General features: G+C 33.5%; 5 protein-coding genes across 5 annotated transcripts; 4 read left to right on the top strand and 1 right to left on the bottom strand.

Annotated features, from left to right (window-relative positions):
* Nucleotides 1-13682: 13682 nt before the first annotated feature.
* LOC136226865 (splicing factor-like protein 1) lies at nucleotides 13683-17493 on the top strand. Its single transcript, XM_066015541.1, has 2 exons — nucleotides 13683-16238; nucleotides 17114-17493. The coding sequence occupies exon 1, from the start codon at nucleotides 13826-13828 to the stop codon at nucleotides 16202-16204; it is 2379 nt and encodes a 792-aa protein (XP_065871613.1). The 5' UTR covers nucleotides 13683-13825; the 3' UTR covers nucleotides 16205-16238; nucleotides 17114-17493.
* A 6647-nt stretch (nucleotides 17494-24140) lies between these two features.
* LOC136226850 (DNA-directed RNA polymerase III subunit rpc4-like) lies at nucleotides 24141-30712 on the top strand. Its single transcript, XM_066015518.1, has 11 exons — nucleotides 24141-24305; nucleotides 24404-24562; nucleotides 25875-27442; nucleotides 27529-27572; nucleotides 27678-27747; nucleotides 28184-28223; nucleotides 28858-29081; nucleotides 29224-29287; nucleotides 29960-30051; nucleotides 30141-30371; nucleotides 30444-30712. Exons 3-11 carry the CDS (start codon nucleotides 27239-27241, stop codon nucleotides 30582-30584), a joined length of 1110 nt encoding a protein of 369 aa, XP_065871590.1. The 5' UTR covers nucleotides 24141-24305; nucleotides 24404-24562; nucleotides 25875-27238; the 3' UTR covers nucleotides 30585-30712.
* A 136-nt stretch (nucleotides 30713-30848) lies between these two features.
* On the bottom strand, nucleotides 30849-34799 carry LOC136226854 (uncharacterized). Its single transcript, XM_066015529.1, has 4 exons — nucleotides 34177-34799; nucleotides 32978-33221; nucleotides 32707-32800; nucleotides 30849-31530 (listed from the first exon to the last, which is right to left on the bottom strand). Exons 1-4 carry the CDS (start codon nucleotides 34620-34622, stop codon nucleotides 31250-31252), a joined length of 1065 nt encoding a protein of 354 aa, XP_065871601.1. The 5' UTR covers nucleotides 34623-34799; the 3' UTR covers nucleotides 30849-31249.
* Nucleotides 34800-43213: 8414 nt separating this feature from the next.
* On the top strand, nucleotides 43214-45346 carry LOC136226843 (large ribosomal subunit protein eL15z-like). Its single transcript, XM_066015505.1, has 4 exons — nucleotides 43214-43302; nucleotides 43516-43682; nucleotides 44218-44415; nucleotides 44935-45346. The coding sequence occupies exons 1-4, from the start codon at nucleotides 43299-43301 to the stop codon at nucleotides 45178-45180; spliced, it is 615 nt and encodes a 204-aa protein (XP_065871577.1). The 5' UTR covers nucleotides 43214-43298; the 3' UTR covers nucleotides 45181-45346.
* A 2864-nt stretch (nucleotides 45347-48210) lies between these two features.
* On the top strand, nucleotides 48211-55059 carry LOC136226834 (uncharacterized). Its single transcript, XM_066015494.1, has 15 exons — nucleotides 48211-48505; nucleotides 48596-48675; nucleotides 48788-48882; nucleotides 49157-49317; nucleotides 49909-50060; nucleotides 50700-50818; nucleotides 51129-51292; nucleotides 51435-51509; nucleotides 52036-52107; nucleotides 52272-52409; nucleotides 53057-53212; nucleotides 54076-54128; nucleotides 54224-54402; nucleotides 54540-54632; nucleotides 54765-55059. Exons 1-14 carry the CDS (start codon nucleotides 48460-48462, stop codon nucleotides 54598-54600), a joined length of 1551 nt encoding a protein of 516 aa, XP_065871566.1. The 5' UTR covers nucleotides 48211-48459; the 3' UTR covers nucleotides 54601-54632; nucleotides 54765-55059.
* Nucleotides 55060-72089: the final 17030 nt, after the last annotated feature.

The following is a 72089-nucleotide window of genomic DNA, read 5'->3' as shown; positions in this document are numbered from 1 at the left end:
CTCTATAATCTTACCTTAGGAAGATAGATTATAGTCAGATGGCCTTTATTTGATTACCTACATCTTAGAATACTCATATTGTTGGTACATTAGTGCTCATACCCATTTGCACCTGTTTGGGTTAATAAAGTTTAACTTTTTAAATATTAATTAGAAAAATCAATTCTTTACATATTATTTGCTAAGAAACTGAACTTTTAGGCATTCGAGTACAATGTACTACAAAAGATATGCAAAATTCAAAAAGACGATTGTATTAACTACATATAGTTGGAGTAATTGCTGTTTTTTAAGGAAAAATAAAAAAGGAAAGAAAAAGAAAGAATAATGAAGCAGATGTAGTTGTTTTTGTTGTGATGATATGGTTAACCACAATGGACATATACAAGTTTTATTTGGTGATGTGGAGTGGACCCTCTATTTTATCACTTTTCAATTGCATATTTGATATGCTCTGAATTGCACAGTGACGTGAGAGGCCCATTTCTTATCAATCTGAACTCTTCCGATATCATATTGAATAACTCTCTGATCATTTCATTGTTAAGATATTCTAAAGGAAGTAGAAAGGTTGGTTATGTGTCTTAATGTCTTTTATTTTTTTTATCATAAACAGAGCAATGTGTTGAATTATTTATGTAGGGCTTTGTTTTTGTTTTTAAGCAGTCATCTGAAATGTTCTCCTGATCGTTTTTCAGAAACGAAGTAAGGAATATTTAATGAGGTTTTGAAGGGATATATTGATTTTGAGTCAGACCTTTGGCCTATAATATCAAACAGTGCAAGGATCTCATCAAGAATGCTATAGACTTTACTTATAGATTTTTCCAAAGAATGTTGTAGACTTGAGTTAAATGGGATAAACTAGCTTCTTTGTTCTAATATATTTATATGATGATCTCAAAAGTCAATTTGTATGCAGTTGATAACTATAATTGCAAATGCCATGACCTTAGCTGTGTGACTACTATGTTTGATAATTTGACCTTAGCTTTTTTATGTTTAGATCTTTTATTTTGCTCTTTGCATTGTAGAACCTTATAATTAATTTTAGGTTGGGACTGAAATTATGAACTGGTCCACTTATCGAACTGGTCATTCGTGTGTTTTGCTCGGTCTCTTCGTGTCTTTTGCTAATGATTTATTTGCTGCTGCAACTTCTAAAAAATGTTAAGTTGTATGCATAGTGGCTAGCTAATTTTGTTCTAGACTATTTATCAGTTCTTTGTGTCTTTAAAGGTCATGAAATTTGATTTTAGGATTATTAATATATAGGAAGAACGTTTTTGCATAATGAGATAGTGAATTATTTATTGACTATGGCCTTTTAATTAGTAATAACAATTCTACTTCTCGAGCTATTTGTGAAAATAATCTTTATATTAACACAAACTTACATGTGTAGTGGAGTTGAGTATGTTTTAATGTAGTGGAGTTGAGTACTATTTCATCCTATTTGGAAAGTAAAAATATTTGTTTGATTTTGGGAAAATTTACAGGCACTGTATATGTCTCCAATTATAAGCTATAGGACTGTCCAAGGTCATTATATAAAAATAGGAGAGACCATTTTTTTGTTGGGCTGATTCAAAGGTTTTTGCATGGTTTCTTACATGGGGAAAGAAAGTGAACCATCTGGAGCTACGCACACAAGTGGATCGATATCTCATGGGGAAACTTTTGAGCGACTTGTAAGTATACAACCTTTTATTCTACATTTTTTGTTCATCGTAAATACTCATATGTGAAACAAATTGTTGATTATGAGTTTTCTTTTGATTCACATACTATATTTAATTACTCCTTGAAATAAATTAATTTCAAAACTTTTATTTGTAGACCGCACACCTTGGTCGAGCACCGGTCCACATGAACTGTTTATGTATACGCACACACGTCAACATGATGGCAATTCTTGGATTGATCAGCATGCTCAAGATGTTGAGGTAATCAAATGATATTTGCTTTGTTATTAGACTCAAAGAGGAAACTTGAAACTCTTATGATCGTATGAATGCGTTAAAATATTTCTTATGCGATACTAAACAGCAGAATGGGAAAAGAATTTGGTAGATGTGCATGAATGTTGTATGTGCTAGGAGTAGCAAATGCTAGAGATTAATTTTTTTAGTCATTTCACATGGGAAAAGTATCTATAGATGTTCTGTAGAACAATTGAATCAAAATACAAGTCCCATTTCACAAAAGAAAAAAAGAACTAACTAGAGATTCAAACTGAATGATGGGACCAATTAGATTGATTGATTTGTTTACTTAAATGATCTACCTTCCTGATCATTTTGGACCCACTTAAATAGAGGACCCATTTGACACCTGGAAAAGGAAGCATATGTTAAATTGTCTTCTATGTGTTGTTCTTTGTCTTCTTTTACAATTATGTTGTGTTGTTTTTATGTGTTTGTTTAATATACTACTTCTCTTTTAGCTTCTATTGTTTAATATTTGATGCATATGTCGATTAAATGTGCATAATAATAAATTATTAATAGAAAAAAAAAAGAAATTTGCATAATAATGAATTATTAATAGAAAGAAAATGTCCATAATAATGAATTATTAATAGAAAAAAAATCCAAAAACATGCTCCAATTTCTTATTTATTTAATTCCTTTATATTTTTGTAATTTATGTTATATAAGAAAATATATTTTTTAAAACATACGTTAGAACATATATTTTAACTTTTAAAACATGAACTATGAAGTTTAGAACGTACGACATATTTTTTAGAACATACGTTATGTTTTTTCGAACATGAGTTATAAATTATATTATAGAACAAATGAAAAAACGATCCAGATATCTACTGATTTTTTAGAACATTATACTTAATTTTTAGAACACAAACTATATATTTTTTAAAACATACGTTATAACATATATTTTAACTTTTAAAACACGAACTATGAAGTTAGAACGTACGACATATTTTTTAGAACATACGTTATGTTTTTTAGAACACGTGTTATGTTTTTTCGAACATGAGTTATAAATTATATTATAGAACAAGTGAAAAAACGATCCAGATATCTACTGCTTTTTTAGAAAATTATACTTAATTTTTGGAACACAAACTATAAACTTTAGAACATATGTTATGTTTTTTAGAACATACGTTATGTTATTTAGAATGTGAGTTTTTTTTTAAACAAAAAAAATGGCCCATATATTTACTATTTTTTTAAAACATTATCTTAATTTTTAGAATACAAATTATAAAGTTTAGAACATATGTAACAATATTTAGAACATCGTCTTTAACAATTTAAAACATAAATTACAAAAATATAGAGGAATTAAATAAATAAGAAATTAGAACATGTTCTTGGTTTTTTTTCTATTAATAATTAATTATTATGCACATTTGTTTTTTCTATTAATAATTATTATGCGAATTTAATCAATATTAATAAGTGCATGCATCAAATATTAAACAATAGAAGCTACAAGGGCATTGATATATTAATCAGCGCGCGGCAGAATACACAAGAAAAGTAATTGTTTCAGTGGTAAGCAATGTGGAGTGTAAGTGAGGAGGCCAAGGTTCGAACCCCAACAACATCAGTGTATATATATATATATATATATATATATATAATTGTAATATATAAATACCGACGCCATTTCCTACACACTAAATTGCAATACTAGAAATTTAGACACGGACGTGACAGGTGAAACCATAGAGTTATATTTAAAATTTGCCCAATGAAATGTACAATCCAAATTAATAAAACCAATCTAAATAATAATATAATTAAACTAATAATTTTGGAACAAAATCTTGTTTTTTCAATAATAATGTTATAAAAATAATATTAAAAAAGAAATATTATTGAAAATTAGAAAGATAATTTTATCAACATCAAATATATACTAACAGCTTTTCACAAAGCTCATTTTAGAGCTTTTCATGAAAAGCTCCAAAATACTACTGTTTCCACACAAAATGTTAAACGTTGTTGTTGGATAAATCTAACCAAATACTTTCTCCATTCTTTTATATATGACATTTTGGAGAGAATTACACTAACCAAGACAAACTTATTTGAGACTAAAAAAGATCAAATTACCCATAATCAAATGCCTTAATTGAGCCTTTTTAATCATGGTTCATAAATGCATTATCTCTCTTCTATATAAAAAAAAACAGACTCTCGGACTACACATTAAGCGAGGATGGCGCCATTTCTGTTGACTGTTAACTTTGTTTCTTCTCTAAACAAAATTTAGTTCAAAAAATTGTAAGAATTGTGTGTGTTTCTGTGGTATATAAATATGACCTAGGAAGTTGGAGGGATATCATAAATTCTATGGAACCACATAGAACCTATGGACCTATGGTGTTGTTTGGTTCACGGATTGTAATAGAATGACTATTCCAAATGAATAGAATAGCAAAGAATGGAATTGATATTCCTTAGGAATAAGTACTCTTATTTTTTGTTGGTGGAATGAGATAGAAGGGAATAAATAATTTTTTATTTAAAAGACAACATTGCCATCAAATGTAATTTTTTATTTCTTTTAAAATTTTAATTATTACTCTAAATTATTCAAATATTTAATATATATTATTTTAAAAAATCTATACTATATATAATTACGGAAGCAGAGAGAAATGAGAAGAAGTGTTTTAGAGGTCTTTTTGATGAGTTGTCAACGTAGTAAAAAATCAGATTAAAATAAATATTTAATTAATTAAAAATAACAAATTTATATTTATAATATATTAAATAATTACTAGCCTATTAATTAAAATAATAAAAGAAAGCAAGAGTTACGGGAAGATGAAAAAACACAAAGCAAAGGAAATCCAAAAGTCACAAATAAACTTCTATATAAAGCATGATAGATAGTATTCCACCATTATATTCATTGGTCACGATAGATAATATTATATTTCTCAAGGTAAATATTCGATTTTTTTCATATGTTGTAGTTATTTTGTTCTCAATTATGTTGTTGTTTGATTTTTATTAAACAATAATTGTTATAGTTTCATCTTTCAGATTCATTTCTGTTGTTACCTAGATTCTATACCTCTCGCTATCTTATCCATGTTTTCTTTTTTATTTGTCTTTTTTTCCAAACTGATAGCTTCAATTGAAGAAATCCAACAAAAATAGAAGATGCATGAACAACTAAAACCGGAAAACACAAAAGTGTCAAAAATTACAAGAAATTCTTATGTTTCTCAATGTAATTATTCGATTTTTTTTCATATGTTGTAGTTATTTTTGTTCTCAATTGTGTTGTTGTTTTCTTTTTATTAAACAATAGTTGTTATAGTTTCATTTTTCAGAGATGAAATTCTATTTCTGTCGTTACCCAGGTTCCATACCTCTCGCTACCTTATCCATGTTTTCTTTTTTATTTGTCTTTTTTTTTTCAAAATGACTAAAATAAAGATTTTGTAAATTTGTATTTTTTTTAGTATATGTTGCTAGGTGTTATCGTTTCGAATGCTAACTCTTAACTAAAATTTAGATTTTCGGCTTTATATGAACTCAATTTTTGGCTTTCTCAATTGTGTTGTTGTTTTATTTTTATTAAACAATTGTTGTTATAGTTTCATCTTTCAGAGATGAAATTCCATTTCTGTCGTTATCCAGATTCCATACCTCTCGCTACCTTATCCATGTTTTCTTTTTATTTATTTATTTTACAAAATGACTAAAATAAAGATTTTGTATATTTGCATTCTTTTTTAGTATATGTTCCTAGGTGTTATCGTTTTGATTGTTAACTCTAACTAAAATTTAGATTTTCGGCTTTTTATGAACTCAATTTTTAGTTTTAATTGAAGTTAGATTGAACATGTTGAAATCCACTCATTTTTTTAGTTTGAGTTTAGCTAATTGATATGGATTGTATTTTTTATTTTTATGCATTTTGGTACAAATAGATATAAAGTTTCAGACGATAGTTGTTTATTGAAGTTTGAGACATATTAAATAAATATTAAAGAGATATTGGAATATTATACTTACAATGAAGTTTATTTCAATATAAATTATGTTATATTATTATTATTATTATCAAGAAATTATTTTTTTTCCAATTTTCTAGACAAGGAGATTGTAAGCGTCTAATACGCTTGATAAGATGTTTATTCTTGAAGAATGTGGATTATGTTAGATACGAATTCAAAATCAAGGTAAATAAAAATAAATTTTGATGCTCAAAATCCTAAAAATGTACATTAATTATGGATACTGAGATAATTGCTTTTGCAATATTGGCTTATATAATTTTTAACTATTATATTATGGTTCGTACAAAATTGTTAGTATTTCAAGAGTTTTTAACAGATGAAAATGAAATATGATCATAGGACAAATTATTGAAAAATATTAATTAAGAAAATATTATTATTTGAATCTCTTCAAATTCTCAAATGTTGAGCATAATGATTCTAATTAATATAATTAATTTCACATATTAATTATAAAATGTTTTTTTTTGTACTGAGTGGTTACAATTGCGATTTAATTCTATTTAACTAAAATTAATTTATGGACTTAATACTTCATTAAGAAAAAATAAAATGTTTAATTAATGGGCAAAAAATATTTTCACTCTCCTCTTTATACGCTTATGTCTCGACATTCTCTCTTATTTTCAAAAAAAAAACCCGAGAGGAAGATGGTTCTCTCCTAATTATCTTTTTCGTCCCTTCATTTTTTTTTCAATTCTTTTGTTTGTTTTTATTACTTACAAAATTCAAGAATATATAATTATTAGAAAATATTAATGAAGTCAAATAAGTGATATCTGCAAGTATGGCTGATATTCTATATAATGAAAGAATGAAGAACAAATTGATTGAATGTCTTGATGAGATATTACGAGATGAAAATAGGAGAAATCATCATCTTAAACTGATTCAATTAGATATATTGGGTTATTGTAGCAGAATGAATAATTGAATTCGAATACTTGGTGATCATGAAATTCCATCAACCAAAATAATTATTATCAAAATGAATTTGTGACTAATTCTTACGAATTTTATTTATTTATATGTAACATATTGAATTGATAAAGTTTCTTCATATGCAACATTAGAAAAATATTGATTGTAATAGTTTATAGAATAATATATTGATGTTGCTTCCATTTTAACATAGATTGTAATTCTTTTGTATCATAGATATAATATTTAATTTTAATTGTAGTTTAATTCAATTTTTGTTTAACCTATATTGTAATTCTTTGGTATCGTAAATATAATATTTAATTTTAATTATAGTTTAATTCAATTTTTGGTTTTTTATTATATTCTAATATATTTCTTAATTAATTTGCTATTTTATTATTATTGTTTCACATAATATTTGGAATATGAAAATGTATTAAAATTTCTAAAAAGTACAAATCATTGAATTTTGTAAAAATAAATAAATCATTCATCTTTAGTTAAAATTCTATATAAAAAAGTAGTCAATTATTTTAAAATTAATTTAATTTGAATTATCATTAAAAAATATATATTAATTTCAAATATACATAATATAAATTTTTTTCATAGCATGATATAAAATTATTTAAAAGTAAATATGTCAATTTATTTATTTATCTAAATTATATAAAAGTTTCATACCCCGTGCATCGCATGGGTTTTCGACTAGTATATAAAATAACAGAAAAATAGGAAACATGAAAGTTGGAAAAAAACACGAAAAAACATTAAAAATACGAAAATCATGAAAAGTAACAAAATATTAAAAACAGGAAAACATGAAAAAAAATAGAAAACACGAAAACGTGAAAAAACGTTAAAAACACAAAAATGTGAAAAATATTTTTAATGTTAAAAACACAAAAAAAATGTGAAAAAATGTGTTTATAAGTTTTTTCGTATTTTCGTATTTTCGCGTTTTTGGCTTTTTTTTTGAAAGAAGGTAATTCCTTGCCTTTCTCATTAGATGAATAAGGATTAAATACAAATGAATTAGAGTGATTTTAGGCTTAGAATCCTATACAATAACTACCTATTATGAACAAGATTGACTAATTCAAATACATTAACAAATACAATAATGATAATATATTATATTAATATAGTATATTCTAACTAATTAATATAATATATTCTAACACACCCCTCCAATCACAACGGGGGAAGGACGAACATTGAGACTATTGCGGAAGTCTTCAAAAAGAACCAAGGGCAAACTCTTGGTGAAGATGTCTGCTATTTGATAACGGGAGGGGACATGTAACACTCGAACTAACCCGCATGCAACTTTTTCACGAATAAAATGAATATCCATCTCAATGTGTTTGGTTCGTTGATGTTGGACCGGGTTATCGGAGAGATAAACAGCGTTTACATTATCACAATAAACCAAGGTTGCTTTCTGAATTGGACAATGAAGCTCAAGTAATAGATTGTGGAGCCAACAAGATTCGACTACAACATTAGTAACCCCCCAATACTCCGCCTCGGCACTAGAGCGGGATAAAGTAGGTTGTCGCTTGGTTGACCAAGAAATCAAGTTGTCCCCGAGATATACACAATAGCCTGAAGTAGAGCATCTTGTGTCGGGACATCCACTCCAATCGGCATCCGTGTAGGAAAGAAGACTCGTTGTAGAAGTCTTATACAAGTGTAACCCATAATCAAGAGTGCCTTGGATATACCTCACAATTCTTTTTAAAGCTTGCATGTGTTCTTCTTTTGGATCGTGCATAAACAAGCAAACTCGTTGAACTGCATAAGAGATGTCCGGTCTCGTGAAAGTGAGGTATTGAAGAGCCCTGCAAGGCTCCCATAGTGAGTTGGATCAGAAAAATATGGACTATTGTTAGCACTCATTTTGGGTTTTATGTCAATTGGTGTAGCTACGGGCTTTCAAGATGACATTCCGGCATGTTCAACTACCTCCATAGCATACTTCTTTTGAGATAAAAATAGGCCATGTGGATGTTGTTGAACCGAGATACCCAACAAATAACTCAATGATCCCAAATCCTTCATTGCAAATTCTGAACTAAGAAAGGAAATAATTTCTTTCGTAAAGAGTCAAAAGAAGCAGTAAGTACAATATCATCAACATAAAGCAGAAGATAAGCAATATTTCTCCCGTCCTTGTAAATGAATAGTGAATGATCATAAGTTTTATGGGTCAAACCAATGGTTGAAACAAAATCGGCAAACCTTTTGTACCAAGCCCGTGGTGCTTGTTTTAAGCCATAAAGTGACTTTTTGAGTAAACACACATGATTGGGTCGTGTCCTGTCTCGGAAGCCCATGGATTGATACATGTAAACCGTTTCGTTAAGTTCACCATGTAAAAAAGCATTTTTCACATCCAATTGATGAATGAGCCATGAGTTGGAAAGGGCCAAGCTTAGAACGGTTCGGATAGTAGCTGGTTTTATCACCGGACTGAAAGTGTCACCACAATCGATGCATACCTGTTGTGTCTTTCCATCACCTACAAGACGGGCTTTATACCTCTCAAAATAACCATCAGAATGTAATTTATGAGTAAAAATCCACATTGAATGAATAATATTTACATGAATAGGATGAGGTACTAGCTCCCAAGTCTTATTTTTAATTAAAGCATTATACTCGTCTTCCATAGCCATTTTCCAATTTGGATCGTGGAGTGCGGACACGGGGTTACAGGGTAAGGGTGATTTAGAGTGTTGTGTATGTAGAGAAAACTGAGTTTTTGGTTTAAAAATTCCTCTTCGGGCTTGAGTGACGGGCCGTGGTGGTGGAGGAGGTGGAGGTAGCGGTATTGGACTTGGGGATGGGCCTTGTGGTGTTCGGCTGTTTGGGAGTGAAGGGAAGGCAGAAGAATGGTCGAATGGGCTTTGGCTTGGTGAGGGGCCTGGTTGGGGTAGGGAAGTATGTGGGGGAGGGATGGGCCTGGCTGTATGTGGGCGTGGTTGAGGCTGAGAAGGAGAGATGGGAAGGGATGTTGTAGGGGCGGTGTTTAGAGAGGCTGAGGGCGGGTTTGGTGGAGTAATGGGCCCATGAGCAATGGGCTCAAGGTGTGGGCCTGTTTTGAGAAAATGGTTGATATAATTGATGGGATTTGTATCTAAAAAATCATATGTTTGGGAAGGTGTTTTATGGGCGAATAGGAATTGATTTTCATCAAAGATAACATGACGACATAAAATGATTTTTTTTAGAATACATATCATAACATTTATACCCGCGGTGATTTTCCGGATAGCCTAAGAAGACACAAGGTGTGGATCGTGCTTGAAGTTTATGTATAGTAGTGGATGGGAATAGAGGATAACATAAACATCCGAAAACACGTAAATGTGAAAAGATTGGTTCCTTGTGATACAAAATTTTGAGTGGTGATTGAAAACATGTTATTTTGCTAGGGAGAATATTTTGGAGATATGTTGACATTTGTAAAGCATGTGGCAAAAAAGAAGTAGGTAAAGAAGCATGACAAAGGAGAGTACGAATCATGTTATTTATATACCAGATTTTTCGTTCAGCTTTTCCATTTTGTGAGGACATGTATGAACAAGAAAATCGGAATGATACCCCATTTTTGTTGCAAAAATCCCCCAATATCTTGTTGGTAAATTCAGTACCATTATCACACTAAATATTTTTAATAGTACGTTCAAATTGGGTGTGAATAAATGTACTAAATTGAACAATGATAGAAATAACATCAGATTTTCTTGCTAATGGAAAAGTCCATAGGAAATTTGAAAAATCATCCAAAAACAAAATATAATAACGATGACCCGATGTACTCAAAATTGGTGATGCCTATAAATCACAATGTATAATATCAAAAGGAGAATTAGAAGAATTATAAGAAGAAACAAATGGTAACTTAATGTGTTTCCCTATTGACAAAAAAAAATCTTTATTCAAACTACACTCAATAAATTTATTTTGTTTGAGAGACTCAATGATCGGTTTACCCGGATGACCCAACCGATCATGACATAAAGAAGGGGCAGAAACTGCAAAACTAGAATGAGAAGCTGCTTTATTAGAATCTCTTGTTGTAACCGGATATAGATCTCTCTGACTTTCACATCTCATTAAAGGTTTCCCCGTCAGGAAATCCTTCACAGAAAATCCAAATGGATCAAATTCCACAGGTACATAATTATCAGTGGTAAATTTTCGGACAAAAACTAAATTTTTAATAATATGAGGTGCATACAAGACATTGTTCAAGGCTAAAGGTGGGTGTGGGTGCGGCAATTTTGTATGTCCGTATCCATGAATTGGAATTAAATGGCCATTTCCAACTAAAATACCATTATTGAATGAACATGTTGATCTTATGCCGAGAAGACAGTTTCATGAAATTCAACGTGTTTACATGTGTAAATGCGGCCAGTTAAGAAATCTAAGCATAGATCACCAGAATTGTTAGGGGATGGACCTAGATAAATGCATCTTTTGGAACGATAATCGAATTTATGCTTGTTATAAGGTCGTAGGAAGGGATAAATTGCACATCCAAGCATACACAACTTGGACAAACAAACTTTAAACTACGATGAAAGGAACATAGTTAAATGGAACGCTTATCATTTACTCATTTCAAATTTCTATATTTCACAGTGCAGACAGTTATAATGAGATGTATAATTGTGAAAATATAATTTTGTAAAGATCCAAGTGAAATAATACATGAAACATGATATGAAATCTGTGATAAATGCATACAATTTACCAGTGCTTTTTAAGTATGTACAATCTCAACAAGTGTATAATACTTAAATTATCGAGACATTGTATATCTTTAACAAATATATAACAACGATGCTCTTTATAGTATGCTAGTCGTACGATCTATTTACAAATATAAAAGGACAAAAGGAGAAAATCCCACACCCATCTACCTCTCTCAGTGAGACTTTGTTCTTAGTTTGTGGATTATTCGTTTTTCTTCATAAATAATTTTAGCATGGAAAAACGTGACTAGTGATACAAGTTCGTGGTTTTAAAGAGATTCTTTCGTTACCTACTCAAGTTTAATCAAAGCACCAAAAGATAAGTTCCAATCCCGTATTTAAGTCAATTTGATTATTTGATACTTCGATGTTATTGTTAATACAATTTTTTAATAAGTAATAGATGTATGTGGAATTGTTAATATAATTTCATACAGTTAGGCCTTATTTTTTTTTTTAACAACCCAGTTAGGCCTTATTTGATAAACCACTTAATTACTTAAATTGAAATATTAAGCACTTATTTAATTTAAGTGTGTTTGATAACAGTTGTTTCTCTACCACTTAAATTAGTTAATTAAGTTAAAAATCACTTGTTTTGATAAGTCAAAATATTTAACTTAACATTTTAAGTTAAATATTATCAACTAATATTTTTATAAAATTTACATCTTTTAATATTTTCAACGCTTATAATATTCAGCACTTAAAATTCAGTACTTAGACCCTGTTCTTTTTAACTTAATTTCAGCATAAGTAAGGCCTTGTTTGATAAGCCACTTAATGATCTAAATTAAAATATTAAGCACTTATTTAATTTAAGTGTGTTTGATAACAATTATTTATCTACCACTTAAATTAATAAATTAAGTTAAAAATCACTTATTTTGGTAAGTCAAAATATTTAACTTAACATTTTAAGTTAAACATTATCAACTAATATTTTTATAATAATTATATCACTCAATATTTTCAGCACTTATAATATTCAGCACTTATAATTCAGTACTTATTTTTTCAGCACTTAATTTTCAGTTTTATCAAACAGCACCTAAGTTAAGTTAAGTTAAGTTAAGTTCAGCAACATTCAGTTCAGTTAATTTAATTTCAGTAATATTATTATTTATTATAATTATAATATAAATTATTTATATATAATTTATTATTATTTATATACTCTCTCCATTCTATTATATAGGTCATTCTAGTAAATTAGTTTTTTCCCTAAATATAAGTCATTCTAGGATTCCAATGTTTATTGTCCAATAGTGACATGAGAGAGAATTATTTTTTGTATTGGTACATGTGTTTTTTAATATTCTAATACTTATTGCCCAATAGTGACATGAGAGAGAATTTTTTTTAATTAACCAATATATTTCTTAATTTGTGTGAAATACTCTAGAATGACTTATATAATGGAATGGAGGGAGTATAATTTATAATTTAGTATTATTTATATATAATTTATCATTATTTATTATAATTGTTTATAAATAATGTATTATTATTTATCACAATTGATATATAATTTATAATTTAATATTATTTATATATAATTGATCATTATTTATTATAATTATAATTACTTATATATAATTCATAATTTATTATATATATAATTTTTTATTTTTTATTATAATTATAATTTTTTATATATAATATATCATTATATATATAATTTTTTATAATTATAATTATTTGATGGAATTAAATTAAGTTAAATTTAGTTCAGTTCAATTAATTTAATTTCAATTAAATTAATTTAATTTAATTTCAACCAATGTGAAAATTAAATCTCAGTATTGAGAGAAAACCCACACCAATGTGAAAATTAACTTAATTTCAGTTTTCACCTTACATTTAATTCATACAAATGTGAAAATTATGTCTATGATGGGCCGGATGCCGCCAAACCCAGCAACAGAAGTTAGCTCCGGATCGTAGTGATAATACAAGTATGCCACTTTACAGATAAATAACATCCTCGCATCGTGTCCTCAATTTTCTGCTCTTCTGATTCCATGCTGAATAAATCTCAGTATTGAGAGAAAACCCACACGATTCTCCTTCAATCTACTCTCTAACTCTAGAATTTGTTTCATCCATTTCAATGGACTCTATCGCGCATTACCAAACTCTGGATCCTTCTCAGCCTCCTCCACCTGAAACCCTAGATTTTCATTACGAAAATCATCCTCCTCCCCCTCCGGAAGAACCTGAAATCTCCGATCCCCAAAACCCACCCAAAACCCTTGCTCAAATTTCCCAAGATGTTTCCGAAAACGGCCACAATTCTCAGATCTCTCCCGGTACCGCTCCAAAACCTGAATTATTGAGGCCCCTAATATCGGAAAATGGACTCACCAACACTAACAGTGGCGAAAGGGACTATTCAGGAGGCGAAGAGGAGACAAGTAGCCGTCGACGTCGACGCAGTCGATGGGACCCGCCAGCTGGTTCTGCCTCTAATAATCAGCCCACTGACGCCACCAATAATGATTCCGGTAGCGGAACGCGCAAGAGAAAATCCCGCTGGGCTGAAGATCCCAAGCCAGTTGTTCAACTTCCTGATTTTATGAAGGATTTCACTGGAGGTATTGAGTTTGATCCAGAAATTCAGAGTCTGAATGCTAGACTTTTAGAAATTAGCCGGCTTTTGCAATCTGGTATGAACCTGGATGATAGACCTGAGGGAGCTAGGTCTCCTTCTCCAGAACCGATTTATGATAACATGGGAATTAGAATCAACACTAGAGAATATAGGGCAAGAGAGAGATTGAACAAGGAGAGGCAAGAGATTATATCTCAGATTATCAAGAGAAACCCTGCCTTTAAGCCTCCTGCTGATTACAGGCCTCCCAAGCTTCAAAAGAAGCTATACATACCGATGAAGGAATACCCAGGGTATAATTTTATTGGTCTAATAATTGGCCCAAGAGGAAATACGCAGAAGAGAATGGAGCGGGAGACAGGAGCCAAAATTGTGATTCGGGGCAAAGGATCAGTGAAGGAGGGGAGATTACAACAGAAAAGGGATTTAAAGCCAGATCCATCTGAGAATGAGGATTTGCACGTGTTAGTTGAGGCAGAAACAGCGGAGGCATTGGAGGCTGCTGCGGGTATGGTTGAGAAATTGTTGCAGCCTGTAGATGAGGTGTTAAATGAGCATAAGAGGCAACAGCTTAGAGAACTAGCTGCTTTGAATGGGACAATTAGGGATGAGGAGTACTGTAGGCTCTGTGGTGAGCCGGGCCATAGACAGTATGCTTGCCCTTCGCGGACTACAACATTTAAAAGCGATGTGCTTTGTAAGATTTGTGGTGATGGTGGGCATCCAACAATTGATTGTCCCGTGAAGGGAACAACTGGGAAGAAGATGGATGATGAATACCAGAACTTTTTGGCGGAGTTAGGAGGGACAATGCCAGAATCCGCAACTAAGCAAACTGCTACTTTGGCTTTGGGTTCAAGTGGCACTGGAAGCAATCCTCCTTGGGTTAGTAATATTGGGGGTCTTGGCAGTGCAAATCAACCTGGATTAGGTGCAAATGGAGTTAAGCCTCTCAAAGAGTTCGATGATACCAATTTGTATATTGGTTACTTGCCACCTAATCTTGATGATGATGGTTTGATTGGATTGTTCTCTTCTTTTGGTGATATTGTGATGGCTAAGGTTATCAAGGATAGGGTTACTGGTGTGAGCAAAGGGTATGGCTTTGTGAAGTATCGGGATATTCAAATGGCTAATAATGCAATTGCAAGCATGAATGGTTATAGGATAGATGGCAGAACCATTGCTGTGAGAGTTGCTGGTAAGCCGCCACAACCTACTGTTCCTCCAGGTCCTCCTGCATCAACTATGCCCACATACCCTATTTCTTCTCAGCCAATGGGTGCTTATCCATCACAGCAGTTCACACCAGGTGGTCCTCTTCCAAATGGGCCGCCTTCTGGCTATGGAGCTCCACCTCCAAACTATGGTGGAACTCCAGTTCCTTGGGGACCTCCAGTTCCTCCTCCATATGGTACATATGCTCCCCCTCCACCTCCTCCTGGTTCCACAGTGTATCCTCCTGTCCCCGGACAGGCTATGCCTCCTTATGGTTTACAATATCCTCCACCTGGACAGCCTGTTCCATCTAGTGTTCCAACTCAGACAGTGACTTCTAGTGAAGCTCAGCAAAGCTACCCACCTGGAGTGCAGTCTGCAAACAGCACTTCTGCTCCACCTCCGTCATCAAATATGTATGGGAACTCTATGCCTTCTGCTCAGCCTGCATATGCTACAGCTCCAATGGGTTACTCGTCTTATTACAATGCAGTTCCTCCTCCACCTGCACCAGTCTCTACAGTTGACCATTCACAGGGTATGACTAATGTGCCTTGGGCCTCAAATCCACCTCCGCCAGCTCCAGCTTCCTCTGCTTCAGATAAAGCACCATATGGTGCAGATGCGGAGTATGAGAAATTCATGGCAGAGATGAAATGAAATGTGACCTTGGTAGTAATATCCGATTAAAGAGGTATGTTCACATATCTTTTTGGCATATATTTGTTTCTTGTGCGCGTAGATACTAGCATGTATAATTAATCCCAATACTAATAGTACTATGAAGAGGCTGCAATTATCACCTGCTCACATTATTTACTTAGCAGCAGGCGGACATTACGGCTTCCAGGCTTTTTACAGTACTGGAGTCATGGCGATATTTCTTCATCTTTTATATCAAGCTGAATCCGCCTTTTATCCTCTCTTGTTTGAAGTTTTGACGGCTTATTTTATACTTTGGCATTACTGACAAACACTTTTGACTTCACAAATTTATGCTGTAAAGATTAGTATGTTGCATGTTTCCAAAATATCATTTATAACTCCAGATTTCTTTTACTGTTCTTTTTATTGTTAAAATGTATCTATTATTGAAAAAAGATTGAGCACAAATAACCTTTTGCGTTTTCTATCTTCCAACTTCATTTTGGTTTCTCACTTTGCTTTGTTGTGTGTATTCAAAGGTTTTGAAAGGAAGAAGGTAGTCACTTTGTAAGTATGGTGTATGCGTCTGCTCCTTATTTGAATGTTGTTTCAGTGCCAAACATTATATTTGCATGATAAGAAACTGTCATGGAATTCTTACTATGGTTTGATTATGTTACTCCAAAAATTTTGGTCTTTAATGGCATTAAACTGCAGGCCTTTTTTGCAGCTATTTGGATTATATGCTGCTTTCACTTTCATCTACATTTTTTATGCCCCTTGAATAGCTTTACCCCGTTGCAATAATATTTTATTTTTATCTTTTCAACATGTTAGCAACTTCCATCTTATCACCACAGTCCATGTTAATATCTCATGATTATGTTAACCCTTTTCCTTTGCCATTATGGAATAATTTTACAGGCCTGATGTTTCTTGGAGCAACCTCATAACTTACCTCTTGCCATGAATTTGTTGGAAGTTTGGGACTCACATCTTTAACCTTGCTGTACTGTTATGACATTTGCAGAGATTTGGGCAGAAGTTCAGTTGATGCGGTTGCATTTTGGAGAAGCCATTCAAAACATATTGATATTAATATCTCTTGTTGTTTTGTAGGACATAATTTTGTTTTTCTTGATGCTTATAGCCTATATAATGTCAGGTTGCTAATCGCTTGTGCTTTTTAGCCATTTGAACTTTCTGGAAGCTGCAATTAGTTTCATTTTTTATTCTATTAATTTCCCTTGGAATGCTTAACTAATACCTTTTCCCTTGGAATGCTTAACTAATACTTTTTCCCATGTTATTCTCTATATTTGTCGCTATAACTAATACCTTTTGATTGAGGCTAATTAAATTATCCCAACTGGATGCCCCTGAAGCTTCCTTGACTTGGTTTTTCTGATGCCATTGTTCAAGAAAGGTCAGTATTCCTTTGAATCTGAAGGTATTTTTAGTATGTTAGAAATTACAGTTGTTACCTCTTTGTACCTGCTTCCTTGTTTTATTTGCTTCTTCTATTATTCTGATTCCTTTTCCTAGCTTTTTATGTGGCAGGTGGCAGAACTCGAAACAAGTGGTTGTTTTGGGAGTGCTTGTTTTTGTTCTGTTAATCTTTTCGATGATGATTTTATTCCTTGACCTCTATATTATGATCTTGCACTTAATATAGTTGACTGATTATGTGTGGGTGAAAACATTGTCGGTCAATACGGGTACTCTCATGGTTCAATTGCATATTAGGGCCTGTTCATTCCAAATTTGACAAGGAGTTTGTGGATCCTTCCCTCATTCTCTAGGAAGCATCAGTCCTTAGCTCTGCATTTATAAGATAGTCTTTCACTGTACTGTTGAACTTGGGTCATTCAATGATATTGGAGTTTCTTACAAAGGAACTTCAATAACTTCTAGCATCATGCTTGCTAGAAACTCAACATTTAGCTTGTTGTGGTTTCTCGGTGTCTGGTTCAGCTTTGCTGAAGAAGAATGACATGGAAGAACTATATAGTTATTTGGTGAAGATATTAAATATATCAGCTAATCCAGTTAATATTTGTTGTTTGCGTGGTTTATCCAATCTATGTCTTAGAAATTGTTCAGCGGCTTAACAATTGGTTAAATAGTCAAGCATGGGCGATGTTTTCATTATAATACTCCTGAGTATGGTGTTGCTGTCTGCATTCGGCCTGTATTTTTTTTTTTTGGAAAGCTTGTAGTTCCATCTACCATTTCCCTTGTATAGATAATCCTCAAAAAAAAGAAAGATCAAATTTGGTCAGTTCTCCTAGGTTGACAAGTTGTTTTTGTCTAGTACATGTTATTTAAATAGGCTTGTGCTTGGGGGAGACTCTGATTTCTTTGGCCTCCATGGGAATAGATAGGGTTACTTGCAGTAAAAACGCCGTGGGATGTGTTATTATAAACCGTTAAGGCACGCTTGTGCCGTTGTCCTGAGGAAAGATTGGTTGACCTGGTCTTGTGGTATTTTTGATATATTATTCATACTAAATGCTAACGCTATTCTGTGCGAGTTGATCAGGGTTTAGTTGTTTGGGATGAAAAGAAGTAATCACAAAGCATTGTGGAATCCATCTGGGGGGAGATGTTTGGTGCTCTCGGCAATTAATATAGCTCGTTTAGATATGAAGAGTATGAATTCTCACTTAGGAAATTGTTTAGAGTTGCTGTAAACATATGCTTATATAATTGAATTGATCTTGCTGTTTCCCCTTTTGTTTATATCATAGGATATCATGTGTGTTGTCTGAGCTATATTCTTATTTTTGTGGTGTGTCATTATTTGCTGGTGCTTTGTGCTTTAGTATGAGCAAGTTCCCCATTCATCTCTTACATGCTTCATGTGTAGTCGCTAGTGACGAATAAGCAGTGATTGAAATTTTGGTTTATACGAGTATATGAATGCTCTGCTGTTTTTTTTTTTTTTTCTGTTTTTTGTGGTCGCTCTGATTATTAGTGTTTTGTCGACATTCTCTTTTTGTAAGATCTGTGATGTTTGTGAGCATGATTTTGCTGTTCAAAGTGGTCAAGCAATTTGATGTCTTCTACAGTGAAACCATATAAGCAAATTGAGAGTAGTGATTTAAACGGCTACTGTACCCACGGGTATCGATACTATCAGGCCCTAACCCGTACCCTGTATAAAAGGGTATGAGCGGGTATGGGAAGAGTACCTGGTATATATTTGATGGGTAATAGGTACCCCCGTTACTCGTTACCCGGCCATTACCCGGCATAACTCTTTTATATATTAAAAAAATATATTTTTTTAGGTGTAAGATGTGGGATTCGTACTAAAACGTATTTTAATTTCTTGATAATTGGAGTGATTTATGCTTTGTTAAATTTGTAATGTTTTTTAGATATGATTTGTTAAATTTATAATATTTTTTATTTTATGTGTTGATTTTTAACATGTAAGGGTACATGTGTTCGCTAATTAAATGAGACGGGTATGTGATGGAAATAGTCTATATGTTAGGATAATGGGACGTATATGAGTAATTAAAAAATAAACAGGTAAGAGTTTGTGATTGACACTATATGCTACTTGTTGATAGTGATAAGTTGTATGCATTTGGAAAATATATAGCCTTAGTGATAACGCAAGGCTGCCTTGAACCTTGACCTTCCTCTGCATTTGTGTAAACCTACTTTTTAAGTACTGGATTAGTGGCCTTATTTTGGAGCAACTAAGATCAAACTACTGATTCTTATCCTTAATGCTAAAATATGAATTTCGTTTATTAGCATGTTTTTTAAACAAGGGATAAGGGTTAATTACCCGTACTTCATTCTATAACATTGAGGGGGCGTTTGGTTGGGGGTCTTTAGGAATGGGAATGAGAGAGTTTCATTACCTTTGTTCTTGTTTGTTTATAAAAAAAAAACTCATTCCCCTTACCCACTTTAGGTTAAGCTATTACCCCACTTTAGGTTAAGTAATTACCTCATGCCTTTTAGGGAATTGGATTCCTTTACCCCATTTTTTTTCCTAAACATATTCAAACACATAGGGTAATTAATGGTTATTTTTTTCCTTTAGTTTCCCTTTCTTGATTCCTTTTCCCTTACCCCTTGTGAACAACGCCGCCCGAAATCTTAGGTTATTTGTGCAAAATAAATAGGTAAGGGTTTCTATTAAAGTTATCAAGAAAAATTAAATTTACTGTAACTAATGTTGGTCTTCATTATAGATTTTTTAAGCTTAATTTTACTTTTACCATAATAAATCTAATTGGAATTTTTTTTTTTTTTATGAAGAAGAAAGAGTACAGAAAGAAAAAAAATGAAGAACCTCAAGTACAACTAAAGCTAATACTAGCTCCATTCTCCAGATTCATGAAGAATATAACCTTAGACAAGTACAATTAAAGCTAATACAAGATCCATTCTCAAAGAATATAACCTCATACAAGTACAACTAAAGCTAAGTACAATTAAAGTTAATACAAATATAACCTCATACAAGTACAACTAAAGCTTTTGGTAAAAAAAAAAAAAAGTACAACTAAAGCTAATATAAGATTCATTCTCAAGATACACAAAGATTATAAGGGTAAAAAGTCATAAAAGGTATAATTAATACAAACGAATTTTGAATTATATACTTTTCGTAAATCTAAATTCATATATAGTTGCAATTAAATCTTTATATTTAGGCCTTGTGAATATTTGGATTTTTAAGTTTTTTTTTTTTTAACCACGTAGATCTAGTGATCCATAGACAAGACCAATTGTTTCGGTTTTTGGTAAATCTGAAAAATGTATAAATGAAATTTTAAAAAATAAATGTAGTTTAAATGGATAAAGGGATTTGAATTTCAGTTAAAATAAAATGAACAACAAAGAAAAAACACTAATATGAAGGAAACCAAATCAGTGGGAGGAGGAAGAAATAAGACAAGTTTCCTCCTCTTTGAGGAGGGGTATGGGGTTGAAGAGAAGAGAGGAAGAGCAAGGTGGGGGCGACATATTTGATTGAATTTTTATATAGGGTAAATTACACCCATAGCCACTGAACATTACCATTTTAACATTATGGCTACTGAACTTCAATTCTTAACAGTATGACCAGTGACCACCGAACTTTACATTTTTTAACACTGGTGAACACTCAACACCTCAAAACGACCGTTGACGGCCTCAAAATAAAAAAATTCGAAGAGTTAATGATATTCTAAGGAACTTTAATTCTTGAAATTTTTTGTTTTGAGGTCATTTAAGTGTTGTTTAGTTAGGAGAGAGAAAGTAAATTTTTAGAGAGAGAAAACTCCAAAAAATGTGATTTTGAAAAATAAAAAATTTGGTTTCATGGTAAATGTCGTTCTGAACAACTTTAATTCTTGAATATTTTCATTTTGAGGTCGTTAACGGCCATTTTGAGGAGTTAGTTAAAATTGAGTGGACACCGATGTTAAAAAGTGTAAAGTTCAATGGTCATACCGTTAAGAGTTAAAGTTCAGTGGTCATAATGTTAAAATGGGTAAAGTTCAGTGGCCATGGGTGTAATTTACCCTTTTTATATACTATAAATGGAAAAGTATAAAAATAAATCATGTGGTTTGAGTCATTTTCAAATACAATCTCGTGTTTCCAGGCTCGTCCTTGAGCCTGGACAGGAGGAGCGCTTGCCCAAGGTCCAGGGATAGAGGGGCCAAAATATGGCAATTTAGTATTAATTGATCTATGTTTTAAATTAGTTTTCATTTAAAACTAAAAAAATCTAAGAACATTACCAGTTAGGGTAATGGGAATACCCCCAGGGTACTCGGTATCCGTTACTCGTCATAACTCTTCTATACATTAAAAAAAATATTATTGTTTTTTTAGATGTGAGATTTGAACCTCAACCATTTGTTCTTCAACCATTGAGTGATGCCACGAAACTACTTTACGCTTATAGATTAAGATCCAATTTGTTCACTTTTTAGATGGATAATGTATTAAATTTATAATTTGTTAAATTTGTAATATTTTTGTGTTATTTATTGATTCTTAACGGGCAAGGGTGTCCATGGGTACCCGCGAATTAAATGGGATGGGTATGGGATGCAAAAAAATATACTCGTTATGGTAATGGGACGAGTACGAGTAATTAAAAAATAAACGGATAAGAGTTTGGGATTAGCCCTACCCATTGTCATCACTGGTCTTTCCAAATTCATTAATTTATTTCAGATTCTTTCTAAATTCCCTAATAAAAACATTGGGCATCAATTCCTTCATTTATATCAATTTCCAATTTGAGAGTTTTTCTATAATTATCTCTCACATCTATCAATCTCAACAAAATCCATAATTTATCTCTCTCTTCTTTAATCACACTTCAATCCCAAAGAATATTATATGGTAATATTGTCATTCATCCTTAATTCATCAATTATATAAATAATCAATATTGTCATTCATCTTTAATATTGTCATTCGGTTCGAGGAAAACTGTTTCGTTGTATATGCAACAAATCAGACGGAACCAGATCACTACAAGAAATTATTCATTTTATGGGGAAATATTTCGTAGTTAAATACTTTTTTTTTGCCACCAAAGTATTTAGTGGTGATTTTTTTTTTTTTCAAGTTTGAATTTGTTGATTTTTAATATAGGCTTTTTTACTTCGTTTTTATTTATTTCTTTTATTTATTATTATTATTTTCTTTTTCTCTCTTTTCTTTTTTTATTCAGAGTTGGTGCTCAATCCGCTACCTAATAAGCGCCACAATAGATATTTAGTGGCAAAATATATTTCCCCACCAAAGTTTTCAGAAAGTCTGATTTCTTGTAATGCCATTTCTATAATAAAAAAATAATAAAAAAATATTTTGCCAATTTTTTGTATAGAATTAAAAACGCTAGGAAAAAAAATAATCTGCATACTTTTTTTTTTTGTAAAAGTAGGCTGGTCCAAAGGTCTCAATTTCAGTGCGACATTCACGTCGCGCACATCGTGTGGGTACTCTCCTAAATTGGTGGTGGTGCTTTGATTGCACCTTTTATACGAGAGACTTTCTCTAGTAATTGGTTAAAGGTTTGTAAAAACCTTTTACTCATAAACTAGTAGAAATTCACATTTCTTTCCTATGTGAAATGGGGAAACTTAATTTTCTTTTATCCCCGTAAAAACCATTTCAATTGGTTCACTTTGAGAATCAATTTCTCATTCATTACTTGTCTGTTTTGAGCTTATAATATACCGTCAAAAAGATCTAATGGCACAAAATTTGTTGAAGTATTTCAAGTATTCTAAACTTCATTTATCTATTATATATTTAAACTTCAAGTTGACAAAAGATAACAAGCTAAATTTGTTTTTTTTTGTAATAATTTTAAATCAATTATATATATAAATATTATTTATTTATTTATTACGTCATCCGGTTCGACCAAGTGACTCATTACCCCTCTATAAATTTGGTTTGATGTCCCGTCTAGTTCTAATAACATTAGAATAAAGTCCATGAGGATCCCACAACTAAAAAATAACACCTGACACAAAGGCTAAAGGAAGGGGAAGATGCAGATTCAATCTGCTTCACTTCACGGGACAAATCAACAACATTAGGATCCCACGACAACTCGTTTGGAAGCATCACACTATTGACCAATTCCTCCAATGATTGAGGAGGAAGAGATGAAGTAACTCACGCGTATATTCTCACGACGAGGTAGCTAATTATCAAGCTCGATATTAATAGAATTTCTAGAATCGATCCTCCAACATAAATGATTACAAAATGTCTCCTTAACTATATGAATATTTCACCATATGTAACTCAGATTCCAGCTAATTGTGGATTAAAGGAAGTTTCCATGTTTGAAAATCCAAGTGACTCATGAGACGCCAAACTTGATTACCTAGTATGGAAAAATTGAAGAGGTGAAGAGCATGAAACCTCATTCCTCATTAGCATTTGGTAAGACATAGTCGATGCCAATAGATATCGTGAATTCCTCATTTCTCAAAACAAGCATTCCACCAAAACTTAGCTATAACAGACTGAATGGAGTTGCAAATATCAAGGAATAAGAGGAAAACATACATCTCAAAAGTGGACAAAGATTGAATTGCCGATTTGAGGACCACTTCTCGAGATAGTATGCAGGCTCTTGTCGATTAATTTGCCTGTCCTTTAGTCTGCTTTTAACAATAGTTATTTCAGAGCGTGTTTTTCTGTGTTTGTGCATCTTTTCAGTTGAGGGTGGTTCACCTCTGCTTGCCACGTGTTGCATTTCTCGCTTTTTGAGAGGGCGTGCTAGGAGAACTTAATTCTCTTTAATCATTTCTTATCACTAACGATGATGCTCGCCGTTTCATTTTCTCCTTCAGCAGTATAAAAGAGAAAAAGTGTTTGGTGAGTTTTTTTTTTTTACATTTTGCCCATTTGCTTTTTGTCTGCTTCTTGCTCTTCTTCTTTTGTCAATTTTGGTTTAAATGTAAGTACTTTTGATATTTTCTCTATCTTTTCTAGTTTTTCTTTTTCGTTTATGGCTCATAAGACCCAAAATCCTAAAGGCCTTATGAGACTTAGGAAGAAAGCAGTAAACAAAGCGTTTAGGAAGAAGGTTTATCCATGGGCAGTGGAGCAGCCTTCTTTACTGACTATAGAAAAATTACGGTCTTTTGTTTCTAGCTGTCTTGATTTGTAGAGGATGGATGTCCATTTTCCCTCCATTTCCTGTAGGGTGAACATCGGCTGCAGTGGCTATTTAGGTATTTATACGCAACATGTTGAGTTTGGCCTGTAATTTCCTTTTATTATCAATAGAATTTTTACTTTGCCTTTTCTAGATTTCTCCCAATTCTTGGGTGGAGCTTCTGGCCTTCGCGATGACTGTCCAAGGAATGGGGATTGAATTGAATGGTTATAAGCTTAGGAGGAGGACATGTTACATGTCACTTGTTGATAGGTGAATGTGTACCCATATATTGGAGCTCAATATCCCTCAAGCCCACTAGGTCCGCGATTTGTGAGATTGGACATGATTGTTGTAATAGGTGGATCCTTCATAGGATCTTTAAAGGCTTCCCGGGTCAGTACCCTAAGACTAGGTCATACTGAGTAAATTCACTACGATGGCTCCACGTGTTTTTTTTCTCGGGTGATAGTTCGGACTTCGTAAATACCACGTGGGCATGCTTATATTCGCCAAGTATCACTAGTATTCAAATTTTTTAGAATTAAAGTAAAAAAAGAAAGAGTAGACCAATAATTAGATAGATCTGGAATTTAAACCTAATTATATGCATACAAGGACGTACATTACTTCTATAATGGTTTATATTGTTAAAAGTCACAAACTAGGTCAAAGTTATAACCTAGTTCATTTGGTAACACATTCATGCTTTTCATAAGAAGGTCTCGAGTTCGAAACTTGTCTCTTCCATTTCTTGAAATGGTGCTCTTGAGCTCTTCCAGCTCTTTCTGGATCGCTTCATACGTAGCCTCAGAATCTTCGCCTTCCCCAAGCTGTTTCTTTCTTTGGGTGCCCATTGATCTCGATCCGTCTTAGGTTCAGTCGCCTTTTCTTGGCCGACGAATCTGTGTTAAGTCCTTCTACAATTTGAATCTAGGGTCCTCCTATTTGGGGGGGGTCGCTTCTTTTCTCTTATGTGGGTTTACATCAATGGATATTGCTTATTGACATTCTTTGTGTTTCATGCAGGGGGAGTTCTAGATCTATGGTGCCTTATTGAAATGTAATCTTCCATTTGACTGGTCGTGAGATCCTCTTGGCTGATTTATTAGCGATATATCTCGATGATGACAATAACTTCAGATGGTGTGGAGTCCAATAGAGCAGGTTGTATTCTCAGATTTTTTTTTCTTGTATCTGATGGTCTCTTCTACTATCTCTAGCTTCTCTTTGAATTTTTCCATTTGGATAGCATGTTCTTGTGGCATTACACTGACGACGCCATGGACATATCTAAGGTTTTCTTCCAGTCATCTAGAGATTGCGCCTAAGAGCCTCGTTGTTGTAGCTCCAAGGCTTCAACATCCTCCACCATTTCAAGAGCTAGGCCGTCATCGACCTAAAGCCATTGGCATGCTTCGACTCCAGATGCATGGAGTGTACTGGAGGAGGGAAATTTAATGGAAACTGTTCAGGCGAGTTATTTCTATGTTTGTTCCATGCTTACTGCACCAATATGATGTGGTTGAATCTTGTAAGTCCACTTATAAACCTGTAATTGGACAAAAATAAGGTTAAAGGGGGCAGAGTTCGGCTAGCCCACTCTGATTCCTAAGTCATATTTGTGGGGAAACTTGAGGATGACCACAACAGTAAATCAACTTTGTAAGCAAGTTTAATAAATGAATGAAGTAGTGTACCTTGAGCAGTATCTTACTTTATTTATATTGTGATCGAGTTGTAGAAGACAATTATAAACTTAGGAGAAGGACATGCTACATGTCACTTGTTGATAGGTGAATGTGTACCCATATATAGACATGCTACTTGCTAGGTCCGTGATTTACGAGATTGGACGTGATTGTTGTAACGGGTGGATCCTTGATAGGATCTTTGGAGACTTCCCGAGTCAAAACCTTAAGACAGGGTCGTACTGGGTAGATTCACTATGATGGCTTCATGTGTTCTTTTTCTCGGGTGATGGTTCCGGTTTCGTAAATACCACATGGGCATGCTTATATTCGCCTGATATCACAAGTATTCAAAATTTTTAGAATTAAAGTAAAAAGGAAAGAGACATATAAATAGATGTCAGAGTTTATTTTTTCGCTATTCGAGAAAAGCTAAACGCAACATGTGGAAGATACAGATGCAGAATAATTGGCGCCTCATCCGGTGTTCAGGGGCTATTTAGTCTTCATTTTTTGAGAAATTGTGGAAGATAAAGCTTTGTTACTAAAATTGTAATATACCAATCCTGATATCATGTTCTCTAATAATTTTTTATTTTTGAAAGTAACACACAAAGAACACCAACTAGAGGTGTTCTTTGAAAGAATAGACCAACAATTAGATAGGTACCAACAGTAATTTAAACCTATACTACTTCTATAATGGTTTATATTATTAAAAGTGACAAACTAGGTCAAACTTGTGATCTGGATCATTTGGTAACACATCCAAGTTTTTCTCAAGGTCTCGTGTTCGAAACCTGTCTCTTCCATTTTCCACTTTTTTTCCACCATTTTATCGTCGCCGGAAAACACCATCCCATGGATGAAGAGCAGCAACAGCCATCTCCCGTCGGGCGAAGAAAGGTATTTTATCAGTCTCTTTACATCTGGAAGTCATGAATTTTCTTAAAACCTTATGATTTCAGTCAGATCTGAAAATTCATTTGCAGCCAAAGTTCAAACCCAAAGCTCCGCCTCAGAGAAAGCCTAAACCGTACTGTTCTTGAATCTTTTCTCCATCTTCAAATTCAATCGTTTGCTTCTGTTCTAATTCATATTGAAATGTAAAATTTTAATCGGCGGTTTAACAAAATTGCAGAGAAGTTAATGATGCTATTAACAACGAAGAAGAAGCAGCTCTTGCTCGGAAGCTCATGAAAAAGTTCAATGTAATCTTCTTCTTCTTCTTCCCTTCTGATTTTCCATTTCATCAATCGACATTTTCTTTGTTCTTATTTATTTTATTGTTTATGATCAATTATTTTAGTCGGTCTAGTTACCTTTTGACTATCTGTGCTTCTTGGGTAGTTGTTTGGGCCTCTAATCGGTCATATATTAAAAAAAAAAATTATTTTATTAATTTCTAGAATTAATATCGGGAGAAAAAATTATATTTATTCTTAAATTATAAACGGTGTGACGGTATTTTCTTTTGGTACTTGGTTTTGTGATTATTTATAGTTTATGTAACAGCTTTATTCATTTTATACTTGTTATTAGTGGATTATGTAATGCTAATTATGAAATTAACTATGGAATTAAAAGAGAAAATGCTTCCTTTGATTTTTTGAATTGAATTTAGTGTTCCTTTCATGGCATTCGCAGGAAAATCACACAAGGAAAGTCCCGAAAGTTGAAAAAAAAGGTAATCTCTTGAACTTCTTGTTAATGCATTTATACTTTTTTATTTCAAATCATTAAGCTTTGTCAAGTGGCTAATAAGATTTTGGATTAACACAGCAGGATTATGCACTTTGTCCGGTTAGTTTCCTCAATTTTGGAGATTTTTTATTAACCGTTTAAACTTACTATATGGCTGATGGCTGAGTAAAATGGAGATGTGGACAAATTGAAGGGCATGTCATTTTAAATAAATTCAATAAGTCACTTTAGCAAGTTAAAAAGGTCAATATGTCATTTTAAACAAATTCGATGATCAATAAATAATTTTAAACAAATTTAGATGGTCAATAGACCATTAAAGCAAATTCATTCACGAGGCTAATGACATAAATGCTCGAGATCACCTGCCTTAAAAATATTTGGGAATCAAAGAAGCTAGTAGCTTGTCCGGGGAAGAAAGCGGGGTAAGGTAGGCAAATGTCCTGAGCCATCAAAATTTAGAAAACAATCGGGTTATTTAACCAAGTAGGATGAACTTGATGTATTAAGTATTTAATTTTTTTGAGGTCTACTTTTTCCTTGACTATCTTGCTGATCATTGAAAAAATCTATTTTTGATACAATAATCTTTACAATCTCATCATTAAAATTTGCAGCTGTTCAACCTACATTTGGAGCCAGTTCCTCAGTATCAACTTCTTTAAGGAAATATGGTGTTCCTGGTGGGAAGAAGAATGTTGTTGGTACCAGCAGGACTGGAATGAATGATTCTAACAATTATGATCATGACACTGCAAAAACAGATGGGAGCATTAAGTATATTTCTGATAAAATTGATAAATTACCCAGAAAACTCAAGAAAGCTTACAGAGAACCTTGGGTGAGGATTTTTTCCTTTAATATCTTGTTTTGTTTCTTTGTTATATATAATGGCGGAGCCAAGGAAGAAGGTCTGGGTGGATTCCGGTGTCCGGTGACCATACATTTCCTTCTTCCTAAAACTTTCATTCATGCAATTGCAGGATTACAACTATACCTACTATCCCACAACTCTTCCTTTGAGAAGGCCTTACTCTGGTGACCCAGGTATGATATCAGTTGTCTGTGTTACATGAAAACATATAAGGAAACTGAAATAGTAAATGAATACGGAGAAACGGTATTTGTAAAAAACATAGGAAACGAAAACATGTAAATAATGTCACGTGGATATTGTCTGCTTTGATCCAAATTTAACATATTATAGTTCCAAGTGGGCTGCTCCATTTGAATAGATCTCGCAATAAATCAAGTGGGGTCCACCCATTATTCTTAAATTGTGTTAAAGGGAACCACTTATTAAATAGAACATCTTCATTGGTTGTTAGTTCCAAGTAAGATGTCCACTTGTATGGTATAATTTCTCTAAAAATCCACCTTAGTAATATAGCACTATCACTTACTCTCCATTTCTGATGTGAGATTTAGTACATTCATATTCTCATCGCCATCTTAGAACCGCTGCTTGTACAGACCGTCTACCCCGACGCCACCCACTCCAGACCGGATCGTTATGTTATGGATTTATTGAACATGTGATTAGCATTTATCTACTTCTAAAAACATATCACATGGTAGAAAATGTTTTCAAATTCTGAGAAATGAGTTTTCAATAAAATTATGGAAACGCAACCCAGAATGTTTTCTGTGCAACATAGTCAATTGTTATTGTTTTCTGATTTGGTTCAATTGATAAGAATTTGCTTCTTTTGTTCCTAGAACTTGTCAATAAGGCTGAATTTGGGGAGGCTGCAAGGAAATCGGATTATGATGACAAGACTATTAATGCTGCTTCAGAACTGGGTCTACTGGTTGGTGTTCATAACGTTGAAACTTGACCTGTTTTAACTTATAATACATGTCAAACTTCATATTGAATTAAATTTGGAATTGGTGACAGGAAGAATGTGACAAGGAAAGGTTGTTTTTGTTTAAAATTCCTCGTACGCTGCCATTTGTGAAAAGATCAGCAAGTGCCAAGGGAAAAGAGAAAGCTGAAGGCCATGGCAAAGGCAAAGGCACTTTGAAGAAAGGAAGCCATTTGGAAGATTTACCAGAGGGATGGATGGGCAAAATTGTGGTTTACAGGAGTGGAGCTATCAAGCTAAAGCTAGGTGACACATCCTATGATGTAAGTTACACCGCTACTAACATTATATGCAAGTTTAGCTATATTATTGACTCGTTTTTTTTTTTAATACAGGTTTCATCTGGTTCGGATTGTGCATTTGCGCAAGATGCAATGAAAGTCGTTACTGCAACGAAAGACTGTCTCACAATGGGTGAAATTCAGAAACATGTAGTTGTGACTCCTGATGTTGATTCTCTCTTAAATTCAATTTGAGCTAAATTCACAGCTGCAAATTCAGCATGTCAACGATGTCCAAAGGATGTGGATAGAATATGCATTTTGGTAAATAATTAGAGACATTGACCAATCTTGTAGCTATTAATGTAATATTACTTCGGGTATTATTCTCCCAATACAAACATATTTTACTTCCTTTCCTTGTCATGTTTGACAAGTTATCTTGAATGCTTGCTGACAATACCAAATTTTGACTTCACTATTACACATTATCCCCCATAATGTTATGTTAACTATCAATGGAACAAAAAGCAATAATATTTTCATGTCTTTTTACAGCTTTAAGAATCCAAATCATAAGCAGAAACATGCTTCTGAAAACACTGTACATAAGCTGGAAAACGACTTTCTGGACAAAGACAACGGTTATAAACAAGCAGTAACATTCACCTAGTACACTAGAATCTTAGGGTAGAGAATTTAAGTATTGAAACTATAAATTTCTCCACACTGAGATTCTAATCTAATGATACAGACCAGGTGAACATTACTGTATAAACAAGTACAAGCATACCCATAATTTATACAGCACGAATAGTTAACGTACACCTTGAGCTGAAAACTTGAGAAAAATAATCCAATGGGAACCTTGCACTAGCAAGATGCCATGGGAGAGGAAGTGTCATGTCGACAAATTCTGGTCAAGCCATATGAGCTCGATTTACCACCACAATCAGCAGAACCACCACAGATAGCAGAAAGGATGTTCTCAGCTTATCTTCAAATGGATCCGCTGTTCCATTTGCTTTCTTCTTATCATCAGGTGCCTTGAACAACTCATTCATCAACTTCGTTATATTCTCTATTAGGTCCATGAATTTTGCCATTGTATTTTGAAAAATCCACTTCACAACATTCATTGCCGGAGTGGACTCCTCACTAGCCTCATCTGAGCTCTCTGAGCTTGGTGAAGTAACGCTTTCTTTTGCATATATCACGTTGGAATACATGAGAAATATTAGTATTATGTGACAAATTTATCTCTCAAGAAATGAAACCATATAAATGCAATAACTTTCTTTCTATTTTACTTGCACCAAAGAATGGAAGTTTGCCTAATTGAAACACTTGGGAATAAAACTGTAAAGAGTTTTGGTTCAACAACCATTCCCTATTTATAAGGAACAATAGTAAATGCATAAAAGAAGAGGAATAATAAAGCAATGGTAAGGTTGCATGCCAGAGAAAAAGAGGATCTCAAATCATGAATACTCCTAGGCTCCTAGCAAATAAAGGAGCTTTCCAGGAAAAAATAGTTATACTATTTTCTCCAACATATAAAAAGAGAGAAATCTAACTTGTTAGATTCTTTTAGCTGTGAATGGCAAACCAAGATACTCTTAATGCAAAAATCAAGATCGAAAACAATGAGAAGTTTCTGAACAATGGCAAGGGAATTCATCAAAGACTGGATCACGGGACATTCACAGCCCTTCTACCATAACCAAATAAAGGGAAATGAAGATGAATCATGGAACAAAGAGCAAATCGTCTTCTGGGAAGATGATGTAGAATGATATAGAACAAGAATCACATTAGCAAGGGCCGGAGCTCAAAATAGCTTCCCCGCCCCCCCCCCCCCCCCCCCAAAAAAAAAAAAAAAAAAAAAAAAAAAAAAAAAAGGAGATAAGGAGAGGACATAAGGATAAAATCAAAATCCTGACTTAAACGTTTAATAGGGAACCAAAATGTTGATCTCTAACAAATTTCTAAGGTCGGATTGTTTGCATATTCTAAAGGATTAAGACTAAGATTCTTGTATCAGAAAATGGTACCTCAATTGATCTTAAGCAGAAATTCAGTACAGAGAGCTCTAAAGATAGACTACAACTCCACATAATAGTGGTTTGCTTTATTAAGTAAGAAGTGATGTTTTTTGTTGTATGATAGATTTCCTAGAACGATTACACATCATTGCATGATATGAAGTTTCAACCAGAAAATGACAGGTTTTTACATCCACAACAAGCCCTGAGAGTTTCTCTTCTTCAGCTAAGGCATGTATGGACACTTGAGGGAAAAAATGTTCACCATCATATATGAGATTAAAAAAAAATCTGCCCTATAAATGTTCATCATTATTGTATTTCATACCCACCTGCATTGTAGCTGTCACGCAGCTCTCGAACCACATTATTGTTCAGAACAGCATTCCAAACAGCTTTATCAGAAGACAATGAGATAACCATTCTCTGCACAACAACAAAAAATAGAAGAAAACGACCACAGCTTCAGCTCTGATCAATTCCAGAAAAAGAAAAATATATGTTTCTGGAAGACTGAAATAACATATTGTTATCTTATCCAGCTAAGGAATGTGTTTCATACAACTATAAGGTATAGTATGTAAGATTTAGCGTATCAGTCACCTGAATAGCCGGCTCACTCTGCAACAAATGGAAAGTATCATATACTCTGTCAGGTCCATAGGGGTGCAACATTCTTGAGTTACACAGATGTGGAGAGGGCTCCACCCAATCTAAATCTGAACCAGCTGGAGATGCACGACGCAGAATGCCAAGTGGACTCGAAATTTGATCTGCAACATCCTTGTCCTCATTATAAGCAAATCTGTCTGAAATGAACTGGGAGTATGCACTGGCATCAAATATCCTGCACGAGAAATAAAAATAAGGTCACCTGCAGTCCCACGCCCTTTGAGCTTAATTCTCGTTTATCAGACAAAAGGTATAATTCATAATAGAAGCAGTTTTCTAGCCAGTTATCCAAGAATCTAATGAAGTCCCCACTGTTTCCAAAACCAGAAACGTGTACAAGCAATTACCATGTTCAAAAATTACTTTTTCCTTTTTATCAATTTCCTGCATAAATTATATCCATTTTGAAGCCTTCCTTATCTTGAAAATATTTTTTCCTTTTTATGAATAGAGGGAATATGAGAGTTACCTACTAAGCTACCTAATAATAACATAAACATCACTATCACCATTATCCTTATATAAAAAAAGATTAATTGTAAAATTAAAACTCAATTTATAATTGAGCTATTTAACTTTTGTAGGCAAGCTGATAAACTAGAGGCGTAACTGAGAATGAAGAGACCAGAAACTCTAGTGCATCTAAAAGAAATACTAAATTCAAGGCGTGGTTCAGAACCAATTAAAGCCGTAAAACTTCTCAAAATTGAGCTAGATTTGGATTAAAAAGTAAGATTAGATTAGTGAAATTTATCATCTATCAAATATGAATCAAACTGAAGTTTGTAATTAAATACAAATTGAACGAGTTAATTAATCACCCTCAGCTTTAATTTGCTGAGGGGCCTTTACAATCCATGGCAGGGGTGGTGCGGTGATTCTAGCAGCCGGAGGCCTAGCCCTCCGCCCCCCTGCATCTACAGATACAAAATCATCTCTAAAATGACTAAGAAGAGTAGCAGCAAAAAAACAATCCTTATTATTGTGGTAATGTCGTGTCAATCACCACTCAGGAACATCAATATGAAATCCGTCAAATTACACTAGTTACCAAATATGGAAAAACGAAACCAAAACAGTTAATTGAAATTTAACCAACAAAATAACCGGAAAAAGAAAAAAAAACTCACTGCGTAAGAGCAGAGACAGCGCCGTGAACTTCATCTAGGGAAGGAACAGGCCCTAGAAAATTATCATCAGAGACGCCGACAGTCCTTTCCTCCTCACTCCCATCGACGGAGACCCATTCAAACTCATCAGAAGAAGAATCGCAAGTAACAGAGGGAAAATAAGGCCAGGGTGTGGTATTAGGACCACCATTATTAGCAGAAACAGGAGCATTACAAGAAGAAAGAGAGGTGCCAGAAGCAGAAGACAAACTAAGAATATTGGAGGAATTCAACCTGTGTTTTGACCTAGAAAGAGCAGTCGGTGAAGTAGCAGAACCTGTAGCGGAGGAAGAAGAAGAAATGGTTTCCTGAAGATTAGTGACACCGGCGCGAGCAACTGATTTACCCAGCACCTTCAAAACCCTCCCTCCTCCACCACCCATACCTTTGCCTCCTCCACCGTACATGAAATGTGGTATTGAATAAAAATGATGGATAACGAAGAGAATCTTATAGGGAAGGTTTGTTTGGGAGTATATTATATATAAAGAAAAGAAAAAGGAGCAAGGTGTTGGAAAGACTTCAGGGTGATTGAATATTGATACTATCGATGCGGTTTTTGGATAAAATCACCAAAACCCCCCAGTCTCTCGCACTGAAGACAATACTTTTTGTATCTCTTTATTTCGTCATTTTTTGCGCTCATTATCAATTTCTTTTTAGTTCTCATTTATTTTCTCTTATTTACTAAAAATACATTTTATCCCCTTAAAGTTAAGTGGATTATTTAATCTTTCAAACCGTCTAGCAAACAGGGGCCCATGCCATTGCACGGCATGCCCTGTCCAACGCTAACGAGTTTGTATCATTTTCTGGTCCGTTTTGGTTGCAGGAAATTATTTCTTCTGATTTGGTTTAATGAATGCATTTTTCTTCAAAAAAAAAAAAAAAATCTTTCAAACGGAATGTTTTGTTCGATTTATAGTGTGTGCTAATCTTTTAGATTAAAAGAGTTTCTAGTTGAACCTTAGAAACTTGGGAATTGAAGAAATCATTTATGAATTTTGTGCGATTTAGAAATGTTTGTTAAAACACATTTTTTCTTCAACGTTATTATATCTCTGTATTATTGAAAAAAAAGTAATATTTTTTTAAAATAGAAGAATAATATTTCACTGCGTCTAATAAATTTTATTTAATTATTTAGATTATGTTTATTAATTTGTGTATTACAATTTTGATTTATTTATAAGATTTTGATTGTGTGTTGGTGTTTATGATGGGATTATTTATAGGATTTTGATTATGTTTTGGCATTTTGGATGAGATTAAACGGCTCAAAATAAAGGGAAGAGGTGGAAAGTCCGACCCGAAAAAGAAAACATTCATAGTACATGAGTTCATCTTTCACTTTTCCGGATAAGAAAAATAAGGGTGTGAAAAAAATCCATCGAAATATGCTTATTGAAGTAAAAAAACCAAACCTCGAGACTAGATTGATCAGCTTGATTATGAAGATATTATGCTATACAATACTTGGAAAAGTAAAGCCGATGCAAATACTACTAAAGAGGTGAGAGGATTAACATATCGATTTTTAGACTTAAAATGGTTTGGCACCTATTGGGACGGAGAGATAAGGAGAATCTCAAATTAGATTTTGTGATATACATTATATTGTCTTGTATGTTGTGATTGATGGACTATTTGTTTGAATTAGCACTTCTATGTGTTCCTTTGGCTTTTGAGTCGTCAGTCGACGGAATCTGGTTTAGTTGTTTATTGGATTACGAGTGATAGCGAATTCATTGGATGGATGCAGCGTCCGAACTCTAATATGGACTATTTTTTTTGGTGACGGTCAATGGTAAGAAGGACATGTATATGAGATCCTAGAATGAGGTAAAGCTAGTGTTCTTGCGAAGGAAAATATTGAACTGCGAAGTATATTATACCTCGCAGTCCATATAATTGCAAAAGGAGAATATTAAATGTGAATGGCTTTGCATGAGAATATTAATTTGTGAAGGAAAATATTGAATTCTCGCAGTGCAAAAAAGTTATTGATACGCAGAAAAATAAAAAAAAAACAATTTTATAATCCATATCATGCACTAAAAAATAATTTTACTCATTCAAACAGATAAAAAACAATGCAACAAGCAATCTTAAGGCTGTGATACTAATGTCGGGATTGTAATATAAATAATCTAAATAAATAAACGGGTTCACGAGTTACCTCTTGAAGCGTATATTATAATCTATATTTATATAAATTGCAATGGAAGAATAACTTTAATTACGTATCACTGGTTGTGAATCAACCACACCAAGATACATTAGATGGAGAGATAATAATCCACGAACCAAAGAGGGAGAGGGAGCAACGACGATAATGATAGAGAGAGGGACCACTTTCTTATTCATATAAATTAAGTTTAGCTTGTTATGCTAGATTAGATTAGCATTTTCTTAAATATACATATATACTACCCACATCGTAACTAATTTACCCTAATTCACTCCATTTCAGTCATGAGTAAATTATTTGGCCATGTTAAATTTCCTATAAAAATTAATGGGATGATGTCCAAATTTAACCGTAATGGGAAGTGCAAATTTAGTCTTAACTTACGAAATTGTACAAATTACATCCTAATATTTTCAAGCAATGTCAATTTTAGTTATACTTAATCGAAATTTTGAAAAGACTGGTATAATTGTTATTTAACGTCACATCGAACATTCCAAACAAGTTTGTCGATAAACTAAAACAGTTTCATACATTTTTGTTTGGTTATTTCTAACTATATTAGTAATACAGTAAATATTTTAGACTTTGACAAAAAAAAATGTTTAACGAATATGTGACAGACTTAGTTGTTAACATTTTAACATATTTATTCTAATTGTGCTAGTAACACGGTAAATTTGTTATACATGATCGATGTTTGGAAAGTCTGAAGTAACAGTTAAATTAGTATTTTCAAATTTTTGATAACGTAAATTTAATTAAAAATATTAAGATCAAATTTATAGCATTTAATATATTAAAATAAAAAAAAATATGTACTTTTCTTAAATTTGTTAAGGTTTAATTTCATCTTTATTAATTAATTAGTTAATTAGTAATTTCAGGGCAGGTTCATGTTATTGATTAAATATTTGATTGTCATTCACAAAACGTTACATTGAGGATAAGTAAAGCCAAATTGTTACATCAAAACATGGACATTATATACATTGTTATTGTCGAGCTTTTACTTAATTTTTTCTATTTATTTATGTTCCTATTTTATGTTTGTTAATACGATGAATTAAGCCAACTCTATCCATTTGGATATGACTCAAAACTGCTGAGGCAAACAGGACAAGAAAAAGGGATCAAAGTTCATAGGATTCAGACAAATTTATTTTATTCTCATTCTTATTATTGTTGAATTTAAATTATCATTGTTATGTGGAAAATGTTCAGGACAGAAAATAAAATAATAATAAAAGACATTTGAATCCAAATTTGTATATCAGGAAAAATTGAAGAATCATTTTTTAAGGTAACGTATACGTGCTGGCATCAATGAATAATTAAATATGTGATATTCGAAATTTACATTGTTCATTTTTTTTTACAAAAAATATATAGTTAACACATAATTATTTATCTTTAAAAAAACATAATTATTTAAGAGAAAAAAACATCAACTAGAACCAGAAATAACAGTTGAAACCGGAAATAACAATATATTATATAGTGAACAGATACTTATAGCTAATAGTTAGTTGTTATAGCCAGATATTTGTTGTCATTATTAGCAGTTTATTATTAATTGATTGCTTATTAGTATTTAGTAAAATTGTGATTAGTTGTTGTGGTTAGTATGTAAAATATCTAGAGTAAGCCTTTCATGCGGTTTTTGCCTGCTGCTCTAGGGTTCTAGGGCACGCTAGGTTTTTTTTTTTTTGCCTTCGTGGTGTATTCTCTTCGATTACCTTCTTCTTTTACACTCCATTTCAATTTTCGATTTCTCTTTCATCTAGCATACAACATGGCAGATTTGGTAGACGGGCTTCTAAGTAAACTGTCATTAACTGAGGAGGAGGAAATAGTTGTGGAAGTCCCTGCGATGCCCACTATTACTTCTGCACGAACTCTTATCTTGGAGGGAAGCTTATATATTTGAAACCCCTGAATTTAAAATCAATGGATAATGCCTTCCACAACATCTGGAAGATGAATACAGGGTTTCGATTCAGCGATTGTGACGATAATATCTTCATGGTGGACTTTCAATCTCATCGGGATAGGGAACATGTTCTGCAAGACTCCTCGTGGCATTATGATAAGAATCTGGTGATCATTAGACCGATTAAATGGGTGGAATTACTTACTGAATTGGATTTCTCTCGTTGCTGCTTTTGGGTCCGTTTGTATTATGTGCAGTGCCGCTCTCTTGCCGTACGGTGGAGACTATAACAAAAATTGATGGTCAGTTGGGGGAAGTGGAGACTATAACCTTTGCACATTTCCTTCATGTGATGGTTAACATGGAAATTGCTCGACCTTTGCTGAGAGAGGTCAAATTGAGAACATGTGGGGGGCAAGTCAGATGGGTCAGTTTTCGTTTTGAAAAACTACCAAACTTCTGATACAATTGCGAGATTATCGGCCATGTCCATGATGATTGTGAAGCAGGTATTGAAGATAGAGAGGATGGACTCTGGCATTATGACCCATCTCTCCGGGCTACCCCAACTAAATTACGTCAAGTGGAATGTGGGGTAAAATTACAAAAAGAAGCAGGGAGGAGGGACAAGGAGAGAAGCAGCAGTGATTACACGGGGTCATTCGTGCATCGTGGTCTCTTCTAGAAGGACCATAATGCTGCTATTACTGAAGGGTCTGATTATGCTAGCTATGTCCCGGCTACTAGGGAAGACGTTGGCCGATTCATGGATCACAATCAGCTGTTGTCCCAGGTCGGCTTATAACTGATAATGCCATAATTGCCTTTGAAGTTTTTCATAGTATGAAAGGGCGTTTGAAGGGTAAGACTGGTAATTTCACTCTCAAACTCGACATGAGCAAGGCCTATGACAGAGTTGAATGGAGCTTTCTAAAACTTATGATTGAGCAGATGGGTTTCCCAAGTAAATTTACTGATCTAATAATGCTTTGTGTGTCAATAGTAACAATGCTTGTGCAAATTAATGGTGTGCTTGAAGGTTTTTTGCAGCCGACCAGGGGCCTTAGCCAGGGAGACCCAATCTCTTCATATTTGTTTCTGGTTTGTGTAGAAGGCCTTTCGGCTGCGATCCGACATGCTGAAGTTCAGGTACGGCTCCATAACATCAAACTTAGTCGTTCCTGTCCAAACATCTCCTATCTCTTTTTGCTGATGATTCACTTATTTTTTGTAAGGCCAACTCGGAGGAAGTCTCTACAATTGCTACAATTCTGCATGAGTATGAGTTATCTTTGGGTCAGATGGTTAATTTTGACAGATCATAGATGTTCTTCAGCAGCAAAGTTCACGATACCGTGCGATGCCAATTACTCCTAATGCTAGGAGTGAAAGAGACTAAAGGCTTACCATGTTACCTTGGTCTCCTAACCATCGGCAGGAGGTAAAAAATGCGGGGTTTTTTTTCTGGAGTGAACGAACAAATTTTACAGCATCTAGTGGGGTGGAAGGAATGCCTCTATACCCCAATATGTAATGTCATGTTCCTCCCTAACTCTTTTTTGCTTGGATAGTCAATGAATTATCAGTCAGTTTTGGTGGGGCGCGATGAACAGACACAACGTTTGTACTGGTTGTCATAGGAAGCAATGTGTCAGTCAAAGGAAAATGGTGGTTTGAGATTTAGATGGCTTAAATCTCTCAATATAGCTTTTATGGCAAAACAATGTTGGCAGATTTTGGATTCTCTAGAATCACTACGTGCCCGGGTGCTAAAAGCTAAATATTTCCCTCAATCAAGCTTTCTGATAGCGCCTTTTGGTGCTAATCTGAGTTTTTTTTTTGCGTGGTGTGCGAGCTGCCCAATCTATTCTGCGCCAATGATTAATATGGAGAGTGGGAGACGGTACTGAGATTAAAATTTGGGATGATAACTGGGTTTCGGGTCTAAATGCTAGGAGACTACTGATGTGTATATCTACACCTAGACCGACTACAGTTAACGAGCTTTTACGCACTAACAGATGTGAATGGAATTATAAGCTCGTGCATCGATAGTTAGTCAAGTCTTATTTGGAAGAGATCCAAAAGATTAAATTGAGCCCCCGACGATTGAATGACGAGCGATACTGGGGATTGATGCGAACTAGATAGTTCTCGGTGAAATCTGCCTATTACCTATCCAAACAGACCCGTGATAGTCTAGTGTGCAGGGCATCATCCTCCAAGTCGAATGATAAGTGTTCCTGGAAACGGCTGTGGCACACCAATATCCCATTGAAGATTCAACATTTTCTATGGAAATGGTCTAGAAACATCTTGCCATCCAATGCGGTACTGCCGAAGTGCGAGATTAACTTCTCAGAGGCGTGTGTTCGATGCTTGTATCCGTATGAGGATGGTCTCCATGCGATCAAGTCTTGTTCAGCCAATAAACTCGTTTGGAAAAATTCTAGCTTCCCGTTCAGAATTGATAAAATTGAGGCACTTGACGCCTTTTCCTGGGTTTAGCAGTGTATGTAGCAACTATCTGATGCAGATTTTATCCGAACGGCATGTCTAATATGGTGGATATGGTACCGCCACAACAAATTTATCCATAGGGAAGACTGGATCGACGATGATGTATTACAAGGAAAGGTGCAGAGTTTGATCAGGGAATGTTATTGCTGTAATGTCAAATTATTTTTTCTACTATAATGTTAGGTTATTGATGTTATTGCTGAAGAAATGGGAAAATGTTTTAATGAGTTGAATACATAATTACTTTTGTGCATAGCTAGTCTTGATCTTAGGGATTCATTCTCCAAATTTGATCTTTCAAAGTTTCTTCGACTTTCTAAATTATATGGACAAGATTTTTCAAATTCTGATAAAATAGAGCTTAAAGATCAATTGAAGAATTATATTCATGATGTAAGAACGAATAAGAGATTTGAGAATCTTGAACATATTGAAGCTCTTGCTAAGAAGATGGTTCACACGGGATATCATGATACTTTTCCATTGATATATCTACTAATTAAGTTAGCATTAGTCGTATCGGTTTTACAACCGCTACTCTTGAACGAACTTTCTCGGCAATGAATATCACTAAGACAGATTTGTGTAATAAAATGGGGGACTCTTTTTGATTGGTTGATATGTTATGTTGAGAAAAAAAATTTACAAGCATTCAGAATGAAGACATTATATAGCGTTTTCAAAATATGAAAAATCGAAGATTTTTTTGCTTCCTTTAGACAACTCTCAAACCAACAGTAGCAGTGTAAACAAAAAATAGTTAGCAGCTTTGTTATATTTGTCTTTAGGACCGAACCAAATAGTACCATTGATTTAATTAGGTAAAATTCAGGAATTTTTCAAATTCTTAATATTAATGAGTAAATATGTAGGAGATTCTAGAATCGGACTGAATATCCAGAAAAAAAACCTAGAATCAAATTGAACCGTTAACTTTTTGTTTAGGACCAAATCAAATTATACCGTAACTTTATTAAATACAATTAGATATGTTCAAAAGCCCACTGGCCCGTCCAAGCCCGCTCTTCAAAAACTGAGCTTGAACATATATGTTTCGTAGTAGGCCCGGTCCGGTCCAAACTCGCTTAGGCCCGCATATAGAGTAGGTTGGACTTGGGATTTATCTCAAAACCCAGACCCAGCCCAGCCCGGCCCGAAATTTTAATAATAATTTTAATTTAATAACTTTTATAACTTTATATTCCAAAAATAAAATTTTTAAATTTCCTCAACATAAAAATTTCCAAGCCATATATTTTTTAGAATTGGTGGACATGTACATTTTTTTTGTTACTATTTATTTATTACTATCAAAAAATTATTATTTTTTATTTAGGATTGCGTTAATTGATTTTTATTGAAATAATCTTCTAAAATTTAGTTTATTGTATTTTATTATATATATTTATAGTGTAATTTTTAGTTTATTTTTAATTTTTAAAAAATACAAAGATATTAGTTGGGTAAGGCTGAGTTGGGCTTGGGAATTAGTTCTTTTAGCTTGGCCCAGCCCGGTCCGAGCCCGATATAAATATAGTGCGGGCTTGGTTGGACTTGGACAAAATAATTATGTGATAAACCCGGTTAGGCCCGGCCCAAGCCCATGAACAGGTCTAGATACAATTTTGGACTCAAATCCTTGCCCATAGTGATCCTCTCTTGCTAATGTTGCAAACTGGTGTCTTTTGCGATTGCAGGGAAACTACATAATTATTTTCTTATTTTCCCTTAAGACTATATTTTTTGAAAGGTAAATGCAAATTAAACACTGAACCGGCCGTTCTAGCTAAAAAATGCACATCATGATTCGCTGATGCTTAATAAAAGAAATTAAATAGTTTGTTAACCCCGAAGGAGAAACTTATAATCGCCTAAAATAATGCCAAAAAGAGAGCGCTCATGTTGCTGGTGTAAAACAGAGACCAACAATCGAGGGTCAGACTCGATAAGAACGTTGCTATAGTTGACTCGTAAAACTATATTTTAATTTCAATATTTTCTTTTTTTGTTATTCTCATTATTTTGATAAACTGAAGTATTAGACCCCTAATTTAACTTTCAAATAAATCATATTTTTTTAATTAATTAATTATTTTTCAGCAGAACCATTATTTATTTGTTTAGATAAAATAGCATAATAAGGGCTATTGTTGCCTACAGATTATTAGGACTTGTAAAATTGTAACAAAAATAATAATAATCCAGGACTTGTAAAAATAGAGGAAATCAGTACATGGGCTGAGTTTTGGGCTTCTAACATAATTGCCAGCAAAAATAGGTCCATCAAGAGCCCAGACAAATAAGGAAAACAAACATTTGAGGGTAATTTAGTCTATTTGCTATATTCCGGAAAACCCTAATCGATACTTATACCCTGATTCAGCTTCCCTCCCAGCCGAAACCCGAGAGCAGAGAGAGGAGGACCTCAGCCAACAAGCAATGGGTAAGCATTTTCACTTTCTTCATCGTCATTGCCCATTTCTTGCTTTTCTAATATTCACCATGTCATAGTCTCGTTTAATCCTATTCTGCTCATTCAAATCGAAGTGAACTCTCACGATTAATCGTGCTATTGCGAACATTATATTTTTTCGAATGTGATGTTATGATTCGGATGCTAAATATAAAGATAATCATGTTTAATATGTGCAATCAGGTGCTTACAAGTACGTATCGGAGCTATGGAGGAAGAAACAATCCGATGTTATGAGGTTCATCCAGAGGGTGAGGTGTTGGGAGTACCGCCAGCATCCTTCCATTGTGCGTGTCACTCATCCAACCCGCCCTGACAAGGCTCGCCGTTTAGGTTACAAGGCCAAGCAGGTAGATCGATTTTTTCTCGCTTATTTTTTTAATATGTAGATTTTGTGTTCCTAAGATTGAACACATGGACGCTTCGTCCTATTCTTGAAGAGTGATTTGTATATCATATACTCATGAATTTTGACGCCGGCGCTTGAGATGTATTAATTTATGATGTTTGTTATATTCTGGTACTTGGCATTCTTTGATGGAAATTAATTTATCTTTATGCATATGTTTTTATGATAGTTTGAAAAATATTTGGCATCTTTGTATTCTCATTAAATCAGCAGCATACCTGTGGTCTAGTTTATTGCGCATGACAAATATGCTTATTTGTATTTCGTTGATTGGGCTAACATTGATGGAATTAGTTTATAGATGGTAATAGGCTAGCAATGTAGTTTCAGTATGATAGTCACTTTTATCAGTTGAAAGTGTTAAATAGGCTAGTGATTTCTGCCTGAAGTTGTACTATATAAGGCTGTTGATGCCACACAAACTTCTGGTTCTTTTTTATTGAGTTCTTACTTGACTACGGGGAAATGTTCTTCAGGGTTATGTGGTTTATCGTATCCGTATTAGGCGTGGTGGAAGGAAGAGACCTGTTCCTAAGGGTATTGTGTATGGAAAGCCCACAAATCAGGGTGTTACTCAGCTGAAGTTCCAGCGCAGCAAGCGTTCAGTTGCAGAGGAGCGTGCTGGTAGAAGGCTTGCTGGTCTTAAGGTTCTCAACTCTTACTGGATCAATGAGGTGGGTACATTTCTTATATCTTCATTAACTGTTTGACATAGATCTCATATATAGTTCTGAACACAGCTAGAAATTTTCAATTTGTATTGTTTTTGCCAGTTAAATATTATGCTGATAAGATAATTTAGAATAGCTGATCTGATCATGACAAATTTAGAGTAGCTCAATTTGGACATCTCCACAATGTGGAGGTGGGAACTCAAGGGTTCAACGTCCAACCTCAAATCCCACATTTATAAAAATAATAAAAATGCATAGCTGGTTATTGCTTAGTTTCTTTGCTTTAGAGTAGCTCAATTTGGACATCTCCACATGTGGAGGTGGGAACTCAAGTGTTCAACACCCATCCTCAAATCCCACATTTATAAAAATAATAAAAAGCATAGCTGATTATTGCTTAGTTTCTTTGTTTTTAATTTTCCTCCTGAACTTAGGGATTACATATTTCAAAGTTTAGAACACATTGATGGCAAGAGGCCGTGTTTACTCTTTCAATATCAATGTATTTCTGCAATGCAGGACTCAACTTACAAGTACTTTGAGGTCATTTTGGTTGATGCTGCACATAATGCGATCCGCAATGATCCAAGGATCAATTGGATCTGCAATCCTGTGCACAAGCATAGGGAGCTACGTGGACTTACTTCTGCAGGAAAGGAAAACAGAGGTCTTCATGGCAAGGGTCACCGTCATCACAAGGCAAGACCTTCAAGAAGGGCTACCTGGAAGAGGAACAACACACTCTCACTTCGACGATACCGTTGATTTGCTTCTGGACTGCAACCATGTTAAACTATTTTCTATCATTTTTATCATCTACTGTAGGATTCTCGTATTTTGATACCAACTGTTTTTGGCTGTTCTTATCCAACAGAATGTTGAGGGTATTAAGTTTTGATTTTGATAAGACTATATTGAGATTTTTGTCTTACTGATTTGTGCTGAAGTCTATTTCTTGCTTTAATTGTTCATATTGTGTATTGTTTTGGGTATTCCGCGTAACTTCAAAACTTTTAAGTCAGCAAGTTTGCAGCTGATTTCGAATTTACAAGGTTTGGCTGACAGCTGACTGGAGATCAACCTTCAATTATTATAAGTTCAAAATTTTGTCCCTAATATATTTGGGGTCCTAACGTAGTAATGGGTACGATTATGGTCAATTACACCCATGGTCACTGAATTTCACGGTATGCACACCAAACTTTAAGATGTAAGATGTTACATAAAAGTTATTTGACTTTATCAAAATCATTGTTGATAATCTTAAAATAAATTTATTCTTAAAATAGAAAATTTCAATAATTGAAGATATTTTAAATATTTTTTTTTGATAAAGATATTTTAAATAATTTTACTTGATGAGTTTGGTTCTCGATTGAATTGTATTTTGATTGAGATGTGCTATTAATATAGCAGAGATGAGCTTTACAAATTTATAATTTGAAAATCAAATTTATGCAGATACAAATAATATCTGAAGTATTATCTTGATTGTAACATCACAAGAATATTTGGATCGTAACAAGATGGTGAACAGAAGAGGAACTGAGATTTGAACAATGATTTGGTGAAATGTTTTGATTCAAGATGGAGATGTAGCACACACAAAGTTATTTAACAAAATGAAAATTAAGTTCCAAATGTACCGACTGTTCATGAAAATAAGATAATAAAATGAAAATTAAAAATAAGATAACAAAATGAAAATAACAAAATGAAAATTAAGTTCCAAATGTTTCGACTCTTCATGAAAAATAAGATGAAAATAAGATAGCCATTGCTCCCAAGTTGTCGCATTATAAAGTTGGTGACATTAGCCAATTCCAAGGTGGAGATGTAGCACACACGAAACCGTTTACGTACTACTTGATTCTAACAAAATAAAAAATCAAGTTAAAAATATTTTGAGTTTCCATGAAAAATAGGATTCACTATTAAGTTGCTTTCAAATTGTCACACAATAAAGTTGGTGACATTGTAGACCGAAATCAAATTCTAGACAAAATTATAACCAAATAACTTCAGAGGAAAGACAAGCAAGAGGTCTGTATTATTCCGCTTTGATTGAAGAACATGAAACCATGTGTTGCTTTGTGCGAAAGATTCATTTCCACCTAATGATATTTGTTGCTTTGTTTGGAGGTATCAACTCCCATGTACTATTGTCAATAAGAGCATTATACTCAAGTGTTACTGCAAGGAACAAGAATAGTTTTGGAGTAGCCCAATGAATGTTCGATCACTGGATGTAAACAAAAACCATTCTCGTCTTCGAGAAGATAGTGAAGAGATCATTGGTCTTGAAGTACCGTATCTCAATGCAATAAGTATACTAATGTATCTTGCTAGAAATATGAGGTCCGATGTTGCAACTACACATAGATGAGATTAAGAATATATTCCGCTATCTTCAAGGAACAATTGATTTAGTTTTTTTTTTTTTTTTTTTTTTTTTTTAATGCATCCAAACTTAAATCTCAATTAATTGGCTATGTGGATGTGTGATACTTATGTGATCCATAAATCTCAATCATAAACGAGGTATTTTTCACATATAGAAATACGACCAGGGGCGGATGTAGGGGGGAAGTCAAAGGGGGCATTTGCCCCATCATCCGTAAAAAAAAAAAAAAGTCCAAAAATAAGGGTTAATGAGCAATTTTACCCCTAACGTCTAAAATTGTGCAATTTTATCCCTAATATTGGAAGCCAATAGCAGTTTTATCCCTAACGTTGATAAATTGGGTCAATTTGAGAAATAAGTCATCAAACCGTCTTCTCGGTCATGAATCTTGTCATATACATTTCACACATGCGTTATTTTATCAGTAACAAATCACAAACATATGTTGGGATGTGAAAAAAATAAGAAAAAAATATTAAAAATATATTGTCTTTTGTACGAATTAGACAAAAAAAATTCAAAAAATTCACCGAATTTATAAATATTAATCTCCAATTTTATTATTAAATTACAAAAAACATTATATATTTTTTAGAACAAATTGATATGCAATTGATGCAAAATAAAGAAAAAAATGACTGTATGTTATAATAGTGTCTGAAATTGATCCAATTTATTAACGTTAGGGGTAAAATTGCTCTTGGCTACAAACATTAGGGTAAAATTGCACCATTTTAGACGTCAGGGGTAAAATTGCTTCTGATCCAAAACGTTAGGGGTAATTTTGCTCTTGGCTACAAACATTAGTCTAAAAATTTTTACATAGAGTTTTGACCCCCATCCCTCAAATCCTGGATCCGCCACCGAGTACGACTATATCTTGACGTTCTGCAAAACAAACTATTACTGCTACTTTTTCAAATCATGAGAGTCAATAGCTCTTCTTGAAGCAAGTCGCAAAATGTGTTTGACAAAGATCATTAACATAGCATATACGAGAATCATGTGAAGGTAATGCAACTTGCATTACTCAATTGAAGGAATGCGATATTACAGAAATATTAAAGTAGACAAAGTAAACCATATTTCACCAAAAAAATTCTTAATTCACAAATTTTAAAATGGTGAAATTAATATTGAACAAATTCGATCAAGTAACAATGTAACAGATTTGTTTAAAAAACATTATATTCAACTTTTAAAAAGTTGATTTATGATATTGGAATGCATTAAATCATAAGCCTCGCGACGAATTAATAAATTCTACACACTCATTAAAATGCATGCGACGGACCTCTAGTTCTGGGCTGGCTCCGTCCCCTATCCAACAAACTTTTACTTGTTTTTAAAAATTATTACGATTTCCCTTCAAAATAATTCAATAATCAATACCCTAAAATTACCCGCTAATTGCCGTTCCCCTACATTACACACAGACTGTTGTAATGGCCAAACAGAACGCAAGTCTCAAGCAGGTCCTTTGATCGTAAAAGAGCAGGAATTATTGTATTATTGATGGCTTTTTCCTTGTAAAAGCTAAATGACTGATTTCATGGCTCACTTTCCTTCAGCTTCTGTACTCCATTTTGGAAATTGATTGATGATATCGAATTTCTTTTAAATCAGTAGTTTAGCTTCTAATGGCCGCCGATGCCGATTTCTCTCGAACTTTCAAGTACTTATTGGGTGAGTAATTTTTTTTAAATTGCTTTGTTTTCTCTTCGTTTTTCATATACTGTGGATTACAAGGTATTGGATGATGTTGGAAAAATACAGCTACGCAGTTCTTATCAAGAGGAATACCGTTTATTTTCAATTCGTGGATCGTCAGGCACCTTAAAGAAGAAGACTATGCGGTATAGTTTCTATGAATTGTTAACTGCTTCTTTTTTTAAAAATGAATTAATTTATGCTTTTGATCTAAGCTGATTATCTATTTTTTCATTGCTTTCCCTCCTGTAAACTCAGCTTTATGCAGTTCAATTTCATCTTTTTGTCACCTGTGTCTTGTTCCTTAGTCGGGAGGGATTTCGGCGGGCTTGCATGAGAGCTGAAATCAAGTGGTATTTCCCCTCTTTCCTTTCTTAGACAAGTTATGCTATAGCTTGCCTTATAAGTTTGAGTTTAAATATGTATCGTTATGTAGCTACAGTACTTTGCTTATGGTGGCTAGAGTTGTTATTTTTGTACATTCTTTTAGCCTCAAAGTTTCCTAACTTCTTCCTTATGAATTGAACTGAATTGCTACAAGTTATAAAAAAAATTCTGTTTGTAGGAGGAAATTCACAAGTATTAATATGATGATTGATAAGATATGATGGTTGTCTTCTGCTGCAGTGATGGTGCTTCAACAGAAGAATATGCAGAAAAGATATTAAGAGTAGCTTGGTTGACTGTTCCTCTTGGGATAGTTATCACAGGTGCTGCATGCATTTTTGTCTTTTGGTGGCAAGGGCTAAATCATACTGATCCTTATGCACAAGCTATATTGATTAATGGTAAGATTATTACGATTCCTTTTATCTTCTGAATTAAAATATTGCATAGGCTTTTTCTATCTTCAGAGTTTTACCCTTCGTAGAAAATTGTAAGTAGAACTGAAACAAACAGTAAATTCATGCATATGACCTCTAGGCAGTACATTTGAGCTCATCATTTCCATTTCTGTACCTTTTGGATCAGAATTGTCTCATTTATGTTAAGAATTTTGTGACTACCTTAAAAGCTGCATGATAACAGCTTGTGTATGGAAACAGGATAGTATTGTGGGTATAATTTAGTGGAGGAGAAGACTAATTTACCAAATGCTAATTCTTATAAACTGAAGCAATATTTATGATCATAATAGTTCTTTAGTTTTTGTTCATTTCATAATATTTCATCACAGGTCTATGATCTTTACATTATAATGTGTCATCAGTCTTCTTGTTTTTCTCTCTTTTCTCAAATGACTTCCATCCCTGATTCACAATTCTTACTTGCCTTTATTCAAATTACTAGGCCCGCTTCTACACTTTTAAGTGGAACATTTGTTCTTCATACTTCTTTGGAAACTAACTGAAACATGATCTCTTCATATCATTTTGCAGGGTGTGCTTGTATACTGGAGCTGTTAGCTGAACCATTGTATATTCTTTCTCAGAATTTACTTCTGCTTAAACTGCGGTTGGTGGTTGAAACAGTTGCTACATTTTCGCGTTGTCTGACTTTGTATGTCCTTATTGTTGGACAACCCAGCATGGTATAAAATTAAATGGTCGATCTTGGTTGTTGTACATCGAATCTAACGAGTACCATTTTCTAGTGGGTCACTGTGACTGTTTAAAAGTTTAGCTTGATTATTTTATTTGTTCTTCAGCTGATACAAATTAGTCCTCTAATGTCGATAAATACTTCCGTTTCAAAGTTTTTGCAGAGTACAGGATTAATATCATTTTCATACCTGTTGATTATTCATGAATCATGTAAATATGCTTGCACTAGATGATATATGAAATGTTAGAGGAGAGACTATCATCCAATCCCATGGAAATCTTTTTCTATTATGCAGTGGACTTGCTGTCTCATTTTAGTCAGGGAATTGCTTTTGATTCATGTCACACATGCAGTTTACTTTGTATCAAGAAATTCTTTTGGTGTATTACATGCTTGGAAAGCATAACTTGCTCTTCATAGGTTTGTCTGATGTTATACAGAAACATTAATACTTAATACCTCTAACGTGTCTTAAGACACTTGGTGTCTATTCATCAAAGTGATCTTCTCAATTGTAGCTTGTAAATATGGCATGGCTCTAATTTTCTTCTGATATAAGTCGGTCTACTATATGGTTTTGCTTTATGAATTCATTTAATTTAAAAGATTGCCCTAAATCTTGCAGGGGAAAGGGATTATCTTTTCATTGTCACAGACTGCATATGGGGCTTGCTTGTTTGTAGGATATTGGAGTTATTTTCTGCTTTTCCGTGCATATCGGTGTTCTGATCTGCTTCCTTTCAGGTTTGAATTCTTCTCTTAAACAAACTTTTCTTCAGCATGTTTTTTTTTTTGTAACTTGCTCCTTCCTCCAAGGAAAAGGAGAAAAGGATAGAAATATTGTTGAAATTGATAACATGATGTTCATATAGATGACTAGCAAAAAACAACTGTTTGAGTCCTGATCTGATCCATAAAGATTTATATAAGAGCAGTGCCTTGTGAGAAGAGCTCAATTTGTTTGATTTGCTACCCCTATTCTTTCTAAACTGCTGGCGGTGTTTATTTATTATTTCCATATTACTGATTTTAGTTAATCCATAATTTTTTACAGGCTAGGAACTATGATGGAGCATGATAAGCAACTCTCAAACATGTGTATGCTATTTACTTTTCAGTCCTTTCGAAAGCTAATTCTTCAGGAAGGGGAAAAGATTGTCCTTGTGTGGTTGGATACCCCATATAACCAAGCTGTGTATGGAGTTGTTGACAAACTAGGTGTGTGGCTTGCATAGACACCCGATTTCTTACAGGAAGATTACAGATACAATTTTTGGGTCATAATCAAACAAACATTTTGATATCTTATTGATACAATTTTGATATTTTTTATATTTCTAAAATAAATTATTTATTCCAGGAAGCTTAGTGGTGAGATTGGTGTTTTTGCCATTTGAGGAAAGTTCGTATGCTACATTTGCTAAGTGTGCATCAGGTGCGCTCTCCTTTTTTATTCAATACGATGGTTCAAAGATAATCTGGATTATGCAAGTTTTTGCTTACGCTGTTTTTGCATTTTTCAGTGGGGTCTTTTTTAAACTTTTCTTTTGGATTTAAGTATGTTCAGTTAGTTATCCACTGTTCTGTTGCCCATGAGACAAAAGTTCAAACTGGCTTTTGTGAAGTTAATCCGGAGGATAGGCAGGTTGATTCAAGGAACATGATTATCATACTTATCTGTTGCATGACTTTTTGCACTGTTTCTGGTGTTTAATCCTGAAACAAGATCTCCTAGAATAGGTCTGAGGCCTTAATTATCTCCTAACATCCTTGGGTAGTTCATAACTTGCTTGATACTGTTCAACTAATTTCTTCTAAGTGCGATTGATTTCTTCATTATTCTGAAGTCTTAAAATTCCCAGATTGTTTCATACATATTTCCTTTTGGAATGAAAGGCTTAAGAATTTTCAAACATGCAGTTGTCCAGATCAATAGCACCTGAACTTTCTTTTCTTGATAGGACAAGATCCACAGAAACACAGGAAATTGGGAGGCTACCTTAGAGAGGCACTGAAGCTGGTTTTATTAATTGGTAAATAGGTTTGCTATAATGTTTTCATTTTATTGGATTCAAGTTTCAAATTTTTGTCTGTATTCTGCAAAACCATTGTAACATCCCTGGCCATATGACTTGATAACCATAAAGTATAAATGGTTAGTTCCATCTGCTCAAGGATCCTCTCTTCATATGTGCAGGTCTTGTATTCATGGCATTTGGCCCGAGTTACTCTTACTCCCTTATCAGATTATTATATAGTAGTAAATGGAGTGATGGAGAAGCTTCAACAGCCCTTCGCTATTATTGCCTTTATATCATTGCTTTGGCTATGAACGGTGAGCAACTTCTTGTAATTTTAGCTTTCAAATTTGTTAATTGCTTAACAAGTATTATGTATTACAATGAATTTCATAACATTCTTTTGCCATTGGTTCTCACCTTGTTTGTCGTTTCCTCTATCCATGTATCAAATACAACTATTGTGTATTTTCATAGGCTTTTAGCTAATGTATAATAAGCTTTGTGAGCATAGTTAGTATTGTCATGTGAAGATTACGATTTCTGGATATCTATAGTTAACTAGTCCACACATCAAATGTTACAGGAGTCCTTTTTTGTATTCACATTGTTCTTGTGCAGTTATTTTAAATTCTCCCTTCTTCATCTGTTGCAGTTTAAAATTTCACTGTTGCACTAATACAGAATATATTTTTAGAGGGTAGAGGATATTATAATGTAAATTTTTCATCGACTTCTAAACTTGACAAAATTAAGAATTTGACATTGCAGTGAGCAATACCTTTCTAATTATCCTGTTTATGGATGTGTTTTGGCTTTGGACTGGTAGAAGTTCATCTCGTGAATTTTATGGACCCTTAAAGTTGTCCAATGCATATTACTTTCTCATTGACACTATTCATATTTGTCCTAGTATTATTGAGATAATATCACAGTGATTTTGGAATTCATGCTGTTGCATCAGGGACTTCTGAAGCATTTCTACATGCTGTTGCAACAGAGAACCAACTCAAACGCTCAAATGACTCATTACTTGTTTTCTCATTGATATATCTTGTACTGAATGTGCTACTGATACGGTCAGCTGGTGCCATTGGCTTGATCATAGCAAACTCACTAAGTATCCTTTACTATTATTATTTTTTTTTTATCACGGGTCATTATTGCAGCAAGAGCTCAAATCCATTACATACATGATATAAACTTATGCACATAAACTGGAATGCCAGCTGACTTTGGTGAGTTCAAACAATACAAAATAAAATACGTAGCTACGGAATTCGTCTAGTCACATGAAGCTGTTCTCTTATCTGCCCTTCTCGCTCAATTTCTTTACCGTTCTTATTTTTCTACTCCTGGGCTTCCAGAGTAAGGATTTCATGAAGGCTGGCAGTTTTGGTTTACAAGATGAAATTTTCCTCCAACATATTTATTAAGATGACTGTTTAGTTCTATGGTTAAAAATTGCAGGCTAGGTTGAAGCTCTGATAGTACCATTGTCATATAACACATGGATAGGGATATCTGCACAATACATGTTTTTAGGAATTAATCATCTAATTCATAGTTATGTTCCAAAAAGGAAAAAGATAAAAGGGGCCACATTTATGGGTACCATCGGTAAAAGAAATCCATCAGTCTTGCTGCATCCCATATTGAGACGTGCATTGTTTCTACAACTTGATCGTTCTGTTGTCTTGCTGGTTGGATTGTGCCGATTAAATCCGCGTACTCTTGTACTTGAGTAGCATGTGTCCAAGAAAAATAGCTCCAGTTGATAGTGATATTAGAGATTGCAAGTTAGTAACTTGCCAGTTTTTGCTTATGGGAAAATGAATTTTACTAGAAAAGTTTTATAATTCATTTAAATGAATAAGGGATGAAGTTTTTCATTGTTGTTTATCTGTGTGTACATATAAAATACGGTTTCAATATGCTTCTTACTACTTGGATCTACTATCTGTTTTTCTTGACTTGGTGAAGATATGATTTTGAGGATTTTATACTCTTCATTATTCATCAAACATTATTTCCAGGTATGACTTTAATGGTGTAACTCTTGCACATTTTGATTATTCATATTTACCTTGCACTAAAAGTTTTCTATCTCTCTCTCTCTTTCTCTCCACAGGACTCATCCGCATTTTCTTTTCGTAGCTGCTTGCCTTCAGGTTGGCCAGTTCTGTTATTTGCAGGTGTAATCACCCGCATTTCTGAGAAAGTGTTTCTGGACCGTGAAAATTTCTGGCCTTCATTTTTAGTTCACTTCTCCATTGGGTTTGGTTGCTTTTGCATCTCTTCTGCTTTCATGTGAGTATCGTCTTGAATTACATGACTTTTAGATGCAAATACTAATTGCTTATTTTGAATTTTCTTTCACGTTTTTATAAATTTTGCTGTTGCTATTGAACTTTATCAGTAATTGACTTGACTAATTGCTTAAATAGTTATCGCCGTGAAAGGGTTTTTATCAACAAAATTATCCGTTTCAACAATCACATGGACTAAAGAATGGCCAGCTGCTCAAAATGCTGCTAAAGGTGAGAGTGAGACTATGTTTCTTTGGTATCAATCCAATTATTGGCTAAATCTTATCTTTTCGATATATCTTATTTCTCATGTATCCTTGTTATTTGGAAATTTGATAAACTAAATTGGCATCTTGAATGCAGTACAAAATTTGATGAGGGAGAGAAGACCCATTTATTCCTGGAAGGGTTACACAACGATTGATGGATACTATAGAAATTCAATTCGCTAGAAGTGATAGTTTAGTGTCAAGGTACTTCACATTATAATTAGTTTATACAACCAGACGCCCTTAGAAGCAAATTTTCCACCTCTCAAAGCACACATACAATGTTAACAGCCTAATGATTTGAACTAGAAATTCATGTATCCTTGTTATCTGTGAGAACCAAACTGCAATTTTTATCATTAGTGAATAATTGTTGTAATTCTGATTCATTAGGTAAACGTTGTTGTCGTGTGACCAAGAGGTCACGGGTTCGAATCTTAGGAGCGGCCTCTTGCCAAATAAATTGGCAGGGGAAGGCTTGCCCCCGGTACACCCTTGTGGTGGGACCCCTCCCCGGACCCTCGCTCAGCGGGGACGCGTAGTGCGACCGGGCCACCCTTTTTTAGTGAATAATTGTTGTAATTCTGATTCCTTTGTATTTTTTTTCTCATTTTCATCTAGTTGCACTGCTAATACAATCATTCCAGTGTGAAATTTCCGGAACATGGATATAATGTGTGAAGTACCAGACATTACTAGTTCCTCATGCAAGGTCAGGTTGCTCCTGCTATTCTCAAAATTATTTTTTCATACATCAGATTGAAATGAAAGCTGAAACGCAACAGGGAAATTCAAAAACTATACTAAGATTTAAAATTGGGATAAGGTCCAAATTTGTCCCTAATGTTTTTTGGGGAAGTGCATATATACTCTTAACTAAGAAATGGTAAAATTTTGTCATCAACGTTTCCAATGTAGATCAATTTTGGGTCCAGGCAGTGGCGGAGTCCGATTTTGACTGCTTTGAGTGTAAAAGATAAACCCAACGCATGTGGGTTGGAGCTTAAAATTTTTGAGCCCCTACTTAGGCCAAAACGACGTAGTTTTGGCTTGGATTGGGACAAAAAACAAAAGATACACAACCCTTCATTTGTAGGGGTCCAATTAGCACCCCACAAATGAAGATGGAGGGGTGGAATCACACCTTAACCAACTCTATAAGGGTGGTTTCCCATGTCCGAAGGTGTGCCGACACCCGTGGCCCTGTCTTTGGGTCCAGGTAAGAGTCATTTGATGAGTTCCGTTATTTGGTTCCGAAATTGCTCCATGTACTGTCATTTGAGCCCAAAATTACTCCAAGTTGGAAACCTTAAGGACAATTTTACCATTTCCTACGTTAAGGATATATCAGCCCTTTTTCAAAAACATTAGGGGAAATTTTGAATCTTATCCCCTTAAAATTTGCAAGCATTTTATTACAAGCATGTGGAGATCTAGTATATTCTGTTTTGAATCCGTTTCCATTTTTGAGAGAAACGAAAAGTATTATCTGGGACCAAAGTTGGAGCTCTGGACCACCTGGCATAGTTTGTCCGGAATTTTCTTGATCTTTAATCATTGACAGCAAATTTCTTAATCCTTCTTTCAATGTTGCCCGTTGTTAGGTTGTTTAGCTGAACATGGTCAGTTGAGGTCTAAAGTCAGCCTTGTGTTACAATATTTTTATCTACCAGTTTGCTAGGAACTAAGCAATGAGTTTGATGGAAATGGCACTTCTGGACTTCAATAAATGTATTTGCATTAGGTAACTTAATCAACATAATCTCACAGAACAGTAAAATGCATTGCATCAAGTAACTTAATCAGCATAATCTAGTGCGTTCGTACTTTCTACTTTAGCATGTTCTAGCTAGGAATGTCAAATAGGTCATGTTAAACGGACTGTCTTTGTAAATCGTGTGTGTTTGCGTTAGTTCTAGCATTGATCTATTAGGTTCATTTTGTAATTCAACTATCATTATATTCCGCTACAAAGTTTACCTTGACATTCTCTATGTCCTAGTAGCATCTTCCGTTGTATAAACTTTATGCAAATAAAGTTTTTCAGGTAGAAAAGGTAGTAAACGTTTAAACAGCCATAATAGCCATTATAATGGGTTTTTAATGAAAGGCCCCATAGTTACATGGAAAAGTAATTTTGTTGATTATAATGTTTGTTATGGAAAAGTAATTTTGTTGATTATAATGTTTGTTAGGCAACATGTTATGTTTTCCATGGACTTTAATGACCAAATGAATTTGGTCATTCACCGTTAGATTTAGGCTTATTAGAATCCTATTGTGAAGATTCAAAACATCATAAAGCGTAGATTTAACGGTGAATGACCAAATTCATTTGGTCATTAAGATCCACGTGAATAAAACTGGTTAGGCAAAATGCATCCTGAGACCCCCCGGTCTTCAATTTTTGGTGCATTAAGCCCTAGATCTTTTATTTGGACACATTAAGCTATTGGTCTTTTATTTTCTGTCATATTATGCCTCACGGTGACCATAAAAGTTAGTTTTGGATATAAAACTCGATTAACATAGTGTTATTCATTTCACATGCGTTAGAAATTTTTATTTTTAACCGTTCGAAACAGTTTTTAATATGTGTAATGTGGCTATAAAAAAACTCTAAAAACCTTATTCGAGCTGCAAAAAATATAATTTCAAACACAATTGAAATTAATAACACCTTTTTAATTGTACTAGGTATTCACAACTAACCAATTTGACAAGTAAGTGCTTAATGCGATAAAAAAAACAAAAAACTAGAGGCTCAATGTGTCCAAATAAAAGATAAAGTTCAATGCACAAAAAATGAAAGATAAGGGGCTAGGATGCTTTTTACCATGTTTGTTATTATGAATTGGACCAATTTAAACTGAAGGCTAGTAGAATGTTGAGGGCTATAAGAAGAAATAGGGAGGTAGGTAAGAATTGAGGTCTAAAAAGCAGAAATATAGTGATGAGAAACAGTAACTAAGTAAGGACCACAAAGAGCAAAGTGATGATTCATAGGACTCCCACGGGTATGTGAGTTGTCCTGCAATGTCACTCTATGAGCAGCACTCAGTAATTATAAGGTTGAGTTGAGAGAGAAAAAAGTAGTAGTAATAGTAGGATAAAAGGGGTGGAAAAATAGAAACATATGATTAAGATGTAGACTAGGTGTTTTTACAGATTTAGACAAGTATTCAACAAACTCACCAACTTAAAAAGTGGCTTCCATCTTCTAAAACAAAATGATGGAATTTTGAGTTTTGCTTAAGAGGTTGGATTCCTAGTGGAAAGTGGATTGTGTTTTTGGGAAGTTGGATTCTTAGTGGAATTGCATCATATTCAATATCCTCTCCTTAATACAACTTGGTAGCAAATGTATCTCTTTTTTAACAAGAATGGACTTTTTCCTTTGAGCAAAAGGATATGTCAAATCCCTAAAGTATAATCTCTTCCATTTAGCATAAGAAATCTTAATTTAAAATCTCCTCAAGGATAAATAAATATATCCTACAGCTCAGGACCTTGTCCTCCCAATTATCTTTCTACAACTATGAGCATCTTTTGGAAAGTACAGGTGATTATTAGATGAGTCATGAGGCTGTAGATATATTTTTGTAAACACAGAATTTTTGCAGAAACCTGTTTTGTTTCAGGAATCCTGAGTAAAAGATGAGGAACCTGGCATGGTTCGTTACTGATCTTCTGTTACCAAATGTCACGGGGCTATGGCGCTTACTTGTCTCTCCGGAAGTAAGCCAGTTATAAGTTATACATAGCTATATATATCTACAATAATCACACACACGGGATTTGCTACATGCTTTAAATCAGGGATATAAAGTTCAAACGCATATAGTAGCAAGCAACACGGAAAAAACTAGGAGTGGATAATACTCGGATAATCTTAGTAATATATCAAAGACAACGATACATATGTGGTACTTCATCCGGTAGCTGTAAGGAGGCAACTACTAGGAATGAGAGGAACTTAGATACAAACTAACGACAAGTCCCGATGGTGACGAGTCAGACCTCCTTAGTAGTCCTTACACCAACTTGATACTTGTGAGGAACAGCCGTTAGAATGTCTTATTCAACACTTACACCTGTGCATAGTATGATTACGAGAATTGTCCCTCTCTTAATATTTACTTTTAATCTACTGTTACAGTAAATAAGACTAACCATGCCTGATTCTGAATCTGATCCCTGAACAAGAAACAATGTCTTTATATGTGAAGTTGGCTTCAAGTTTCAACATAGTTCCCAGCCATTTGGAGTAATTTTTTTGCTTTAGAAAAGAGTGATTAGTTCAAATATGGTTATTAGGGCAAGTTCCCAAAAACCCACCTCTCATGAACCCTTTTTTGAGCTCACCTCTGGTTTCACAAATTAATGTGACTTTACTTTGGAAGGTTTGAATCATTTGGTTGTCTATTCTCACATTATCACATACTCTCATACAAAAAACATTACTTCATGTTAAAGCATCTTTTTTATTTCTCCAAATGATGGAAATTGACATGTAATGATGACATGGGGACCCTTTTTGAAATTATCATCTTGTATTATCTTTGTTAATTTCTGTCTTAACCCATTAATGATCCACCAATTAAAGTTTCTCAATTGTCAATTGTGTGATTATTGTTATCGTTCCGTGATTGATTATTTTCTCTTAATTTTTTTTAATCCTTTTTTCCCACCTTTCTAATTCATCAAAAAGCTCCATTAATTTTCAAGTTTTCATCATAAATCACACTACTTTATCCAATTCTACTTTTGTCCTTGTTGATAGTATATTCTGCATTTCCATCAATTGTTACTTGAATTTTTGTTCTTGTATTACAGTCCTGAATTAAGATATTAACTTGTACTCTTCGATAAATAAATTCAAAATTAACTTTTTGTAATTTGTACTCCAAACGAGTAGATTACATTCCATAGAATGCCAAAAGGAAAAAGATTTTTATTGTAAAATTCAAGTTTGTTCCACTAAATTTGTCAAAGCATGTATGTAATTATTTTTAAAACACACACAAAGCATCCCTCAGATTTCTTATCATTCTGATTTTGTTAGATTGAGTTCATAAAATTAAGTCAGTTTTGAACATGAAATTTGATTACTATATATAGCATTATTTATTTCATATGGGTTTTGAATTTGTGTTTGACAGTTCGAAAGTAATTTCTTTTGTGTTATGCGACTTAAAAATCTTACTTTAAACTGTACAAAATACAATTTCACACATATGAAACGAGTAACAGTTTTTTAATCAAATTAGTTGTTCGCAACGAACTAATTTGGCAAATGATTACGACCAAAAAAAAAAAAAAACAATGATCTAATGTATTTACATGCTATATCAGAAGTTTAATTCATTAAAACTGAAATGATGATGCTAAGATGTTTTTTACCTTTAAAAAAAGTTACTAAAGGTTAGGTATAGTAGGGAAACCCATAAATAATCGTTCCAAACCCATAATTTATAAAGTAAGCAACTAATCTTTAGGATGAATATTGTCATGATCCGGTTCGAAGTGAGTGACGATGAGATAAAAACTTGAGCAAGTAGTGGTTTTAATGGAGTATGAATAAACTGAATCTTAGATTGAGAATGAAGAGAAAGTGACTAAAATTTATTAGAAAAAAATGCTTCTATTACACATATAAAGGTGTTTTAAAACAGTGAATCTTAATTTGTGATTTAAGCGGATAATATTTACACAGTATCAAGCTATTATAACTACTGAGTTAGTTTGTTAGAAACTAAGTTGTATGGTGTTAATTGTTGAGTTAGAAAAAGACAAGGTCTCACATGGGTGTTACACCCACCTTCAAAAATATAATAATTTGGTTGTCCACTTGAAAGATAAGATATTAGATTTGTTATAATTTAAATGGAAAATATATGAACTGTTTATAAGTTTGGACTCTGAAGTCAAACACTGAGTGAGGAGGCAAATTTATATATTTGAAAAATAAGAAAATAGAAAAAGGACAGTCTTTTCAATTCTTGGCCAATATTGTATCAGTGCTCAAGTATGTTCAATTCTTTCATCATTCCTTTGTAGGAACCCACTCTTTTACTTTTTTTTTTTTTTTTTTTTTTAAACATTTATATTGCATCATCTTGGAATGAATCTCTCATTTTCTCTTAGCTTCAAAAAAAATCTTTGCTTGGACCCATCTTAGTGGGTTGGGTTAGAACAATTTGGCATTCTCAGTTTTAATTTCGGTTGGGTTAAAACGGGTGAAATTCTCGAGCCGTTTAAATTAGAGATCTCGACTTTGAGTTTTAATATACTTGAACCGTTTAAGTTAGAGATCTCGACTTTAAGTTTTAATATAAGCAGAAAATTTAAATGGAGAGAAGGGGGACTTGAACTAAAAACTGAACAATAAAAATAGGGTAAAGTTCAAATAAAACCACTGTGGTTTCACTAATTTTCAGATAAAGGATTATGGTTTACTTTTTGTCAAAACGAGGATTGAGGTTTCACACTTTTAATAATGCTATTAAAACTATCTTTAACGACCTGAAAATGAAAATTTTCAAGAAATAAAATTGTTCAATGTCATATTTTCTATGGAAATACATTTTCGATTTTAGAAAATCATCTTTTTTGGAACTTTCTCTCTCTAAACATTAACTTTCTCTCTCTTTACCAAATATCATCTAAATAATCTCGAAATAAAAAAGTTGAAGAATTAAAGTTGCTTAGAATATTAGTAGTTTTTAATAGTATCAATCGAAAAAGTCCTTATTTTGCTAAATTTGAAAACCTCAGTCCTCGTTTTGACAAAAAGTAAACCACAGTCATTTATCTGAAAATTAGTGAAACCACATGGGTTTTATTTGAACTTTACCCATAAAAATATGTGGATAAAGTTAGGGTAAATTACACATATGGCCTCTCAGCTTTGCCTTTACTTTTTTTTTTATGACTCTTAAACCTCAAAATTGGACATCAAAGTTCATGAACTTTACACTTTATTAATATAATAACTGTTTTTTTACTGTTAACCAATATTAACACTAATATTATTCAATCATCTACTGTAGAGCTAATAAAAGTGATATTCTAAGTAACTTTAAATCTTGGATTTTTTGGTTTTGAGATTATTTATTTATTATTTGGTTAAAAAATAGTACGTGGTTATTTAAAAACAGAAAGTTTCGAAAATTGTGATTTGGAAAATCGAAAATAGTGATTCAATGGAAAATGGTGCTAAACAATTATAATTTTTGGATTTTTTCATTTTGAAGTTGTAATCGGCTATTTTGATATAGTCAACGATAAAAGTGTTATTACGTTAGTAATAAAGTTCAAGGATTTTAACGTTCATATTTGAAGTATAGGAGTCCTGAAGAAAACAATAGCAAAGTTGAGGAGTCATGGGTGTAATTTACCAATAAAATTACTAAGAATGAAGTGTAAACTAGAAAGTATTAGATAAAAGTATAAATGCTATGTCTTTCATTTTTGGGAGGATTATTGGCTGTTTATTGAACCATCAATTATAATTATGACAGTTTGTTTCCATTTGTGGAAATAATTTGCAAAAACAATCTACAAATTCATGAGTAGGAAACTGAAACTTCACTTCTATTAAGTTGTTATGTTTTCTCCAATTATTGATATTAAATTTCAAAGCTTAAGTCTGCAATCAGAGACTCTACTCACTATAAATAATTAACACATAGTGATTTGAGGAGAGACTAGGACATTGCATCTTCAACAATACTCCTCATATTCACTATTTATTTATTATTTTATTATTAAAATTATTAATTATGTTTATATTTACTAATGGTGAGAGTAGAGATACTATAAAAAAAATTATTAATAAAAAATGAAATAAGGAGACACTAAGAATGGAAAATGGAGAATGGATAGAGTTTTAGGCCCCGTTTGTTTGGGGGAAAATATTGTGTTCTGGAAAATTTTATGCAGGGAAAATATTATGCAGAAAATTAAATATTTTTCTGTGTTTGGCAACAACACTGGAAATCCAACCACTAAATATACATTTTATAAAACACAAAAAAGAGATCCACATGTATTAAGCACAAATTAAGCACCAAAGGAATAGAATGGCAAAAAAAAAGGAATAGAAATGTAGAAAACACGAAAACGTTAAAAAACGTGAAAAGATGTGGAAAACACGAAAACCTGAAAAAAATATGGAAAACAGAAAAACATGAAAACACACACAAGAAAATGTGAAAGTTTGTTAAAAACACAAAAATTGAAAAAATGCGAAAATCACGAAAAGTAAAAAATATATTAAAAAATGAAAACATGCAAAAAAATGGAAAAATACGAAAATATGAAAAAAAGTAATGTTAAAAACACAAAAAAACTTTTTTTCACATTTTCATATTTTGTGGTATTTTTTGTACGTTTTCTTGTATTATTAACGTTATTGTGTTTTTTTTTTTTTGCATTTATCTTCATTTTTTCGTGTTTTCACGTTTAGTTTTTCAGTTTTTCCCTTTTTCTTTATTTCGCGTGTTTTGATTTTCGCATTTTGTTACTTTTTTGTCTTATTCACGTTTTTTCATGTTTTTCGTATTTTTCACGTTTTTGTGTTTTTTACGTTTTCGTGTTTTTCGCGTTTTTCATATTTTTTACGTTTTCGTGTTTTTTGTATTTTTCACGTTTTTGTATATTTATCACTTTTCCGCATTTTTCATGTTTTGTGATTTTTCAAGTATTTGCTTTTTTGCGTTTTAGCATTTTTCGCGTTTTCGTGTTTTTCGTTGATTTTAACTTAAAAGGCCGTTGTAGTTGATTTTAACTTTCCCTTCGTAAATTCTGAAAAAGGAATCAGAGGAGAGAGATTTTATTGATCCTTTCAAAAATGAATTGAAAAATCTATTTACAGCTGTTAGCTCTTATCTCTTTTATACACAGTTCCCTAGCTAACTAAAACAGTTACAAATAACAACTTTCCTTCCAAAAGTAGCTAAAGGATCTTCACCCTTGATTAACCAACGAACCAGATTGTTTCTTCATGCCACATCAGTCTTCTAGATTGCTGTGGAAACACTGCAGCTCTTCTAGCTTGTTAGTATTTCTACAGCCCCTCCTCAAGCTTGAAGAGGTAAAGTGTTGATAAAACCCATTTTGACAAGTGATAGTGTCATCTGATTGCTGCTCAAATTCTTTGTAAACACATCAGCCAATTGATCATTTGACTGCACATATGGAGTTTCTACAAACCCATTCTCTACATTCTCTCTTATGTAATGACAGTCAATCTCCACATGCTTCATGGTTTCATGAAAAACCGGGTTCTTTGCTATTGCTATTGCTGCTTGACTATCACAGTGGAGCTTAATTGGCAACTGCAGATCTATAGAGAAGTCTTGCAACAAGAATGTTATCCACTTCAATTCACAGCAAGTTATACTCATGCTTCTGTATTCTGCTTCTACAGAAGATTTACTAGTTACTGCTTGCTTTTTGCTTTTCTAGGAGATGAGTGCATTACCTAGAAAAACACAATACCCCGAAATTGATCTTCTAGTTGTTAGACACCCTCCCCAATCTGAATCACAGTACCCCTCTACTCTGTAATTGGATTCTGCTGGATAAAAAAGACCATAATTTTTTGTACCCTTTAAGTATCTTAACACTTGAAGTGCAGCAGTTAGGTGATGTTCACAGGGTGCTTGCATATACTGGCTTAGCTGTTGTGAAGCATAAGTGATGTCAGGTCTAGTGAAGTTCAGGTACAATAATCTTCCAACTAGCCTTCTATATACATCTGGTTGTTTGAGTGGCACCCCTGAAGCAGTAAGATCTAATCCAGTCATAAAAGGACTAGAGGCTATCTTAGCTTTCTCCATCCCTGCATCTTTAATAATGTCTGACACATATTTTGTTTGAGATAATAAAATCCCTGCATCTGCTCGTGCTATCTCTATACCAAGGAAGTACTTAGCCTGTCCTAAGTCCTTGATAGTAAACAATGAATGCAAATAAACTTTTACTTCTATCATGTCTGCTTCACTGCTGCCTGTGATCAAAATATCATCTACATAGATGATTAAAGCAATAAACTGCTGCGGATTCTTCTTAATAAACAGACAGAAATCATGTTTGGATCTTTCAAACCCATAGTCGAGGAGTTTGGTTGAAATTTCATGGTGCCACTGCCTACCAGCCTGTTTTAACGCATACAGGGATTTATTTAGCTTGCAGGCTCTCCCTTCTGCCTTGAAATACCCTTCTGGAGGTAGGAGGTACAGATCTTCATCAATGCTTCCATGTAAGTAAGCATTGTTGATGTCTATTTGGTGGATTGCCCAATGCTTCGCTGCTCGAATTGCTAATAGCAATCTGACTGTTACTGTTTTTGCCACTGGGCTGAAAGTTTTATGGAAGTCGATACCATGTTTCTGGTTGTAACCTTTGGCCACTAAACGAGCCTTATACCTATCCACTTCACCATTGGGTTTGTATTTGATTTTAAAGATCCACCTGGATGCAATGCCTCGTTTTTCTTTTGGCATGTCCACTATCTCCCATGTATTGTTAGCTTCCAGTGCATTGATTTCCTCTTGCATTGCTTTGATCCAATGTGGTGACTGACATGCCTCCTCATAGTTCTTTGGCGTTTTCTCCTGCATTATATTTGTGAGAAAAGCATAATGGGAAGGGTTAATGCTATATACATGTGCAATGGATGTTGTGTTGGACTGTGCAGATAGTACATAATCCTGCATCCATTTTGGAACTTGCTTTTGTCTAGTTGTTCTTCTGGGAATTGATTGTTCATTTGAAATAGCATTTGTTGTATTCATGTCAGTCGTTATAGCACTGCTTGTGGTAGGTTCTTGTACTTGTAAAGGATTCACACCACTGTGAATTGTTGCTTCTTATGTGTGAATGTTGACATTATCATCAGCTGCTGCATAGTTCTCGGTTGCTTTCTGATATGGAAATGTAGTTTCATCAAATATGACTTCTCTGCTGACAATGAGTTTATCTGTTTCGAGGTCATATACTTTATATCCTTTTCTACCAATGGCACGCCCCAGGTATACACCTCTATGAGATCTGGTTGAGAACTTATCTGAAGTGGGAAGGAGTTTGTATTGGCAAGAACAACCGAATACAAATATATCAGAGTATGTGGGGGGCCTTTTGTGAAATTTCTCAAATGGTGTTTTCCAATTGACTATTCTGCTGGGCAGAATATTAATAAGAACAGCAGCTTGTAGTATGGCTTCCCCCCAGAAATGTATTGGCAGATTTGCTTGAAACATAATGGATCTTGCTACTTCAAGCAAATGTCTATGCTTGCGCTCTACAACCCCATTTTGTTGTGGAGTGTAGGCACATGATCGTTGATGAATTATGCCCTCTTGCTGAAACAATTGATGACATTTATGATTAACAAACTCCCCTCCATTATCGCTTCTCACAACTTGTACAACTGCATTGTACTGAGTCTGTACCAATTTCAGGAAAGCTGTCAAGGCCTCTGTAACCTGTGATTTATACTTCAGCAACACTATCCATGTAACACGTGTAAAGTCATCTACAATTGTCAGAAAAATTTCCCCCCCTTGTTATAGTGGGCACTGCATAAGGCCCCCAAATATCAACATGTAACATTTGACATCTATACGTAGTTTTAATTTCACTGTGAGCAAAAGAAAATCTAACTTGCTTTGCACAAGGACAAACAGGACAATTAGCAGAATCTTTTATCACTTTTATATTTTTAATCCGACTAAGTACATCAATAGGGGCATGTCCAAGTCTTTGATGCCACTTATCAGTATTACATTGAACATTACAAGCCAAATCACTACTATTTGTCCTATATTGTTTTGCTTTATTAATAACATCTTCTGAAAAAGAATTGCAGTCTAGAATGTAAAGGCCATCAGTTTTCCATGCCACAGCTAGAACTTCATGTGTCCTCAAGTCCTGCAAACAGCAATAACTCCCATAAAACATGATTTCAATCTGAGATTGTTGCAACAATTGGCCAACTGAGAGTAGGTTATATTTAAAAGATGGCATATATAACACATCCAACAGAAACAGACTGTTTGTGAGCTTTATAGTGCCTCTATGACTGACTTCCTGCACTAAACCATATGGTAGGACTATCTCTTGTTTTCTGAAAACTGATTTGCACCTTGAAAACCAGTGTTTTTGATAGCACATATGGGAGGTTGCTCCACTATCAATTATCCAGTATTCATTTTCAGGCACAAAACAAGTAGAGTTATGTTTGTTACCTGAGAAACCTACAAAAGCAGTGAACTCTCCCCTCCCTGACAATGGACTGTCGATCATATCAGGTTGTTTGCCTTTGCTCTTCATCATATTGTACACCTCTCGAATCATGTGTGTCATGTCTTCTCCTTCATATGCTTCTGCTTCCGACCTGCTTTCAGTGTTAGCAGGAGAGCTAGCATTATTGCTTCTATGGATCGTTTTGTTACCTCCTTTTCCTCGCTTAGAAGGATCTTTCCACCAATCTGGATAGCCTATGAGCTTAAAGCAACCTGACTTCACATGCCCTGTGTTCTTGCAGTGTTCACAATACTTATCTTCATTTTCCTTCTTCATGTTCTTATAATTGTTTTCTGCTCTGCCATTACCAGTTGAGAAATTGGCTATCTCAATGTTTTGCTCCTGAGATATTTCAGTTTGTTTTTCGATCCTCAAAACCATAGAGTATGCTTTATCAATGTCAGGTAGTGAATCTGTAATGAGGATCTGATTCTTTATATGATCATAGTGCGGATTAAGGCCCATCAAGAACTGAATCAACTTATCTTCCTCATTAAGATCTGTTATTCTCTGAAATGCATTACAGATACAATTTCTAGCAACTCCACATTTACAGTTAGGTACTGGCCTTAGCATCATTAATTCATCCCAAAATTTCTTCAGTTTATTGAAATATTGCATAAGAGTCATATTACCTTGACTGCAGAGACTCAGATCTCGTTTGATCTTGTACAGGAGAGGTCCATTGCTATCTCCATATCTGTGTTGCAGTTGCATCCACAACATTCTTGATGAAGTGACATACTGAAAACCTTCAGCAATCTCCTTCGATATCGTGTTCAAGATCCACGAAGTCACCAAACAATCGTTCTTCTTCCATCTTCTATGTTCGATTGTTCCTTCCTCAGGTGCTTCTTCAGATCCATCGATGAATTGTAGTTTCTCCTTCACTGTAAGAACTCTGTACATCGAATTCTTCCAGGATAAGTAGTTGTTTCCTGTGAGTTGATTTTGGAACAAGATCAACCTGGATTATCAGAGTTCGAACCATTAGATCTCCTTTCACCTTCGCCGGACTGATTGTCTGACTCTTCTTCCTCATTAGTAAACAGCTCATCTTCTCCGATCTCAGTTACTTTGTTCTTCGTGCCACGCCTCTTTCTTCGAGCCATGGCTCTGATACCATGAAAAAGGAATCAGAGGAGAGAGATTTTATTGATCCTTTCAAAAATGAATTGAAAAATCTATTTACAGCTGTTAGCTCTTATCTCTTTTATACACAGTTCCCTAGCTAACTAAAACAGTTACAAATAACAACTTTCCCTCCAAAAGTAGCTAAAGGATCTTCACCATTGATTAACCAACGAACCAGATTGTTTCTTCATGCCACATCAGTCTTCTAGATTGCTGTGGAAACACTGCAGCTCTTCTAGCTTGTTAGTATTTCTACAAATTCTAATTTAAAAGTCAAATTAAAAGACTGTTAGAAATGTTGTGACAACTAAAAGTATCTTAGAGATGCTAAAGAAGGGCCAAATTCCAACTCAGGATCGCACTTTTTACTTAAAAAAAACCTTGTTGTTATATCGTTAGTTACCTATCCAATCATAATAATAACTTTTTCTTCCAGTTGTGGAAATAATATGCCAATTTTTCACTTGTACACTGTCAATTTTGTATTATCAATAATTTGTTTTTCATATACATAATGACGAACTAATATAACGAAACAATCCCATTAAATTACGCGTTAACTAATAATAACATGCTTGGCTTCTATTCTGAGTTAGAGTATGAAATAGTAGTCACTGTCAAATATTCCATACCCACTTTAATTAACCAAACCATAAACTATTTCACCAAATCTATTCATTTCTATTTTTCTACTTCTATAGCAACCAAAAAGCTGAGACCTTAGACTAATGTCATGATTAAATAGCAATAACTTATACTCTATGAATTATGGAAGTAACACAGAGAAATACTATACAATAGAGTTATAAGTATTCTTTCCATATTCATATAAACATTATCATATTTAGTTCAACTTAATGTAATTTTATATTATAGGCAACGTGTATGTTGTATATCAACTCCCCTGATCTTATATTTTCTGTCACGTTAAGTCATTGCTTGTCAAATTGGTTAGTTGTGAATATCTAATTCAGTTCAAAAAGTGTTATTAATTTTATCTGTGTTTGAAATTATATTTTTTACAGTTCGAAATAAGTTTTGTACAGTTTTTCTATAGTTACATTATATATATTAAAAATTGTTTCGGACTGTTAAAAAGAAAAATTTCTAATGCATGTGAAGTGAATAGCACTCTGTTATTCGATTTTCATATTCAAAACTAACTTTATGGTCATTATGGGCTTAATGTGATAGAAAATAAAAAAATCAGGGACTCAATGTGTCCAAACAAAAGATAAAGGGTTTAATGCAAAAAAATAAAAGATTATGGACCTCAAGATAATTTTTACCTAAAAAATGGAGTCTAATTTCATATTTTGATGAGTCACTTTCATTTTTTTTTTTTTTTTTTTGACTATACTTTCATTTTTTATTCTTTGACTATATAATGTGTACTATTGAACACACACATAATTATCACATTCATTTCAGGAATTGACATTTGGAAGCAAGATTGTACCATATGGAGCATGAAGTTGATGGGATTTCATAGTTGTGGTTCAATTCTTAAATACCATTTCACATTCAGACTTGAATATACAGTTATACTTGTTAGGAATTGGGTTACACCGGAATTTATTAAAACACCGTTTGGTACGATGTAATGCAATGTAATGTGATCAATGTTGTAATGTAATCAAAATTGTAATATAATGGAATGTAATAATGACTCTATTACAATATTTGGTTGGTAAATTTTAAAAGAATTAGTGAAATGAAATTATTATTACAATACGTATATTTGTTTCGTCAAATATAGTTAGAAATTTCCATTATTCTCAAATTTTCATATGCATGAGAACATCATTCATACATGATGGTTAAAAACTTGTTACTTTTTGTTCATTTTCCCTGTGTTTTTTTTGCATTTTCCATCTTTTTCACGTCTTTTCCATTTTTATTTTCTATATTTTCACGTTTTCCCCCATCTACCGTGTTTTTTTCTCATTTTTTCGTGTTTCATGTTTTTTCATATTTTCTATTTTTCGTGTTTTCCGTTCTTCGCATTTGTTATGTTTTTCTCATTTTATATTTTACCGTTTAATAAGAATTGTGGATAATAAATATAAATAATAAATATATATTTAGCTAGTCGTAATGGAAATTCATGTCTATTTTTTTATGTAATCCTCATTACATAAATTTGTAAAGAAAAATTGAGTAATGTAACTGTGATTCCATTACGACAAAAGTAATAGATTAATCCAAACATGGTAATTAACATCCATTGTAATGGGCATTCCATTACAACGCTCATTACATCATACTAAACGACACCTAAGAGTAATAATTGCAGCAGTAAGTTAAAAAACTTCAAACAACAGAAGAAAAGCCCCGAATTTATCCATAAGTTCAGCTGAACTAGTTGCTCGGCCTGTTGGTGCGTGTTTGAGCTAGCTTGAAGTGTCGGCCTTATCAATATTGCTAAAATTGTTCTTCCATCATCCGTTTTTGATCTCGTTCCATTTGAGTTTTTCAAACTTTAGTAGTGTTTTTAGTATCTAAATTCAAGCACTTTTATCCGTCTAACACAGTGGTTTGGTTTCATGAGAAATGAATTATTAGATTTGAATAGTTGTAACTACTATTATAGAATTGTACAGTTGGGTCTGAAGAATAGGATTAGACATTAGGAAATATGGATCAAAGTCCAAGACATAGCCTCAGAATTATGTAGAGCTCTTTGTCTCTATAACTAGTAGTTTGAAGGGCCACATGGCATTGGAATGGTAAACTGGGGCAGGGGAGGGGACCTAGCTAAGCTACCTAGCAATGCAATCTAACTAGCTATTGCAACATTATTTTAACTTTGAAGATATTGAAGAATGCTGATTTAGATAATTATATTCCATCTATCTTCTGCTCGTTTTAAAGCACAAGAATTAACAAAAATAATTAATATTAATTAAAAGGCTTTATTATCTTTATATTAATTGTATCCATTAATTAATTTTTATTTATTCTTAAAATAAAATAAAAACAACTTATATAGAAGAATATTTGGTAAAACATCAATTAATTAATAGAATCAAAAATCAAACATTATTAAATAAAAAAAAGCTTAATAGACATCCAGCCCCTAAACTTTAACTTTTTTCACATGGTCCCCTCAACATAGAGGACAACCTCTCAACTCTCCAAAAACATCACATACAACCCCTTACACCCTTATGTTCGGTCAAAATTGACCCGTGTAGAAAATGTGCTTGACTGTTGACCACACCAATGTCACGTGTCACTTTTTTTATTAAAATTTTCCATTCTGACATAAGAATTCTGATCGAAATCCATCTCTGGTGGTTGCTCGCCGAGCACAAATGGGCTTGCTCGTCGAGTAGGGGTCTTAATGGAAAAATTTAATAAAAAAATGACACGTGGCATTGGTGTGGTCAACAGTCAAGCGCGTTTTCTACACGGGTCAATATTTTGACCGAATATAAGGATGTAAGGGGTTGTATGTGATGTTTTTGGAGAGTTGAGAGGGTTGAGAGATTGTCCCCTAAATTGAGGGGACCAGATGAAAAGGGTTACAAATTTAGAGGGTTGGGTGCCTATTAAGCCATAAAAAAAAATTTATCTAGAAAGATAAATATGGAACGGAGGAATAAGTAGTATGCAATATGTATGTAATTGTCTAGAAAGATGTAACGCAACTCACCTGTCACTGACAAATTACTAACCCCACTCTTCACATGTTGTTTCATTTGTACAACAACTTAATTTATGTTCAGTGGTAAAGCCTGTTTTATAGAGTTATCCAGGTAATATTTTTGGGCTTAAAAATTAGGGTAAATAATTTATTGGTACCCGAGTTTATACGTATTACACTAGTTTATCTCTTTGTTTTTAAAAATACATTATAATATCCTTAAATTTTGATAAAACTAACTACTTAGTTCCTCCATCTATAAATTATTAAAAAATGATAAGTTTATCCTTCTATTACAAATTAACTTTCATTTATATTTAACTA

The sequence above is a fragment of the Euphorbia lathyris genome, chromosome 1 (genome assembly GCF_963576675.1).
Source record: "Euphorbia lathyris chromosome 1, ddEupLath1.1, whole genome shotgun sequence".
In the NCBI taxonomy this organism is placed as follows: domain Eukaryota; kingdom Viridiplantae; phylum Streptophyta; class Magnoliopsida; order Malpighiales; family Euphorbiaceae; genus Euphorbia; species Euphorbia lathyris.
Note: the sequence above shows the minus strand (reverse complement) of the source record. Positions and strands in the feature narration are given on the sequence as shown.

Excerpts from the sequence above, each read along its gene's own strand:
- LOC136226865 (XM_066015541.1), top strand. The coding sequence starts at position 13,826 with ATGGACTCTATCGCGCATTACCAAACTCTGGATCCTTCTCAGCCTCCT.
- LOC136226843 (XM_066015505.1), top strand. Across the intron at positions 43,683-44,217 it reads TAGGTTACAAGGCCAAGCAG|GGTTATGTGGTTTATCGTAT; the intron begins GTAGATCGATTT and ends AATGTTCTTCAG. Across the intron at positions 44,416-44,934 it reads ACTCTTACTGGATCAATGAG|GACTCAACTTACAAGTACTT; the intron begins GTGGGTACATTT and ends TCTGCAATGCAG.
- LOC136226834 (XM_066015494.1), top strand. The coding sequence starts at position 48,460 with ATGGCCGCCGATGCCGATTTCTCTCGAACTTTCAAGTACTTATTGG. Across the intron at positions 52,410-53,056 it reads CATTGCTTTGGCTATGAACG|GGACTTCTGAAGCATTTCTA; the intron begins GTGAGCAACTTC and ends CTGTTGCATCAG. Across the intron at positions 54,129-54,223 it reads TCATCAAACATTATTTCCAG|GACTCATCCGCATTTTCTTT; the intron begins GTATGACTTTAA and ends TTCTCTCCACAG.
- LOC136226854 (XM_066015529.1), bottom strand. The coding sequence starts at position 34,622 with ATGTACGGTGGAGGAGGCAAAGGTATGGGTGGTGGAGGAGGGAGGGTT. Across the intron at positions 33,222-34,176 it reads GCTGTCTCTGCTCTTACGCA|GATATTTGATGCCAGTGCAT; the intron begins GTGAGTTTTTTT and ends TTTCTCGTGCAG. Across the intron at positions 32,801-32,977 it reads AGAGTGAGCCGGCTATTCAG|AGAATGGTTATCTCATTGTC; the intron begins GTGACTGATACG and ends GTTGTTGTGCAG.
- LOC136226850 (XM_066015518.1), top strand. The coding sequence starts at position 27,239 with ATGGTTTATATTATTAAAAGTGACAAACTAGGTCAAACTTGTGATCTG. Across the intron at positions 27,573-27,677 it reads CCTCAGAGAAAGCCTAAACC|AGAAGTTAATGATGCTATTA; the intron begins GTACTGTTCTTG and ends ACAAAATTGCAG. Across the intron at positions 29,288-29,959 it reads GCCTTACTCTGGTGACCCAG|AACTTGTCAATAAGGCTGAA; the intron begins GTATGATATCAG and ends TTTTGTTCCTAG.